The sequence below is a fragment of the Magnolia sinica genome, chromosome 17, assembly GCF_029962835.1.
Source record: "Magnolia sinica isolate HGM2019 chromosome 17, MsV1, whole genome shotgun sequence".
NCBI lineage: Eukaryota > Viridiplantae > Streptophyta > Magnoliopsida > Magnoliales > Magnoliaceae > Magnolia > Magnolia sinica.
This window is the reverse complement of record NC_080589.1, coordinates 28,055,049-28,127,137: the sequence shown is the minus strand read 5'-3', so window position 1 is coordinate 28,127,137 and position 72,089 is coordinate 28,055,049. Positions and strand designations below refer to the sequence as shown.

The 72,089-nt window shown below is 41.4% G+C and overlaps 1 protein-coding gene, 1 long non-coding RNA gene and 1 pseudogene across 3 annotated transcripts; 1 reads left to right on the top strand and 2 right to left on the bottom strand.

The window, feature by feature from the left end:
• Nucleotides 1-3,140: 3,140 nt before the first annotated feature.
• Nucleotides 3,141-6,634, bottom strand: LOC131231713 (uncharacterized). Its single transcript, XR_009164522.1, has 2 exons — nucleotides 3,878-6,634; nucleotides 3,141-3,438 (listed from the first exon to the last, which is right to left on the bottom strand). It is a non-coding gene; the product is annotated as an uncharacterized LOC131231713 (long non-coding RNA).
• Nucleotides 6,635-25,735: 19,101 nt separating this feature from the next.
• Nucleotides 25,736-44,459, bottom strand: LOC131231347 (vacuolar protein sorting-associated protein 60.2-like). 2 transcript variants are annotated; one of them, XR_009164324.1, is made up of 5 exons: nucleotides 44,446-44,459; nucleotides 44,157-44,267; nucleotides 26,897-26,958; nucleotides 26,089-26,200; nucleotides 25,747-25,925 (listed from the first exon to the last, which is right to left on the bottom strand). XR_009164324.1 is itself a non-coding variant. In XM_058227515.1 (4 exons), exons 2-4 carry the CDS (start codon nucleotides 26,918-26,920, stop codon nucleotides 25,765-25,767), a joined length of 297 nt encoding a protein of 98 aa, XP_058083498.1. In that variant the 5' UTR covers nucleotides 26,921-26,958; nucleotides 27,336-27,412; the 3' UTR covers nucleotides 25,736-25,764. The 2 variants fall into 2 exon arrangements, 1 of the variants encoding a protein (XP_058083498.1); XM_058227515.1 differs by lacking the exons at nucleotides 44,157-44,267; nucleotides 44,446-44,459 and adding an exon at nucleotides 27,336-27,412 and having other exon boundaries at nucleotides 25,736-25,925.
• Nucleotides 41,699-43,708, top strand: LOC131231346 (COP9 signalosome complex subunit 2-like; annotated as a pseudogene).
• Nucleotides 44,460-72,089: the final 27,630 nt, after the last annotated feature.

The following is a 72,089-nucleotide window of genomic DNA, read 5'->3' as shown; positions in this document are numbered from 1 at the left end:
ATCTTTGGCAATTTCACATGGGATAACGTGCATTTAATTCTCTCAACAATGGTGCAATTTATTCGCTCAGCCATACCATTATGCCGGGGGTCTTGGGAACCTTCTATTCATGCCGTATACTTAGGGACTTACAATACTCATGAAAGTTGCAAATGTATTCACCACCATTATCAGTGCAGATGCACTTCAATGATATACCTGTCTCTCTCTCAACCATAGCATGAAACAATTTAAACACACCAAATACCTCGTCCTTGGATTTCAAAGCATAAACCCAAACCCTCCTAGATGCATCATCTATAAAAGTGACAAAATACAATGCCCCACCCAAGGTTTTTGTCCTCATAGGACCACAAACATAAGAATAAACCAAATCTAATGCATGCACTTTATTAACATGAGAAGCAGTTTTAATAAATGAAACTCTTTGCTGTTTCCCTGATAAACAATCAATACAGGTTTTGAGAGGTATACCTGTCACGTCTAGAACGAGCCGCTTCCTCGCTAGTACCTGAAGCCCTTTTTCACTCATGTGGCCTAGACGCTTGTGCCACATGTCAATAGCTGAATCTTCCGCTGCATTCAACCCAACCTTGCACACAGTGACACTTACCTTGTAAAGGGTGCAACACTTCTTCCCTCTAGCCATGATTAATGAACCCTTGATGAGCTTTCATGCCCACAAGCAAATCGGCTTTCATAGCTATCATCATCCAGCCTTCCCGTCGACCTCAAGTTGAGGCGAAGGTCTGGAATATGCCTCACATCCCTGAGAACCAATGTGCAGCCCACATCGATCTTCACATAAATATCACCGACCCCTATGATCTTCGATATGCCAGAATTTTCCATCTTCACGGTCCCAAAGTCACCTAACTTGTAGCTTGTGAAGAAGTCCCTACATAGAGTTGCGTGAAAAGAAGCTCCCGAGTCTATCACCTAGTCGGTGTCCTGACTCGTAGCTGTGAGACATACACTGTGATCTGCTAAAAGAATAACTACAATGTCACCATCTGAAGCGACCGCAGTGGAATCTAATTCATCTTCCTTCTCCTTTCCTTTTCCTTTCTTGTTGTTCTTCCTACCATGACATTGATGCTTGTAATGGCCCTTCTTGCCATAATTCTAGCATTCAACATCCTTCCTAGTACTCGACTTACCTCTTGATTTATCTTGGGCCTTCACGCCCTTCCTGTTCTTTCCTCTCCCCCATTCCTGTGTCACAAGGGCCTCTTGCTGAGTAAACCCCCGAGACTTTCTCCTTGTCTCCTCATTGAAGAGACAACTAGTTACCTGTTCCATGGATATCTTTTTGTCTGACGCGGAGTTACTTAGAGACACCACCAATGTCTCCCAACTGTTAGGCAATGAATTAAGCAATAGTAAAGCCTACAATTCATCATCTAGGACTATCTTCATAGCGGAGAGCTGGTTCACTATATTGCTGACCTCATTCATGTGCTCAGCTACATAACCACCATCTTTGAACTTGAGATTCACAAGTCGTCTTATCAGGAAGATTTTATTACCGACTATCTTCCTCTCATACAACTCTTCCAATTTCAGCCATATGCTAGCGGTTGAGGTCTCTGTAGACACATGGTGGAATATAGAATCATCCAGCCATTATCTAATAAACCCCACCGCCTTCCGGTCCATCTTCTTCTAATCATCATCAGACATATCCTTGGATTTTGTTGATACGCCTAAAATTGGAGAATATGGGTCCTTGCAATAAAGCAAGTCCTCCATCTTAGCCTTCCATATGGTCCAGTTAGAATCATTGAGGTTGATCATCCTTGATAAGCTACCTTCCATAATTCAAAACCAATATTTCCCATTCAATGAACTTATCTCTGATACCACTTTGTTGGAGGCCTTACACAAAACCTTAGGATCTAGCCTCCCAAAACAAACCAGAATTATGGGATAATAAAGCAATGAAATAAATCAAAGCATAAACCACACAACACAGGAGATTTTTACGTGAAAAACCCTCAAAGTGGTAAAAACCACGGGACCTCGTCTAGATCAACAATCCACTATGATGTAGAACATTACAACCTTCTTCACTCACGCAGGAGTGGATAAATAATAAGAGATAAAGGAAAAATGGAGAGATCTCACTGATTATGAGGATGTGGAAGCGCTGAGATATAGTAGATCACCTCTACAATCATAACCTCTCTTCCACAAGCTTCCTCTTTCTCTCTCTCTCACACCTTTGATAACCCTAAACCCTTTAGTAAACCCTTGCAATGCTTTAGGAAACCCTCTTGCCTTACCTAAAAAGCCCTAGGCACCTCCTATTTATAGTTTAGGAAACTCCCTTTTGCACTCCTCGCAAAAGGGCCTCAAAATTCTGCAATCTGCACAAAATTGTGGAACGAATTTGCATAACCTCGACTGGTCAAGCAGGGTCCTTAACCGGTCGAGTGGCCCACTCGACCGGTCGAGTACCTCTCTCGACTGGTCGAGCACCTTGAAGAAAATAATCAGATGGTCGCTGGACTTTGAGTCGATCCCCACTCGATCTTAGGAATCCAGACTTACCACTTTAATCAACTTCTCGGGAAGCTGTTTCCACTGCTGTGCAAAGATGTCCTGAGCATGCTTACAAAGCTCCACATCAAGTCTATTTAGCAAAAATTTTGCTGGACAACTGTTTCAGGAACCTGAAGCTGTGCTTGTTAATCCCCAAATTTCCACTAGTCAATGATGATACAAAAGAGAAAACAACTGGTACAGTCCTGACCTTTTGAGTTAAACATGGTTAAAGACACACACACACACAAAAAGAAAAAAAGAAGAAAAAAAGAATAGGGAATGTCACACTCTGAGAATCAGATTGGTTGACAAATTCTAACCATTGATTGTGGACACTTGTTGAATTAGTACAGTTAGATCTTTTCATTTTTAACCTCTCCAATAAATGTCCATCAATCATGTAGTCAGCTAATCAAATAAGTGTAATTTTTTTTTTCACAATATATCTAAACTGGGTTCTGTAATTTGGACAGTCTGATTTAAAGTATTTGTATGCCAAGTATGTGATTTCAAAATCATAGCTTTAAAAATTTTTAGGTTGCTCCCCACCCAGATGCTATCACAGTAGTCACAGGAATAGTAGGTTGTGCAGGTTTGAAGGTAAAAGCAGAAGTCCTTTTGATTGATCATAATAAAATTCTCTTACAGATAATACAATTTATTTTTGCACCATAGATTATGCATCTTGGTATATGTCCTGATTTGAAAAGTCATCTTATGCACGAAAATTAATACTAAGCTGGTTGAGTATTAACCTCTTTCTTTTATCAAAGCCTATCGTGGCTGCAATAGAGGCAGGGAAAGACATAGCATTGGCGAATAAAGAGACCCTGATTGCTGGAGGTCCTTCTGTACTTCCTCTGGCGCACAACTATAAAGTAAAAATACTTCCTGCATATTCAGAACATTTTGCTATATTTCAGGAATATAAGCTTATTGTTAGGAAGTCACCATTTGCCATTCAGAACATTTTGCAGATTCACCATCTGCTTATAGTTAGAAGCTTATTCTTCAGTTTCATTTATTTCCTTACCAGTGGCATACGATAGATATTTTTGCTTATTTGTCTGTTTAACTATTTGAATACCCATCTTAGAATATGTGGCTCAAGTTCACAAAAACTGCTTAGAGAAGCTAAGAGTTCATTCTGTCTCCAGTGTCTCCAGGGCTTGCCAGAGGGTGTACTTTAATGTATTATTTTAATAGCATTAGGAGGGGCTTTCAGGTGTGAAGTTGTTGAATCTACTGTTTCAAAGGGAAATTGAATTTACTACTTGTATTGTATCTGAGGTGTGATTCACTAAAAATAGAAGAGCATAAAAAAACTGACCAATGACTTTTCTGTTCACCAGTAACTAACAACACTAAAGCATCTTTTAATCTGAAAGTGAAAAGAAAAATCCAATCAGCCCAACCTTTTGAAGCTATAAAAGCCATACATCCCAATTCCAAAACCAAAACAACATCAAAACTAGTGGTTCTTTCCAAGATGAGCTCTAAAAGAATGAACACTTGACCAAAACAGGGAAAAAGAAAACAAGAATAGAAGTATCTATAGTCTGAAATTTTTTGCTCAGAAGTATAAAATCTGTAGTCACTCAACAATATCTCAACTTTCTAAAATTAACATAAAATCAGAACTAAATTGAAATGTGCTGTGAAGCATTTAATGATCACTTTAGCTCCCTATTTCCAATCTCTACTCAGAAAATTAGATGAGGTTGCAATTGACATTAAAAGTGTGAGAAAAGCAATGCGCACTTGCACAACCTACTCAAAGAACACACACAAATCAAGAGATTCTAAGTGGTTTTCCAGTATCCCGCATGTCAAGAAGGAGATAACAATAGAAACACAGACCAAAAAATAGCAAAACTAATTGCTATGATGTAATTATGCAAAATGATAGAAATTAGCTTCAAACTCGTCAGTTACAAAAAAAAAAAAGACAAAATGAATTTTTCGACATAGCTAGGGTCACTTTTGTAGACCGATGGAACTGTTACCATCCAGCCGTCAAGGAATTTTTCGACAGATGTTGGATTTCCATGACCATTTACAAATTACAAGTGATGTTGCTAATGCTAATATACAGACGGAGACAAACTTCAAGCACAAAACAGGATGCTCAATTATTGATTTGATTTTCAACAGACTCTCAATTCATGAACATGAGTTGCTACATGTATGGATTCATGAATTCATTAACTCACTTCCCAATATAGCTTAATATAAAAGATTAATAAGGCTTTACATGAATGTATTCTGCTACACCTCACTGTTAGATTAGATGAAAACCATTGTTTACAAACAAGAAACTAACATTTGACATTTTGCAACTAAAAATCACAAAAAAAAAAAAAAAACAAAATACCAAGTCTCAATCAGTTACATCTCTCATGGATGGGCACATTTCCAGCCTTCTCCTAACACATAAGTACATTGTCCTAGCCATATGGTACAGTTCGTATGTGTTGTAGGATTCTCCAATACAAGGATTAATCAGTTCATGTAATGAAAGCTTTTCGATCAGCACTTCCGCTTAAAATATAAGTAAAAGCGTAGATATATTGGTCGAAATCAGGATAGAGAATTTCATAAGGACCAATTAATTTAGCAATATCTGACATCCATATATAACTAACATCTGCAATGCATTCCATAGTAAAAGAGAGATTGAGAATGAGGAATGCTGTCTCTGGACACCCATCTTGAAGCAAACAACAAAAACGCCCCCACATGTGCTGACATGGCACATGCAAGAACCATATTTTTCATAGGGGATCCCAAAAAGTATGTTCCATAGCCCAAGAATCAACTGGTCCATTCATCAGATGGGCCAAAAGTACATGAAATGGGCAGTTAGAAAAAGAGAGAACCAACAACCTACATTTAACATACATTTTGCCACTTGTTGATTCAACTAGCCTGATTTTTAGGATAGGACAAACTATAAGTGGACCAACTGATGAATCTCATGGATTATACAGATATATGCCATGACAAAGAGTGTGGGGCATTTCTCTTTCACAACTTAATTAAAAAGAGTTTGTGACCAACAGATATCCACAAATTTCATACCCATTGAAGTAGAGACTGGCTTTGGTCTTCTTGATTTTCATTGATCACATTACATCCTGATATCAGTTGCAATAGAACAATTCCAAATGAATAAACATCTGTCATTATAGAAACTATGTCATTCTTTGCATACTCAGGTGCAAGGTATCTGCACAAGATAAATGCCGATAGCTCAGTTAAAAAATTCCCACCAAAACCCAACCCAGAATCCATTACTCTCTCCCCCAACAGGCTCAGTTAAAATTCATCAAGTCTAGTCTGACTCATTTAACTACAAATGTGCCACGCTCCACTAACCCTTTTACAGATTGGGCATATACATGCATTCTTAAACCTGATCTCGTAGGTTGAACATGAATTCCAACATTCAACCTGATCTACCAACATACAAACAACCATAAAACAAACCCGATTACATCATCACACAATCCATTTTTGGAAACGAGTCTAAGACTCAGAGAGCAATTTGTCATCCTCCTCCAAGGAATAGATGCTTTGGAATTTTCCATAAAATAGTAACACTGCATGGCAAGAAAATACCTGATTACATCATCACACAGTCCATTTTTAGTAAATATAATGCATCTAAGATCCTCTAATCCCCTTCTTTTACTAATGCAGTTAACCTTAAAGAAAATAAAAGAAAAAGGAAAGTATCTGAGAAAGTGAAGAGTGAAGAATTTATAGATTCTCCCAGGTCAAACTATCTTTTGCTAATTTTAGACAAATTTATATAGGAATGTGGGCAGCAAATGCATATATGAATGGTATACTCAGTCCCTTAAGGTTCCAAAACGTAGAAATTACATAGGAGTTACATTGATGGGTTTTAATGGAAAAGTCATGAAAACCGAAATAGTTGAATGGAGAAGAAGAGCTATGGTTCAGAAAAAAAAATAATGGTTAAGAAAAAAATATACAGTAATGTCTCTGATTGAACTAGAAAAAAGATTGAAAAACCTATTGCTACGATTTTCCAATCTGATAAATTTTAATGCATCGGCCATCTAGGGTGACATTCATAATGTCTATGGTTTAAGTGGTTTGGGCTTTGGATCATTAAACCGTGACCGCACTTGTATAAATTGAAATCCCAAACAGTTGAACCCTCCAACCATGTAGTCTGAGCATTGTGTGTGTATAGTATCTCCAACCAACAAGTAAAAAGAAAAAAGAAACAGAAGAATATAAGATAATGGCATTGAATTCATTAGACAACAGCTTAAAGAAGAAGAAAAGGAAGAAAATGCATACTGAATAGAAGATATTCACTAAGGAAGATGATAGTCTCTCTCTCTCTCTCTCTCTCTCTCTCTCTCTCTCTCTCTCTCATCAAGGTTACAGAATCCATGTCTACAGTCGCATTATAACACTAGTTTTAGTTGATTAGGAAACATGCCCAACTTAAATTTCTTCAAATTGAAGAAGCAGAAGCAAGACATTCTCACTTTAAAAGGATAGGCTCATTCTATTACCAACTTCAAATCTCAGCGTAAGAGAACTCCAATGTAACACCATCAACTTTATATTAAATGGTAACATTTCATAATGCACAACAAGTCATGGATGTAACAGAACTAGAGGAAGGGGAAAAGGTTAATAATTCCTAGAAAGCACACCATTCTATTACCAATTCCTAGAAAGCACATCCATCATTCCTCCATTTATCTTCTTGAGCAAGTGATTCTAATAATCACATCAATGGAAAACTTCAATTGATAAAAGGTTAGAATTGCATCAAATATTTTTTCTTCTAACAAGACCAGCAATCTCCCTATTTGTAGGAACTCTTGAAGTAAGAATTTTTTTTGCAAGCTTGGTTAATTAAATGACCAGTGAAGGTGCTATATCAAATAGGCCAGCATTTTGGGTCAAGATCGGCTTGTAATGCACGGAACAGAGAACATATATTTCAACCTTTTAAAACTCATAAGAATATGTTCTTTTAAGGTAACAAAAAATAGGTGGTTGCAAAAGTTCTTGATAGACCTGGTAATTTTAAAAGGTCCAAGTCCAAAATTTCAGACCTGTTAAAATTGGGCTGAGTTCGCATATGCCATTTTTGGATCCGGTTAAAATTGGATCTTGTCTGTTTTGTGTTGGATCCATCTTGGACCTGGTTAAGATTGTGTTGGGTCTAGTTACTTTTAATGGTAATATTACATAGAAATTTTGGTGTAGTGAGGACTTGGTGTCACATCATCAAAAACCTTAGTGCAACAGTATGGCCATCAATCCACTTTTCATACCCATGGCTATCAATCCAATTTTTTAGATGTAGTGATCACTGTATGTAGAAAAACAACCACCTGAAAAAGATGAGGGTAAGTAATGAACATGCATATTGCACCAAATGGAGAAGAAAATCAATGACAAAGATGTAAAGAACCTAAACTCAAGTTAACATTCTTAGCAACCCTAACTACTCATAAAGCTAAATTCTTTAGGTTACAGTGAATAGGGCCGTCAATGGGCCAGGCTCAGGCTTGCCGAAATCAAAACTTGTAAAACAAATTAGACTCTCAAGTGGTAATGCCACATCAACACATGGGGAGAGTATGATTCAAGATCCTGCTCTTGCAAGTAGCCATAACAGATTTCTTGTCTATTGGTAATTCAGAAGAGAAAATACTAGATTTACCTAACAATGCTAATTTTTGGCATTTTCAATCTTCGATCAGTCGCAGTAAATGAAAATAAGAGACAATACTTGATCATGCCACTCATAATGGTGCCCCGTACAAGATCTTGCTAGACTTGAAAAAGATATTGGATCAGCTCCTGGTGGTGAGCTGAAAATTGCACTGTGATTAAATCTTCCTGACTGTCCAATTGGTGGGGACTGCTAAATAAATTGTTCACCAGTGCAAAAGCAACGGGAAATCAGATGGTTAAGATTGCCCATTCCATATGATTTTTGGGATATCAAACGGTGTTCGAATCAGGTGATTCTTTTTTCATTTGTAAGCTTGTCAAGTTACCGTTCCAACGAGCTAACAATCGTCCAAAGCCGACCTCCAATGAGGGAGTTATGAGGGTTTTCATGGGAACATGGGACGTTGAAAAAATTCTAGACCATTTACTCTCACCCCACTTTTGGATGCCCAAACGGTCTCGGAATGCGAGGATTCCAGTGGGGATTAAAAAAAGCATTGATTCACATTTTCAATAAACCTAAAATCAACCCAATCTAACATATAACGAGGGAGTTATGCGCATTGTATTTGCGTCACCCAATTTTGAAAGATTAACGATCGAGATTTGAAAATGACAGTCGAAGAATTCTACCATGCTTTTGGAATATCAAACGGTATCTAAATCAGGCGATTCTTTTTTCATTTGAAAGCTTGTTAAGTTACCTCTCCAATGAGGTAAAAATTGTCTAAATCCGACTTCTAATGAGGGAGTTATGAGGATTTTCATGGGAATTGGGGATGTAGCAAAATTCTAAATGAGGGAGTTATACGGGTTTTCGTGGGAATTGGGGATGTAGGAAAAATTCTGAACCACTTACTCTCACCCCACTTTTGGAGTCCTAAACAGTCTCAAAATTCGACAATTCCAGTTGGTATTGAAAGATCATTGACTCAACTTTCCAATGATCCTAAAATCGACCCAATCCGACATATAACGAGGGAGTTATAGGCATTTTTTCACGTAACTTGATTTCGAAAGATTAATGATCGAGATTGGAAAATGACAATCGAAGACTTCTACCCTACTTTTGGGATATTAAACGGTCTCCGAATCAGGCGATTCATTTTTCATATGAAAGCTTGTCAAGTTACCATTCCAACGAGAAAAGAATCGTCCAAATCTAACCTCCAATGAGGAAGTTAAGAGGGTTTTCGTGGGAACAGGGGATGTCGGAACAATTCTGGACCATTTACTCGCACCCCACTTTTGGATGCCCAAATGGTCTTGGAATTCAAGGATTCCAGTGGGGATTGAAAGAGCACTGAATCACCATTCCAATGAACCTAAACTCAACCCAATTTGACATATAACGAGAGAGTTATGGGCATTTTATTCACGTCATGCGATTTCAAAAGATTAACGATCGAGATTGAAAAATGATGATCGAAGACTTCTACCGTGCTTTTAAGATGTCAAGTTACCTCTCAAATGAGATAAAAAATGTCTAAATCTGACTTCCAATGAGGGAGTTATGAGGGTTTTCATGGGAAGTGGGGATGTCAGAAAAATTCTGGACCATTTGCTCTCAACCCACCTATGGAGGCCCAAACGGTCCCAGAATGTGACAATTTCTGTGGGGATTGAAAGATCATTGACTCACCTTTTCAATGATCCTAAAATCAACCCAATCTAACATATAACGAGGGAGTTATGGGCTCTTTATTTGCGTCACTAGATTTTGAAAGATTAATGATCGAGATTGGAAAATGATGATCGAAGATTTCTACCATGCTTTTGGGATATCAAATGGTCTCTGAATCAGGCGATTCTTTTTTCATTTGAAAGCTTGTCAAGTTACCTTTCTAACAAGCTAAAAATCGTCCAAATCTGACCTCCACTGAGGGAGTTATGAGGTTTTCATGAGAATTGGGGATGTTTGAAAATTTCTGAACTATTTACTCTCACCCCACTTTTGGAGGCCCAAACAGTATCGGAATGTGACGATTCCAGTGGGGATGGAAATATCACTAAGTCACCTTTCCAATGATCTTAAAACCTTCCCAATCTGACATATAATGAGGGAGTTATGGGCATTTTATTCGCGTCACGCTTCAAAAGATTAACGATTGAGATTGGAAAATGATGATCGAAGACTTCCAGCGTAGTTTTGGGATATCAAACGGTCTTCGACTTAGGTGATTCTTTTTTCACTTGAAAACTTCTCAAGTTATCTTTCCAACGAGCTAAGAATTGTCCAAATCCGACCTTCAATGATGGAGTTATGAGGGTTTTCGTGGGAACATGGGATGTCGGAAAAATTTTGGACCATTCACTCTCACCCAACTTTTGGAGGCCTAAACAGTCTCAAAATGCGATGATTCCAGTGGGGATTGAAAGATCACTGACTCAACTTTCCAATGATCTAAAATGAACCCAATCCGATATATAACGAGGGAGTTATGGGCATTTTATTCGCATCACGCGATTTCGAAAGATTAAAGATCGATATTGAAAAATGACGATCAAATACTTCTACCATACTTTTGGGATATCAAACATTATCCGAATTAAGTAATTCTTTTTTCATTTAAAATCTTGTCAAGTATCTTTCGAAGGAGCTAAGAATTGTCCAAATCTGACCTCTAATGAGGGAGTTATGAGGGTTTTCGTGGGAATAGGGGATGTTGGAAAATTTCTAGACCATTTACTCTCACCACACTTTTAGATGTCTAAATGGTCTCGGAAAGCGACGATTTTAGTAGGGATTGAAAGAGCGCTAACTCACCTTTCCAATGAGCCTAAAATTGACCTAATCCGACATATAAAGAGGGAGTTATGGGCATTTTATTCGTGTCACGCGATTTCAAAAGATTAACATTGAGATTGGAAAATGATGATTGAAGACTTCTACCTACTTTTGGGATATCAAACGGTCTCCGACTCAGCTGATTCTTTTTTCACTTGGAAGCTTATCAAGTTAACTTTCTAACTAGTTAAAAATCACCCAAATCAGACCTCCAATGTGAGAGTTATAAGGGTTTTCGTAGTTATAGGGGATGTCAGAAAAATTCTAGACCATTTACTCTCACCCCACTTTGGAGGCCCAAACATCTCAGAATGCAACGATCCCAGTGGGGATTGAAAGATCACCACTGGGATTGAAAGATCACTTACTCATCTTTCCAATGATCCTAAAATCGACCCAATCCAACATGTAACGAGGGAGTTATGGGCATTTTATTTGCGTAACGCAATTTTGAAAGATTAACGATCAAGATTAGAAAATGACAATCGAATACTTCTACCATGCTTTTGGGATATCAAATGGTCTCCAAATCAGGAAATTCTTCTTTCATTTAAAAGTTTGTCAAGTTACCTTTCCAATGGGCTAAGAATCGTTCAAATCTGACCTTTAATGAGGGAGTTATGAGGGTTTTTGTGGGAACAGAGGATGTCCAAAAAAATCTGGACCATTTACTCTCACCCTATTTTTGGAGGCACATAGGGTCTCAGAATGCAACGAGTCTAATGGGAATTGAAAGAGCTCTGATTCACCTTTCTAATGAATCTAAAATCGGCCCAATCTGACATATAACAAAGGAGTCATGGTCATTTTATTTGCATAATGCGATTTCGAAAGATTAATGATCGAGATTGAAAAATAATGATCGAAGACTTCTACCGTGCTTTTGGGATATCAAACAGTCTTTGAATCAAGCGATTCTTTTTTCATAAGCTTGTCAAGTTACCTTTCTAACGAGTTAAAAATTGTCTAAATACGACCTCTAATGAGGGAGTTATAAGGGTTTTTATGGGAATTGGGGATGTAAGAAAATTTCTAGACCATTTACTCTCACCCCACTTTTAAAGGCCTAAACTTTCTTAGAATGCGATGATTGCAGTAGGGATTAAAAGATCACTTGCTCACCTTTCCAATGATTCTAAAATTGACCCAATTCGACATGTAACAAGGGAGTTATGAGTATTTTATTCACGCAATGGGATTTCAAAATATTAACGATTGAGATTAGAAAATGACGATCGAATATTTCTACCATGCTTTTAGGATATCAAATGGTCTCTGAATTAGGCGATTATTTTTTTCATTTGAAAGCTTGTCAAGTTAGCTTTCCAACGAGCTAAGAATCATCTAAATTCGACTTTCAATGAGGGAGTTATGAGGGTTTTCGTGGGAACAGGGGGTGTTAGAAAAATTCTAGACCATTTACTCTCACTATACTTTTAGAAGCCCAGACAGTCTAAGAATGCAACAAATCCAGTGGGGATTGAAAGAGCACTGACTCACCTTTCCAATTAACCTAAAATCAACCCAATCCAACGTATAATGAAGGACTTATGGGCATTTTATTCGCATCATGTGATTTCGAAAAATTAACGATCAAGATTGACAAATGACGATCGAAGACTTCTACTGTGCTTTTGGGATATCAAACGGTCTCTGAATCAGATGATTCTTTTTTTATTTGAAAGCTTGTTAAGTTACGTTTCTAGAGCAAAAAACCATCCAAATCTGACCTTTAATGAGGGAGTTATAAGGGTTTTCGTAAGAATTGAGGATGTCGGAAAAATTTTATATCATTTACTCTCACCCCATTTTTGGAGGCCTAAAGGGTTTCAGAATCCGATGATTCCAGTGGGGATTGAAAGATCACTGACTCACCTTTCCAATGATCATAAAATCGACCCAATCCAACATATAATGAGGGAGTTATGGGCATTTTATTTGTGTCACACGATTTCAAAAGATTAGCGATCGAGATTAGAAAAGGATCATCGAAGACTTCTACCGTGCTTTTGGGATATCAAACGGTCTTAGAATCAGGCATTTCTTTGTTCATTTGAAACCTTGTCAAGTTACCTTTCCAACGAGCTGAGAATCGTCTAAATCTGACCTCCAATGAGGGAGTTATGAGGGTTTTTGTGAGAACAAGGGATGTTTGAAAAATTCTCGACTATTTACTCTCATCCCACTTTTAAAGGCCCAAATGGTATTAGAAGGTGACGATTCTAGTGGGGGTTGAAAGAGCACTGACTCACCTTTCTAATGAACTTAAAATCGACCCAGTCCGACATGTAACAAGGGAGTTATGGTCATTTTATTCATGTCAAGCAATTTTAAAAGATTAACGACCAAGATTAGAAAATGACGATTGAAGACTTCTACTGTGTTTTTGGGATATCAAACGGTCTCCGAATCAGGTCATTCTTTTTTCATTTGAAAGCTTGTCAAGTTGCCTTTCCAATGAGCTAAGAATCATCCAACTCTGACCTTCAATGAGGGAGTTATTAGGGTTTTCGAGGGAATATGGGATGTCAGAAAAATTCTAAACCATTTACTCTCACCCCACTTTCGGAGGCCCAAATGGTCTCGGAATGCAATAATTCCAGTGGGGATTGAAAGATCACTTACCTTTTCAATGATCCTAAAATCTCCCTAATCCGACATATAACGAAGGAGTTATGTGCATTTTATCTGTGTCATGCGATTTCGAAAGATTAATGATTGAGACTGAAAAATGACAATCGAAGACTTCTACCGTGCTTTTGAGATATCAAACGGTCTCTGAATCAGGCAATTCTTTTTTCATTTGAAATCTTGTCAAGTTACCTTTCTAATGAGTTAAAAATCATCCAAATTCAACCTTTAATGAGGGAGTTATGAGGGTTTTCGTGGGAATTGGGGATGTTTGATAAATTCTAAACCATTTACTCTCACCCTACTTTTAGAGGCCCAAACGGTCTCAGAATGTAATGATTCCAGTGGGGACTGAAAGATCACTGAATCACCTTTCTAATTATCCTAAAATTGACTCAATCTGTCATATAATAAGGGAATTATGCACATTTTATTTGCATCACGCGATTTTGAAAGATTAGCGATCGAGATTGGAAAATGACGATCAAAGATTTCTACCGTGCTTTTGGGATATCAAACGGTCTTCGAATCAGAGGATTATTTTTTCATTTGAAAGCTTATCAAGTTACCTTTCCAACGAGCTAAGAATTGTCCAAATACGACCTCCAATGAGAGAGTTTTGAGTATTTTCGTGGGAACAGAGGATGTCAGAAAAATTTTGGACCATTAACTCTCACCCCACTTTTGAAGGCTTAAATGGTCTCGGAATGTGACGATTCCAGTGGGGATTGAATGAGCACTGATTCACATTTCCAATGAACCTAAAATCTACCTAATTCGACATGTAATGAGAGAGTTATGGGCATTTTATTCGCGTCACGCGATTTTAAAAGATTAATGATCGAGATTGGAAAATGATGATTGAAGACTTCTAACGTACTTTTGTGATATCAAATGGTCTCCGACTCAGGTGATTCTTTTTCCACTTGAAAGCTTCTCAAGTTACCTTTTTAATGATTTAAAAATCATCCAAATTCGACCTCCAATGAGGGAATTATGAGGGTTTTCGTGGGAACGGGATGTGAGAAAAATTCTTGACCATTTACTCTCACTCCACTTTTAGAAGGCCGTTTTGGGATATTAAAGTCTCCGAATTAGGCAATTCTTTTTTCATTTGAAAGCCTGTTATTTTACCTTTCCAACGGGCTAAGAATCGTCTAAATCCAACGTATAATGAGGGAGTTATGCGCATTTTATTAGTGATCCGCTGTTTTATTTTTGTGACAGCTAACTACGACGGACCATGACCATTGCTAATCGTCTCTTGAGACTAGCGACAGCTAAGTGCGACGGACCAAGCCTGTCACCAATCGTCTCCGAGACTAGCGACGGACCATACCCGTCACCAAATTTTAGACCACCGTCGTTTATATTTACGACAGCTAACTGCGACTAACCAAGACTGTCACTAATCGTTTGCTGTATCTAGCGACGGAAGATACTCGTCGCCAAATTTTAGATCGTTTATTAGCGACAGATTCAGGGTTTAGGGACGGATTCGATTAGTAGTTTATATTTGCGATAGCTAACGGAGACAGTCCGAGACCGTCGCTAATTCTCTTTTGTAACAGAAATTGTAAAACTGATTGTCGAGGTAGAGTTCATATTTAACACTATAATGGAGCCCAACGAAGATGACAACTCTTTGAAATAATTACTATCTAGGCAACATTTATTAGAGAAGGTGACTTGTGCGCTATGCAATCTCAACCGCTAAAGGTAAAACTCATCCAGTTCCATTCGGATATGTTGGGGCGACCTTAAATTCTGGCTCCAAGTTCTCACGAATGACAACTATTCTAAAAAAACAGCAAAAGTCATCTACAACAAATATGGAAACTATGCTAATATATTTTACTTTTTGACTTAATTGCAAGGGACCCACATTGGCATGTTTCTCCTAACCACCTCGGCTCATGCTAAAAAAATTAGCCACATCCATGATTCAGATGGGCTTGACCACGGAAATAGTTGGGAGAGAGACAATCCAAGAGGTATTGGTATCAATTCCCTAGTTGGGATGGCTAACACGAAAGCGTGTAGTGCTAGTGGGGTGTGTACTAACAAGCTAACCAAAAAAAAAAAAAAACGGCCATTGAGAAATATAATGGAAAGGTAAAAAGTGATAACGAGGTAGCTTATTGAAAAACTTTTTAAAACAAGTACTGAAATATAAATGTCATATTAGGCATGTAGTTCCACACGTGTGTACAAGTCAGCTAAAGCACATGACCACCACATGTACCAGCACGGCAAACATTTGGAATATCTATCACATGGACCTCATCGTGCAGAAAGATAAAGGTCGTCCACTCAGTAGGTGTGGATGATATTAAAAAGAAGTGCTGAATTTTTTACAACCGTTCGTTTGTTTAGTTAATTTTGGTCCACTGACTAATGGAATGACCTGTTTCTTGAGAAAGGGAATCTAACCAATGGAACCTGTTTCTTGAGATGGGAGATCTAAGTAGGGCCCAGTGTGTGGGGCCTGTTGTGGACCTAACCATGTTGTATGTGTCTATCCAAGCTGTCCTCTAATGAGGGCTCGCCATATATATGTGTTTCACCTACGATGAGGAGGTCACCATACTATATTTGTTTTATCCACACAGTTCATCCATCTTCCAGATCATTTGGTGAACCGATCTTAATCCCAAGTGGACCACGGTACAAGAAATGGTGAATTTAAAACACACCATTGAAATTGGGATGGGGCCCACCATGGTGGTCGATTGCCCCCAAACCCATGTACGACCCATACAAGACCTGAGAGAGGTGAAAACATACATATCAGCTTGATCCTAAAACTATAGTGGACTCATTATAAGAAACAATGGTAAATGAATGTCCACTGTTGAAAGCTTCTTAGGGCCCACGTTGAAATTTGTTTGACATCAAACCTGTTTGCTATGTCACGTGTGACCTGTATGGAGGGGATAACATAAATATCATCTGAACCAAAGATTAGTGGGTCCCACCACTTGAAACATTAGAGATTGAAGACCACCGTTGAAACCTAGTGGGGCCCACCATTGTAGCATGTGGGGCCCGCCATGAACTTTTGGGCCACCCCACCTGCCCATTGGGTCACGTGAACTTGGCATGGGGTGAGCCCCATCTATAACCTCCCTAGGCAATCACCGTGATGCATATGTTCTACTAACCAGCTGTTTTTCTGGCTTCACATGATGTGTGTAGAAAATCCTCTCAGTCCTTGGGAACATGATTGAGAATGCAGATTACTTATTGCTCAGTAGCCGGTAGTTATTGGACGGTGCTCTATGGGCCCCATAATGATGTATGTGTTTTATCCACTCCATTCATCCATTTTTTCAGATCATTTTATGGCCAAAAACCAAAAATGAGGACGATCCAAATCTCATATAGACCACACCATAAGAGACAATGGTGATTGAACACCCACCATTAAAAACTTCTTGGGGCCACAAAATTTTGGTTGTAGTTAGGTCTTTGTGACCTAATCAACAGGTTGGATGGAAAATAAACATTACAATGGGCCTTTGGAAGTTTTTAATGGTGGGCATTCAATCACCACTATTATCGTGTGGTGTGGTCCACTTGAGATTTGGATCTATCTGGTTTTTAGGCTCATGCCCAAAAATGATATGGAAACGGCATGGATAAAATGCATATATAATGTTGGGCCCATACAACACTGCCCAATAGCCACCTCGCTACTAGTAGCGTCAATAGGCAATTAGGGTCCCTTGATTGAACCCCTACCTTTGAAAATGCCTTGGCACACTGGACAGTTGGGTCCACCATGATGTATGTGGTTATATAGGTAGCCCACTGGATAATAGGGTCCATCATGATGTTTGGGTTTATTCAGTCTCGATAGTTTTTTTTTTTTTTAAAGGGTAGGGGTCACCATGATGTAATGTTTTATCCAAGCCGTCTAACTAGATGATCTATGGTATATTCAGGCCATCCATTTGTTCAGCTAGTACTAGAGTATGAGTCCAAAAATTGTGGTGAACCCAAGGGTCAAGTGACCAAACCACTTGAGGCTTAGGGCTGGGTGGACATCCACCTTTGTAGTCTTCCTTAGGCCCACCAGGATGAATGTAGTTCAGATAAGCTGGGTTTTTGGTGGCTTTGTGTAGCTAAGCAACTCCCCACAACAACTCATCCTCCATGTAAAGACAATGAAAAATCAGAGCTTTTTAAAATACAAAATCTATATAAAAGAGAAGTTACCAATAAAAAAACACTTAAAGAAGAAAAAACAAAACTGATAGCCAGATTAACAAGCTTCACGACATACCATATGTGCGATTAATCCATTCTAATGCACATATGTGTGATTAATCTATATGAAAGAGAGAACAAAAAACAAACCTGATAGCCAGATTAACAAGCTTCACAACATACCATATGTGCGATTAATCTATTCCAATGCACATACGGTATGTCATTGAGGCTCATTTGTGCTGCCCATTCAATAATACTACTACATTTGTCTACAACAGTGCCTGTACAAGTGAAATAATAAAGAACAATAAAAAACGGGATGATTCACATTGAGCTAGCCCAGGAAGAAATTTGTAGCAGAAAATGGTCATGAACTGAGATAATAATGGTAATTAGGAACTTAGAATAAAAGCTCTAAGGCAAGCAATTCGATGCTCATATGGAAGATCTCAGTTCTCAAGATCAACAAGATTTGCTAACACCAAAGGCAAATAAGATACTCGCACTAACTGCTAGGGATTAGCGGTCCTGCCAAAGCATTAACAAACGATCATGATGGATTTAAGTGAGAATTTTATTTTCAATAATCTTTTCTTCAAGAAATTTATGAAGAGCCTAACTAGGTGGAACATTACCTAGAGATTGCAGTTGGAAGAACTTTGTACCAATCGACACTTTGAGATCCCCACGATGGCAATTCATTGATGATCTCAACCATCTGACCAATGGCCTCTAATATGGACTGTGGAGATCATTTGTACAAACATAGGCAACCAACCATTCAATCCATATATTTGATAGCTCATCATGGATTGCTTATGATTCTAAAAGAATTACTTCTGTTAGGCAATCTTTACCATATGAGTATGGAAAAGGATGACCAAAAAAAATTGAATCTAGGTGGATTTTTATAGTGCTCGAAGTGCATTGGAACTTTTCTTATAGTTCAATATAAAGGAAATGATCAAATTGTTGTTACTTGATCTTTAAATGGCACCGAGGAAAGAAAACAGATAGAACAGTGGAATTTCAGGTGTAGTAAATTAAGAGAACTTCCTGATTAGTAGCATCTTTGGCGTATCTAAATAAAAACCAGTAGGCCTGGAAATTGGTCTGTTCAAGAGTACTGGAAATTAAAAAATGGACTTTAAGAGAAAATAAGGGCTCAAGGATATACTCCTTCAAACGAAAAGTGGATGCCTAATAATCAAAACCATCCAGGTTGCTTCCATTTGAGACATGCCACTCATGGAAACAAAGCTTGGATGCAATACAGAAAAAGTTTCAATTGGCAAAATATCTGATTCAAAAGTTAGGGCCAATCACTCATTCTAGACAAACATTTTGCTTCTTATTAAATGTGAAATCCAACAGCACCCATTCTGGGATATTTCTTGGGTGTCTCAATTCCAAGTGGGGCCATCAGCTAAATGTTATGGATTGCTGAACCATGGGCCATGCAGCAAGAAATAGTCATGTACTGCTATGCAGGATATAATTCCTCTATTCTGCATTGGGGGCATGAGCAAGGATCGAATGCACAAGGGCATATAACAGAGCAGAGGCTTACCTAGTTGATCTTTTCATCCGAAGGACCATGAATCCAATGTGCCCTCCAAACAATCGAAGGGGATAGAAGACGTTCAATCTTCCATCCCGATGATTTTCAGGGTACAACCCATCCACTGTAGGGCCTAAAAAATTGGTCTTCATCCCATACATCTGTAACACATGTCTAAAGATCAAATGCTTGATAAATAATTTAGATATAACTAACAGTATGGATCCTTTCTCTTTCTTAATCATTGCTAAACAAGAAAATAAAGATGGCAATGCAAATGGGAATTCAACTCACATTGGAGTCAATTGGATCATGGGAATTTCTAGAAGTAGCACCCTTATCAGAATAAGCATTTTCCAAGCCAATATAAATGGTGACCAAGCCTGTAAACAAAAAGTAGAACACAAGTAGTAATCTTGACCGCCGCATCCACAAAAGCAAATATGTAGGAAAATAAAATTCACAGCTTACAAGTTTGAAAAAAAACAAACTAATACTAATCAATAAATAGATGAATAATAAAGAGAAAAATAATACAACAAGCAAACCTTTAATGATTGTGAATTCCTTCCAAGGTATTCCATAACAGTAACGGTGGCCATAATGGCATTAAGATATGGGACATAATAGCTGTTATGGCCTTTTTCCGTTTTCTTTCTTTTCTTTCCTTTATTATTTTTTTTTGGAAAAAAATCTCTTTCAGCCCCTTTAAGGGCCATTTTTTCTGTAACAGCCATTTTGGCCTTGTAACATCTAATGGTTAGCATATTTACCATTAAGTTACATTCATTACGTAACTGTTTTCGCATACCTTGATTCCTTCAAATGGAAACAGGTTCGGTGACTTTATTGAGCCCAATTTCGAGAGTGCGTGGTCATAATGAAGAGGTTCCTTAATTCTTATAGCTACTGTTGAAATAGTGGATCATGAAAAGAACTATGATAAATTGTTTCTTTTATTAGCTATTATGATCAATCATTGAGGGATAAGGGTAGGACTAAAGAGTGTAAGTGTTGAAATTAACATTTACTAGTAAAAGAGACAAAAACAAATCAATGAAGTCATACTAGATCGACTTAAACAATTATCAACTAGACTGAAAGCTTTTTTTAACATGTGTCCTCATGGAGTCCATTTCAAAAACTTGCTTTGCAAGCTGCAAAGAAGAGGTAGAGTAAGCACATGTCTAGGTGATACTTGGTGATGACATTCTTTGCATGGATTTCAAGGTTGAACCAGTTGAAAAAATATGGCTTTTTGCTCAAACATGAAGTGTTTGCAGCAATTACGAATACAGTGTAAAAGAAACCACAATTTTTTTTACTTTCTACTCACACAAGATATCAAGTCAACAGAGTAAACCAGATTAGTAAAAATAGGGGATTTGTACAAATCTTACAGCTAACCAACACTCCTATAAAATCCCAAAAAAAAAAGAGAAATGAGAGATACAAATAAAAATAATAATTGGAAAATGGGCCTTTATAGGCATATCGGTCACTGATTTTTTTATTAGATCATCTCACTCCTGTTTCAGGTAACTGCATTGACCAATAAGGACATAATGTGCTTACATTGGCTGGACAATATGGAATTTTGGAACCCTACCTATAGTTCCTCTTTAGAAATGCTAACTAGATTCCTCCAAATATTACACAGAACAAGCACAACCATTTTTAAAAAATTGGTCGTCTCAGGCATCTACCTAATATAACTCAACATATCCATGGGGAAAAAAACCTTAATTTAACTTTTAATTATGTCTTTTAGCAGCAAGGTATTCAAAATTGGCTATGCAATGGTCATAACTGTCATGCGTTACGGGACCGAAACAATTGTAATAGCCGTTATAGAAAAATGAGCTGTAACAGTCCTATAACGGCCCCATAACGGACCATAATAGCCTCATGATAGCCCCGTAATAGTCCATAAATATTTTTCCTTAAAAAAAGGGTTGTAACAGCTGTTATGGCCCGTACCATAACAGTAACGACAGTGGCCATTATAGCCACCATTACCATTATGGAACACTTTGTTTAGCAGTGTATATATTTACTTATATAGTTCTAATGTATCTTTGGTTATGAAAAAGTTTGTCACTTCAAATGGGCATGACATTTTAACCAAAATTTCATTTAACCATACATTTTACAATAACGCCAATATGGGCATGACAAAGTGTCAAAGATGTTCCATGTTTGGGACTGTCATGCCAACCTTGGAGACATTTGTATGTTCCTCAAAATGACACTCCAAGACACAGTATGGACAAAATGTCATGGTGATGACATAAAAATGTGCCTCGTATATGTCTGACATTTTAAGAAAATTTAATTGGATTTAGTAAGCAAGTAGAAAGAGGGAAAAAGAAAAAGAAAAAACAGCGTGCCTCATGATAGCTTATGCAAATGTTACATAATAAATCTACTGGTCAATACATGTGCCAACATCACCCATGGGTGAGATCCCTGATGTCTATCAAGTGGGTCTAACCATGTAGATGCCTTGGTCCGAAAATCAGGCTGGTCTATTGATAAGAGGCATGTCGTAGTCTATGAAACAAATGGATAGCTGAATAATCTTGGCCCAGTTTTTCTAAGCCACCCATCTGTTTAAAACATTGTGGTCATCATTATGAGAGGAGCAGCCAAATACAACACTGGGGGCCATGGAATCACTTTGGCTTAGATTTCTCACTTGTTCCAGGTGGGAACATGTGGGTGGCATGTAGATGAATTGCTGTAACACAAATGGATTAGCAAACCTCATTGCACAGAAATCTCAGGTTTCAGTGAATCATGTAGATGCCCTGGTCTGAAAATCAGGCTGGTCTACTGATAAGAGGCATGTCATAGTCTATGAAACAAATGGACAACTGAATAATCTTGGCCCAATTTTTCTAAGCCACCCATCTGTTTAAAACATTGTGGTCATCATTATGAGAGGAGCAGCCAAATACAACACTGGGGGCCATGGAATCACTTTGGCTTGGATTTCTCACGTGTTCCAGGTGGGAACATGTGGGTGGCATGTAGATGAATTGCTGTAACACAAATGGATTAGCAAACCTCATTGCATAGAAATCTCAGGTTTCAGTGAATAAGTGGGGCCTATGGTTCAGTATTCTAGCCCATTGGCAAATTTGACCACACGATGAGGGAAGCATGCCCAAAAAACAAGTAGGTCAGATGATCCTAGCAACCAATTTTGGGGCTTTTTTTTTTTCAGTTGGATGTGGGCCTTTGCAATGTGTGTGTGTGCGCGTGCGCGCGTGTGTGTCTATGGTTCAGCAATCCAGCCCATTGGCAAATTTGACACCACGATGAGGGAAACATGACCAAAAAACTCGTTGGTCATATGATCCTAGCAACCAATTCTGGGGCTTTTTTTTTTTTCAGTTGGATGTGGGCCTTTGCAATGTGTTTCTCCATCACCACCTACTGACAGGCCACAGGTTGAAAGGTTAGGAATTGATTTTGTCCTGTTGAGGAGATTTTTAAGGTATGATCCATTCGCGATGGGACCCACAAACAGATTATCTGGATCACTAAACCATACTGTGTAATCCTCTGCTCAAGGTTTATATATTGCCTCTTCCCATATTTGATTACCTACAACCAGTGTTCGATTTGTCGATATCGCTACAAGTTTTGCTTGCCAGAGATAAAGATATAATATCGTTATCGCTGATAATATCGCCGATAACTAGAAATTCAGGAAAAAAAGGAATAACATGAGGAAAACGAAGGAATTTTTCAGTGAAACTTCATGACAAGCCTGAATACACATATTTGCATATTTAGAAATTTTTTAAAAAACACAAAAAAATTGCATTACATAACTCTAGGGCCCACTATGATGTATGTGCCTTACATCCACATCGTCCATCAAATATGACAGCTCCTTTTAAGGCATGATCAGAAAAATGAACAAGATCCAAATCTTAAGTTGACCATACCACATGAAACAAACCATTGTGATTAAATCACCACCACTAAAAACTTCTTGGGTTCCACCGAAATGTTTATTTGCCATCCAATCTATTGATATCGTCACAAAGGCAAGGATGAAGAGACCACACAAATATCAACATAATCCAAAACTTTCATGGCCCATGAGAAATTTTATTGGTCGATTACCACTGTTTCCCATATTATGGTCCACCTACTATTAAGATCTGCTTGTTTTTTTGGAGCATGCCCTAAAATGAGTTTTCAAAACAAATAGATGGAGTGGATATAAGGCACATGCATCAGAGTGGGCCCCACGGTTAGGGATTTCACCCACCTCAATGGATACATACTCATTAAAGTTGTGCCCGGCTTGGGTGCGACCCTAGAACATCAACGTGAGTGGGACGCTGACCGTGGGGCCCACCTTAATGCATGCATTGTATATCCATGCCGTTTATCTATTTTTCAAGCCTAACTTAGAGTGTGGTCCAATAAATGAAGAAGCAATTTCAGGTGGACCATACCACAACAAACGGTTTGTTGATTATCCAACCTATTGATAAGGCCAAACAGACCTGGATGAAAGAAAAAAAAATATCTATTTGATCTAAAACTTTCTTGGCCCACATAATGTTTTTAATAGCCAATAATCATTGTTTCCTATGGTGTGGTCTACATGAAAATTATATCTGCTTCATTTTTTGGACCATGCCCTAAGTTAATCTGAAAAAATAGATGGATGGCATGGATATACAATGAATGCATAGATGTGAGCCCTACGATGAGGGTCCCACCCACATTGTCGGGTCTCACCCAAGTCTCGCTCCAAAATTGGAGGCGGATTGCATGTGTGCCACGCCACTGATCTCTTTGGTGTGTTGGTGTAACCAAGTTCTGTTGGCCCCACCATGATGCATGTGTTATATCCACACCGTCCATTCATTTCACAAGATCATTTTAGGGCATTGGCAAAAAAATGAGTCAAATTAGAATCTCAAGTGGACCATACCACAAAAAGCAGTGAGGACTGAACGTCTACCATTGAAAACTTCTTAGGGGCTTTCAAATTTGGATCTACTTAATATTTTGCATCAGTTCATAAAATGTTTGGTAAAAACTAATGTAGAGTGTGAATATACAAACAATGCATCAAGGTGGGCCCCACACATTAAGGGTAACACCTACTAAAGTATTACCAGCGTTACACCTAATCCACTTCCCTTAATAAATGGATTACGTACTGGGCATATGATACTGTAAATTCTGTGGGGCCCAACATGATTTGGATGTCTTATCCAAACTGTCCATCCCTTTTTGAAGGAAATTTTATGGAAACATGTCAAGAATTAAACATATCAAAACCCTAGTTGGACCACACCACAGGAAATAATGTGAATTGAACGCATACCATTGAAACTTCTTCGGAGCCACAAAAATTTTGAATCAAGCTGATATTTGTGTTATCTGTTCATCCTTGCCTTTGAATCCTTATGAAAAGGTTTGATGACAAATAAACATCATTGTGGGCTCTAGGAAGGTTTCAATGATGGAAATCATTATTCTCACTATTTCTTGTGGTGTGGTCCACTGGAGCTTTGGATATGCTTCAATTTTGGGTTTAGGCCCTAAAATGAGTTGGAAAAAAGGATGGACGGCTTGGACAAACCACATACATTCAAGGTGGCCCCAAGAGAGTTTACTCGGTATGATAAAGCATACCGAGTATATCAGTACGCAATCGGCTTCCACCCTTCGAAGCTTAAAAAAATCATCTACAGGGGAGGGAATTTTGCTGAAGAAAGGGGGATTTCATTTACACTGAAAACTCTCCCATCTCAGAAAGGAGAATTTTTGATTGAGGGATTCAAAACCCTAAATCCAACCCAAATCGGGAAGAAATCCCCAAAATCCCAGATTTTTTACTGAAATCATCCATCTTGTGAAAGTCTTCCAATTGAAAGAAGAAAAGGGAAATTTTGAGATTTTTCTTACCTCTATCAAACAGGGAACTATTAATTGATGTCAGATTCTCTTCTTCCAAGTTCCGATAACCAGGTATTACTGAAATCAAGGATTTTTTTGTTAACTTTTTTCCAATTTTTACGTATTTACGCAAGAATACAGTCGATATTTTCGGTGAGAATCCAAATTATCAACAATAATGAAAATTTCACTGATATTTCATACAGAAACAAAACTTTGGGGTTTGGTGTCGCCAGCGCAGCGACACCGATATTATTGGCGAACACTGCCTACAACTAGAGGTAACCATCAACAAAATCTTCTTCGATTTATGAAGAAAATGATGTAGATAAAATTACTGATGATGAATTTACTGGGCATTCTGTCTGTTGGGCCCTGCTGCATGCTCTGATGGCGCCAAAGGCAAATTGAGTTCAACATCCAAATCTGGTTCGTTATCAGTTTGAAGATACGCCAGCACGCCCTCATATTCTGTCTTCGTTCCCATGTCCGCTTCCAAAGCATCAAGCTCTTTGTGATGTTAAAAGAAGAGAACCAGAAATAAAAGAAAGAAAAATTAATAATGCAGAATTCATAGGATTTGGTGACAAACACCAGGAACGAAAAAGAAAATTCCACACAATACAAGCTAACTGAAGAGAGTAATATCCTAAATGACTGTATCTCATATTACCACCCAAAAGTTCATCCTCGTCAATGTCATCGGGTACACTGTAGCTTCTTCTAAGAGATTCTTGGATTTCGTTGCTCACATCCATCAAATCTATCATCTCATCTTGCATGTTCTATATCATCAAATCCGTCAAAGTGAGTCTTTTTAGAATATCGTGATTAAGAGGCCATATACCCACACTTTTCTAAAGGTTAGACCAAAAAGAAAAAGGACCAGATAAGTTCTGGATCTCAACCGCCAAAGAGAATCTAAGTTGCATTTGGCTCAGGCCAGGAAAAAAATAATTCATGATTCTTGGGATTTCCACCTAGTAGATTTTCCAAAAATCATAAAACAATGCTCATGTGATATGAAAGGGCTCTTTCTTTCTAATACAACAATAGAAGCAAACCAAAAATCACAAAGCAGAAAGAATACCTAATTGATTAAAAATTTTCAAAGAAGAAATCACACACAAAAAGAAAACAATAAAATACACGATTGAAAGAATATCATAAGTGAATTAGAGCCTATAAAACCCAGATATGGAATTACAAGGCATTACATGATGCTTGATCAAAAGAACCGGCATTTGTTTCTGGACCCAACAATGGTACAACTCCAACCATGGCTCCATAATCAAAGTTGTTCATCTGGTGGTCTCCATCATGGATTAAATTCTCCTATGCCATGTAAATTGGTAGTGCACGAAATCAATAGTACAGTTTGCTTGGCTTCCAAATCATCTCAATCAAGAAGTGGATTGAATTCTCCCATGCCGTGTAAATTGGTATGGTGCACTTCAAAATACGATGAAGAAATGACTTACTTTATCTCTCAGTTGAAGTTTCATTTCTGCTCTTTCTGCGGCATTCACTGCTTCCCGCTCAGCTGCATAAACAACATAAAACATGAGTGGCTTATAACATCATATGGAGTATAGTACATATTCCAGGAAGATTGCAGAAGCCAGAAATTGAGAACTTAGAAGAGGTCTATTCAGTCCCAGAGAACTTCAGAAATGGAAGGGTCAAAGGAAATACCACATGAAATATTTTAAAAGTAAACAAGACTATTTAGCAATTTATAGCCTTCCTGACATGACTATGAAAGAAAGCCAACTAAAAGGTTTACACCCTTCAAAAGATAACAGGCTAAAATTTTCAGGATGGACTCGAAAATGCAAGCATCATCAACTGGAAGGTCAAGAATCAAGAGACATTCTTTATATGATCTTCGGACATGAAATCTAGGATAGACAGTCATACCTCAAGTCAGGATTCCTTTCAACTTTTGGCTTGTTCAACCTATTCACTATCTCATTCAGGCGCTTCTCTACTCTCACTATAAGGCCTGTATCCTAGTCCGTACTATTCCGTTGACTCCCCCGATCCTTCCTGATGGATTTCGGCAACCTGCGACCTATAATCGATGTTTGCAAATGACCCTAAGTCATATTCTGTAGAATTGAGTCATCTCAATCCGAGACTTGTATCTTAGCGACCGCGCCATCACTGTGATTCCAACGCCGCGACTCACGCACTGACCCGATACCCAGGTTAGAAGATGTGAGCCCGCATTTAGTTCGAGGAAAACACCCCGCGTTTGTAATCCCAAGAGAATCTCAACATCATGTCCCATTAATTAATCAATCACCTCATCTCAAGTACAAGAGTAACCCAAGCTTTCTTTCTCACCAAGTCAAGCAACCACTAAGTCAACTCTCATGTCAAGTACACTATCACCTTACATCCATCACTCATATCTATCACCTCTCTCTTACAACCAACCCTCTTTCTCTCATTTCTCAAACTCACTTTCCCAAGTAAAAAATATCCCACATCCAAGTTTTTCCAAGGAGAGAAAAAGAGTGTTGTGTGGCCCACTTTCCATCCCAAGATTCATCATCCTAGCCCTTCATTTCTCATCCTCTCCATCAAAGTAAAACACAAGGAGATCGGCATTCCATCGGACCAAGAAGATCGAATGGTGGGTGCTTTATAGGCTAGACTTTCATGCTTTGATGATGGGTGAAGTGAGGCCTACCGATTGATGGTATGGATCTCACTTTGGACCCTAGATGTGGCCGATGGCCCACTATGATTCACATGATCATTCCATGATGGGGCCAATCTCCATGGACCCCATCATGATGTTTACTTTTCGAGGTTGAAGAGGTCATCTAGACCTTCCATTTTGGTGGAGAGGGAATCTCCACCAATGATTTTTATTTTGGTGAGCCCACATGTATTGGGACCCACTTGATGTATGATTGAATGCATGGAAAGGGAGGGCATATAGTGGCGGAGCACTCCATCACACGTGTCCCTCTCTCTTTCTCTCTCTTCTTTTCATTTTATGTGATGATGTGGCCGTGTGGCCCACTCGGATGAACCCCATCTTGATGTATGTATTACCTACGCCATCCAACCTTTTTTTGGTGGCCCACATCTATAAGTGGGGTCCACCTTAAATGTATGTGTGGTGCCCAAATCATCCAACGTCCAGGGACACTGGATGTGAACTGAAAACAAAAATAGTAGCTTAATTCAACAAACATTTTGGGTGGGCTACTTATGCAGGCCCCACCTTGATGTATGAGACTAATCCACGCCATCCATTCCATTTCCTAGCTCATTTTAGGTGTTGAGTCGAAAAATGAAGTTAATCCGATGTTCTGGCAAGCCATAGCATAGAAAATGGTGACTTTACCGTTAAAATTCGTTAAGGGCCACTTTAAATTTCCTACACGCTAAAACATACTGTATATTGCGCTTGATTGGTCTGTCTTGAGCCATGGAATGCAATGGATGGAGTGGATCCACTTGATGCGGACCCCACCTAGGAAAAACCGTGAGAAAACGGTTTTGTTTAAGAAAAAATGACTATGTGCAGCAGGCGCTGCTACTGTCCAGAGGACGCGCAGCGTCCTGCTGCGCTTGATGTGCGGGCCAGGGACCGTGGGCCCCACTGTGATGTGGGTTGAACATCAACACCTGCATTAGGTGGGCCCCCCTTAAATCAGCCTTATACGAAGCTCAGGTGGCCCACATCATAGGAAACAGTGTGATATTGAACGTCTACCATTGAAACCCATTTGGGTCTTCACAGAGGTTTTGAATTATTATGAAATTTGTTTTTCCTCTTCATTCCGGTCTATGTGACCTTATTAACAGATTGGATAGAAAACAAACGTTATGGTGGGCCCCACGTGGGACCCACTGATGTATGTATTGCATACCACACCTCCCCATGCATGGGGAGGTGGGACGATTGGTGTACCTCACTACTTAGCTGTTGTAGTGGCATCACCAAGTCTGTGGGTCCCACCTGCTTTATCTACGCCGTCCATCCCTATGGGACCCACCATGATGCATGTGTTGCATCCAAACTACTCAACCATTTGGCAAGCTACTCTTAAGGCTAGAGGCTAAAAATGAGTCAGATCTAGGATCAGGTGGACCACATTACCGAAAATAGTGGAATTTGAATGTCCACCATTAAAACCCTTGGACTATAGGCTTTAGACCAATATGATATTTGTTTTCCCTCTTAATCCAGGTCTTTAAGACCTTATGATTAGATCGAGTGGAAAATAAACTTAACGGTGGGCCATGTGATTTGTTTAAACAGTGTGAATTATTATCTTCACTACTATTTGTGATATGGTCCAAATGATCCTTCAATATGACTCTTTTTGGGTATGTATGAGGCCCATCATGATGTATTTGTGGCCATTTGATAAGGCCCACCTTGATATATATAAGGCCCATCTTGATGTATTTATGGCCTTCTGTTGAGGCCCACCTTGATGCATATGAGGCCCAGGTTATGCAGCCCATTGTGATGTATTCAAGGCCCATGGATTATGGCCCATTGCAATGTACATAAGGCCCATTGTTGTGGCCCATTGATGTAGCCTACTTGATGAATATAAGGCCCAGGTTATGTGGCCCATTTGATGTATTTAAGGCCCAATGGGATGTACTTAAGGTCCATTGTAATGTGTGATTCCACCATAGTTCGTATAATGATATTTATGACGGGCCGTGCCTTGGGAGCAATGATGGTTTGATGTCCACATTGTAAGAATCATGTTGGTTAAATGTCTGCATTATAACTCTCCCTAGGGCCCATTGATAGGCCCATACTTGTTGTGTGTAGGCCATCTAAGCCCATCCTCGTTGGAAGGATAGTTAATCACCATATATCATGCTTAGTATAGCTCCATGATTCATGCCCATACGCATCATATGTATGCTTGATATGAGGAACGTTTAATCATAACATAAGCCGTTGGGCTGAGACATTTACGGGACTCCTTATGAGACGGAGTGACCCACATGATCGCATGGTACGTGCAAGATTGCTCCATATCTGATGGTGTGATTCATGCGTCTCGCATTTGTGTGTCATGATCATTGTATGCCTAGTGACATCAGGGTCGTGACTCCACAGGCACATTGTGGATGGCTGTATCGGATACCGAAAAACTTGGTTCTAGCACCGTGGGCACTTAGGATATCCTTGGGTGAAAGTCCTAGAACCTTTTTGGTACCAAGAGATGCTCTAACGTCCAGACCGAGTGGATACACGAGCGCCCGAGTATCAAATACAAGTAGGCCATATCTCCCACTGTGTCGTGGTCGGCTGGAAAGGGGTGTGGCCTTATCCGCTCGAGCGAGGGGGCTATAAGCTAGGCTGAGTTTGACTAGCTCACAAATGAGTCCATTATTGATGAGCTGGGTAAGTATTGGCATACTACTGGTCATCTGGATAGTGTGGTCTCTTCCACCTACTGGGCTGTACGGTTAGGGAGGTGGCAGTTAGTGTGGAGTGTACTAGACCCCAGTGATATCCCAGATAGAAATTGTACTGATATGTGTACTTGATGATGACTGACATGCTTGCTTTGCATCTCGCATATGACATTTGGCTACTTAGGCCTCGCATTGCATGACCTTGGTATGGCCGATAGCATTCATGCCTCGCATCACATAGCCTTGGTACGACTAATTGTATTGATAGACTTACTGCATATTTTCGCATTGCTTTGATATTGTATACTTGACACTCGCCTTGCGGACACACTTACACCACCCTCTAAGCTTTTGTAAGCTTATGCATGACCAATGCATGCAGGTGTCGTTGAATCGTAGCAGTGCTGAGGTAGGAGTATGTATCAGATCATTTTGGAGCTTTTTGATCACCCTGTATTTCCCTTTCCACATTGTACTTAAAGTTTTTGATAGTGGATATGTGGTGATGTTGTTTTATGACTTAGTTATGCTTGTGTTGTGCTCTATTATAAAAAAAATTCATAATGAAAATCCTCCTTGTAGGATCCCAGGATCGAAATCTAGCATATAAATGCCGAGAGCTGAGAATGGGGCACTGCGGAGGCTGTCGGACTAGGTTAGGCGATCGGAAATTTTGTGAGCCCGTTTTCTGAGTTTGGGGCATGACAGAAGTTGGTATCAGAGCATAACTTGGGAATACCTAAGGATCACATCACATATCTACTATGAACATAGAATGAATAGGTTCCGAGTCTAAATAACTTAACGATTTTCCGACATAGACCCTTAACATTTATGCCTTCAAGAATTCTCAAGGCTTATAGGCCCTTGTTCCTTCTTATAGTACATGCCACCTAGAAGAGCGACCCGAGCGAATCCCGCTCTACCACCTGTGATTCCCACTCCACCACCAGATATTCCTACTTTCCAGCTTGAGGAGCTACTCCTTTACTTGAGACTGGTGCGGATCCGACCATACCTGTGAGTGCCGCCCAGTTGCAGCAGTTGCTATAGGCAATGACCGCTATTCTTCAGGGGCAGAGTAGGCGTCCCACTGTTACACCAGCCGAGGCCGAGTAGAAGCGTACAAGTGCCCTTCTTAAGGACTTCCGACAGCACAATCCCCCACATTTTTGAGGCGAGCTAGACCCTACTGCTGCAGAGATATGGTGCTCTGAGGTGGAGAAGATATTCAACACCATGAGATGTACTACCTAGCAGCGAGTCCCATTAGCCTGTATTTCTTCTTCAAGGTGAGGCTTAGCATTGGTGGGCATCTCTAGCCCGAGTGGTAGCGGACGATTTCATGTGGACCTGGGAGGACTTTGTAGACTGGTTTGACCGAAAGTTCTTTCTCGAGCATGTGAGGTAGCAGCGCACATTAGAGTTTGATACTCTGGTCCAGGGGGACATGACTGTGTCCCAGTATGAGGCACATTTTATCGCACTATTGAGATTCGCGACGTACCTTGTTGATGATGAGGGGCGAAAGGCCCACCGTTTTGAGAACGATTTGCATCCTGCCCTCAAGAGCCGTGTGATTAGACACATGCTTTCGTCGTATGAGCAGATTGTGAAAAGGGCCCAGATCTACGAGTTAGATTGGGCCAGTTTGTAGAGAGCCCATGACCTGAGGGGAGATTAGAAGAGAAAGGCACCCTTTGGTAGCTCCCAACAGCAGTAGCTTCGTCCACAGCAGCGACACATGACCCGCCCAGCATTCCGAGCACCAGTGGCACCCCCAGCACCACCACCGGGATCATTTTCAGGTACTTGCTTTGGGTGTGATAGGACAGGACATCGTAGGCATGAGTATCCCCATCCACAGCGACAGCAGCTGAGGGTATCGTAACAGCCTCTGCGACAGACCCCACAGCAACAATAGCGACCGCAACACCAGCCTCCTGTACCTCCCCCACAGCAACAGAGGCAGCAGGTCAGGCCGCCACAGCGGAAGCAGCAGCAGAAGAGCCTTAGAGGGGACCTGCACCTCCCTAACAGGCCCCGGGTAGATTTTATCCTGCTAAGTAGGACCCTTAGTCATCAGGAGGGTTCATCGAGGGTACTCTCTCTGTTTTTGCATGCATTGCACGTGTATTGTTTGATTCTGGTGCATCGCATTCTTTTGTGGCTGAAGATTTCTGCCGATCGACCGGTTTGTCGATGGAGTCTGCCCGCGAGGGATTGTCAGTATCGATGCCCTTAGAGAAGACTGCAGTGTTGGGTCAATTTTGTGCATCTTGCCCCATTCTGATTGGGGATATCTTTTTGCTTGCTGATCTATTCGTATTACCAATGTTCGAGTTTTATGTCATCTTGGGCATGGATTGGCTCACCGAGTACCACGCCATATTAGAGTGCTCCGAGAGGACAGTCACGTTCTGTATATACGGCGTGCTAAAGTTTTAGTTTATTGCCGAGCCTAGAGGAGAGCAGCTTTCCTTCTTATTGTCATGTGCCATTGAGGAGTCAGTCACTTTGAGTATCGACCAGCTGCCGGTCATCTGTGGTTTCCCAATGTGTTTCAGGAGATTCTGGGGTTACCACCTCATCGGCACACCGAGTTCTAAATTTATCTCATGCCCAGTACCGTGCCTATTTCGAAGCCCCCATATCGTATGACACCGTTGGAGTTACGGGAATTGTAGAAGCAGTTGGATGAGTTGCGTGAGTTAGGCTTTATCCGTCCGAACAGTTCACCGTGGAGAGTGTCAGTACTCTTCATAAAGAAGAAGGATGGCCCGTTAAGGCTTTACGTAGATTACCGTGAATTCAACAAAGTCACGATTAAAAACAAGTACCCGCTCCCGAGGATCGATGATTTGTTTGATCAGTTGTAGGAGGCGTAGTTCTTTTTGAAGATAGACTTGCGGTCCGGTTATCATCAGGTTTGGGTCCGAGATGAGGATATCCCGAAGACAGCCTTTAGGATGAGCTATGGTTATTTTGAGTTCCAGGTCATGTCCTTCAGACTGACCAATGTGCCTGCAGTATTCATACAGTTGATGAACGAGATCTTCCGTTTGTATCTCGATCAGTTTGTCATAGTCTTCATCAATGACATTCTGATATATTCGAGGATCCGTGAAGAGCATGAGTGGCATCTGGACATTACCTTACAGACCCTCCGTACACACCAGCTTTATGCGAAGCTGGAGAAGTACGAGTTCTGGCAGGAGGAGGTGAAGTTCCTTGGTCATGTGGTGATGAGGCAGGGCATTACAGTGGACCCCTCAAAGATTGATGCCGTGCGTCAGTGGGGCTAGCCTACGAACGCATTCAAGGCCCGCAATTTCCTTGGTTTGGCGGGCTACTACTGACGTTTCATTGAGGGATTCTCTTGTATTATAGCCCCGTTGACCAAGTTAACCCAAAAGGGTGCCGAGTTCGTTTGGAGTGACGCTTGTGAGTAGGCATTTATGGAGTTGAAGGACCATCTCACGTCCGCTCCTGTCCTCACTCTTCCCTTTGGGGATGATGGATTTGTTGTATGCACCAATGCCTCACGAGTTGGCTTGGGTGCTGTCCTGATGCAATATGGGAAGCCAGTGGCTTATGCATCTCGTCATTTCAAGGTCCATGAGATGAACTACCCCATGCATGATTTGGAGCTGACAGCAATTGCCTTCGCGCTGAAGGTGTAGACGCACTATCTTTATGGGGTGAGGTTCGAGCTCTTCTCCAACCACAAGAGCTTGAAGTATCTGTTCTCTCAGTCCAAGCTGAACATGAGATATAGGCATTGGATGGAGCTCCTGAAAGACTATGATTTTTATCTCCAGTACCACCCAGGTAAGGCGAACGTGGTGGCGAATGCCCTCAGCCGTCAGCCACGAGGCCTGGTGGCGCACAGGATGGTTCAGGAGTGGAGGATGCTCGAGGATATAATAGAGTATGACTTTGAGTTTGGTTTGCAGTCTTCTATCGTTTAGCTATCGAGCCTATCGATTTAACCCTCTCTTGTTGCAAGGGTGATCAAGGCTCAGTAGGCAGATGTGTTAGTGTAGAGTTATCAGGCAGAGGTAGCGTCTGAGAGTTAGTCAGACTAGCAGATTGGTTCGGATGGTGGACTTCGCTTTAAAGACCGATTATATGTCCCAGATATTCCTGAGTTGCGCCGAGTTCTCTATCCACCCTAGTTTGACGAAGATGTATTGTGATATGAGGAGTCTGTATTTTTGGTTGGGGATGAAGCGCTGAATAACCAATTTTGTGGCAGAGTGTGACACGTGCTAGCATGTTAAGGTTGATCATCAGATACCCCCTAGTCTATTACAGCAATAAACATTCCGATGTGAAAGTGGGAGCACATATCTACCAATTTTTTCATAGGTTTGTCGAAGACACAGCGCGGTCATGACTCCATTTGGGTTGTCGTGGACCATCTGATGAAGTTGACACATTTTCTTATGATTCGTGAGACTTGGCATGTAGATCGGCTCGCTAAGATGTTTGTTGATGAGATTGTGAGACAACATGGTATTCATGTCTTGATCATTTTAGACCGAGACCTGAGGTTCACGTCTCAGTTTTGGGAGAGCTTCCAGAAAGTGATGGGGACTGATTCGCAGCTCAGCACCGCGTATCATCCACAGATCGATGGCCAGACCGAGAGGGTCAACCAGATCCTTGAGGATATGCTTCGGGCCTGCACGATTGATTTCTTGGGTAGTTGGGACAAGCATCTGCGATTGGCTGAGTTTGCGTACAACAATAGCTATAAGGCGACTATTGGCATGACTCCTTTTGAGGCATTATATGGCAGACCGTGCATATCTCCGAGTTGTTGGACCGAGGTTAGAGAGCGGCGTCTCCTAAGTCTCGAGCTTATGCAGTAGACATCATAGGCTATCGATATCATCAGGCATAGGAACACACAGCTTAAAGCCGACAGAAGAGTTTTGCTGACCGTCGGCATCATCCCTTAGAGTTTGCCGTTGGGGACCATGTGTATCTCAAGGTCTCACCAATTAAGGGTGTGGTTCATTTTGGAGCAAAGGGCAAGCTTGCCCCGAGATTCATAGGACCTTTCGAGATCACCGATCGCGTTGGCACCGTGACCTATCAGCTTGCCTTACCATCTCAATTATTTGGTGTCCATAACGTCTTCCATGTCTCTATGTTCAGGAAGTGTGGGTCAGACATCGTTCTCGTTATTGATTGGCAACTGTTGGAGGTTCGTGAGGACGCTTCTTACGTTGAACAGCCAGTTCGTATCCTCGATCGGAAGGAGTAGGTCCTCCAGACCAAGGTCATTCCCTTGGTGAAGGTGCAGTGGGGCCATCATAGTGTGGATGAGGCATCTTGGGAGTGTGAGGCGGAGATTCGAGAGCGTTATCCCCACCTTTTCAATGTTTGATTGTATGATGTATTGTGTTTTGATCATATATGATGTTATGTTTTCTATTCTCTTATGAGTTATGTTTAGTTGCGATGGTAGAGTAAATTTTGAGGATGAAATTTTTATTAAGTGAGGAGAGCTGTAAGGTCCATATCCTAGTCCCTACTGTTCCATCGAATCTCGCGATCCTTCCCGACGAATTATGACAACCTGTGACCTATAATCAACGTTTATGCGCAACCCTAAGTCGTATTCCGTAGAATTGAGTTGGCTCAATCTGAGACTTGTATCTTAGTGACCGCGCCGTGCTGCGATTCCAACGCCGTGACTCGAGCACCGACCCGATACCCAGGTCAGAATATGTGGGCCCGCGTTTAGTTCGAGGAAAACACCGCGCGTTTGCAATCCCAAGAGAATCTCTACATCATGTCCCATCAATTAATCACTCAATCAATCAATCAATCACCTTATGTCAAGTACAAGAGCAACCCATGCTTTCTTTCTCCCCAAGTCAAGCAACCACTAGGTCAACTCTCATGTTAAGTACATTATCACCTCACATCCATCACTCACATCCATCACCTCTCTCTTACAACCAACCCCCTCTCTCTCATTTCTCAAACTCACTTTCCCAAGAAAAAAAAATCCCATGTCCAAGTTTTTCCAAGGAGAGAAAAAGAGTGTTGTGTGGCCCACTTCATCATCCTAGCCCTTCATTTCTCATCCTCTCCATCAAAGTGAAACACAAGGAGATCACCGTTCCATCGGACTAAGAAGATCGAACAGTGGGTGCTTTATAGGCTAGATTTTCATGCTTTGATGATGGGCCAGGTGAGGCCTACCGATTGATGGTATGGATCTCACTTTGGACCCTAGATGTGGTCGATGGCCCACTATGATTCACATGATCATTCCATGATGGGGCCAATCTCCATGGACCCCATCATGATGTTTACTTTCTAGCTTGAAGAGGTTATTTAGACCTACCATTTTGGTGGAGAGGGAATCTCCACCATTGATTTTTATTTTGGTGGGCCCACATGTATTGGGACCCACTTGATGTATGATTGAATGCATGGAAAGGGAGAGCTCATAGTGGCGGAGCCCTTCACCACACGTGTCCCTCTCTCTTTCTCTCTCTTCTTTTCATTTTGTGTGATGATGTGGCCGTGTGGCCCACTCGGATGAACCCCATCTTGATGTATGTATTACCCATGCCATCCAACCTTTTTTTGGTGGCCCACGTCTATAAGTGGGGCCCACCTTAAATGTATGTATGGTGCCCAAACCGTCCAGCGTCCAGGGATGCTGGACATGAACTGAAAACAAAAATATTAGCTTGATTCAACCAGCATTTTGGGTGGTCTGCTTATGCAGGCCCCACCTTGATGTATGAGACTAATCCACGCCGTCCATTCCATTTCCTAGCTCATTTTAGGCGTTGAGCCGAAAAATGAAGTTAATCTGATGTTCTAGCAGGCCATAGCATAGAAAATGGTGATCTTTACCGTTAAAATTCGTTAAGGGCCACTTTAAATTTCTTATATGCCAAAACATAGCACATATTGGGCTTGATTGGTTTGTCTTGAGCCATGGAATGCAATGGCTGGAGTGGATCCACCTGATGTGGACCCCACCTAAGAAAAACTGTGAGAAAACAGTTTTGTTTAAGAAAAAATGACTATGTGTAGCAGGAGCTGCTGTTGTCCAGAGGACGCGCAGCGTCCTGCTGCGCTGGACGTGCGGGCCAGGGACCGTGGGCCCCATCATGATGTGGGTTAAACATCAAAACCGTGCATTAGGTGGGCCGCTTTCCAAACAATGGGCCCCCCTAAATCAACCTTATACGAAGCTCAGGTGGCCCACATCACAGGAAACAGTGTGATATTGAATGTCTGCCATTGAAACCCGTTTGGGTCTTCACAGAGGTTTTAGATTATTATGAAATTTGTTTTTCCTCTTCATTCCGGTCTATGTGACCTTATTAACAGATTGGATGGAAAACAAACGTTACGGTGGGCCCCATGTGGGACCCACTAATGTATGTATTGTATACCACACCTCCCCACGCATGGGGAGGTGGGACGGTTGGTGTACCTCACTACTTAGCTACTGTAGTGGCGTCACCAAGTATGTGGCTCCCACCTGCTTTACCTACGCCGTCCATCCCTATGGGACCCACCATGATGCATGTGTTGCATCCAAATCGCCCAACCATTTGGCAAGCTCGTCTTAAGGCTGGAGGCTAAAAATGAGACAGATCTAGGATCAAGTGGACCACATTACCGAAAATAGTGGAATTTGAACGTCCACCATTAAAACCCTTGGACTATTGGGTTTAGACCAATATGATATTTGTTTTCCCTCTTAATCCAGGTCTTTAAGACCTTATGATTAGATCGAGTGGAAAATAAACTTGACGATGGGCCCTGTGATTTGTTTAAATAGTGATAATTATTATCTCCACTACTATTTGTGATATGGTCCAAATGATCCTTCAATATAACTCTTTTTGGGTAAGTATGAGGCCCATCTTGATGTATTTGTGGCCCTTTGATGAGGCCCACCTTGATATATATAAGGCCCATCTTGATGTATTTATGGCCTTCCGTTGAGGCCCACCTTGATGCATATGAGGCCTAGGTTATGCGGCCCATTGTGATGTATTTAAGGCCCATGGTTATGGCTCATTGCAATGTACAAAAGGCCCATTGGTGTGGCCCATTGATGTTATGCAGCCCATTTGATGTATTTAAGGCCCAATGGGATGTACTTAAGGTCCATTGCAATGTGTGATTCCACCGTAGTTCGTATAATGATATTTATGACGGGCCGTGCCTCAGGAGCAATGATGGTTTGACATCCACGTTGTAAGAATAATGTTGGTTAAATGTCAGCATTATAACTCTACCTAGGGCCCATTGATAGGCCCATACTTGTTGTGTGTAGGCCATCTAAGCCATCTTCGTTGGAAGGATAGTTAATCACGATATATCATGCTTAGTATAGCTCCATGATTCGTGCCCATATGCATCATATATATGCTTGATATGAGGAACGTTTAATCATAGCATAAGCCGTTGGGCTGAGACATTTACGGGACTCCTTATGAGACGGAGTGACCTACATGATCGCGCGGTACACGTAAGATTGTTGCATGTCTGATGGTGTGATTCATGCGTCTCGCATTTGTGTGTCATGATCATTGTACCCCCTAGTGACATCAGGGTCGTGACTCCACAGGCACATCGTGGATGGTCGTATTGGATACCGAAAAACTTGGTTCTAGCACCGTGGGTACTTAGGATGTTCTTGGATGAAAGTCCTAGAACCTTTTTGGTACTAAGAGATACTCCAACGTCCAGACCAAGTGGATACACAAGCGCCCGAGTGCCAAATACCAGTAGACTGTGTCTCCCACTGTGTCGTGGTCGGCTGGAAGGGGGTGTGGCCTTATCCGCCCGAGTGAGGGGGCTATAAGCTAGGCTGAGTTTGACCAGCTCACAAATGAGTCCGCTATCGACGAGCTGGGTAGGTATTGGCATACTACTGGTCAGGCGGATAGTGTGGTCTCTTCCACTTGCTGGGCTGTACGGATAGGGGGGCGGCAGTCAGTGTGGACGGTGATATCCTAAAGAGAAACTGTATTGATATGTGTACTTGATGAGGACTGGCATGCTTGCTTTGCATCTCGCATATGACATTTGGCTTCATAGGCCTCACATCGCATGGCCTTGGTATGACTGATAGCATTCATGCCTCGCATCACATAGCCTTGGTATGACTCATTGTATTCATAGACTTACCGCATATTCCCATTACTTTGATATTGTATACTTGACACTTGCCTTGCGCACACACATACACCACCCTCTAAGCTTTTGTAAGCTTATGCACGACCGTTGCGTGCAGGTGTCATTGGATCACATCAGTGCTGAAGCAGAAGTGCGTATTAGATCATTTTGGAGCTTTTTGATCACCCTGTATTTCCCTTTACGTATTGTACTTAAAGTTTTTGATATAGTGGATATGTGGTGATGTTGTTTTGTGACTTGGTTATGCTTGTGGTTATGCTCCATTACAAAAAAAATTCATACTGAAAATCCTCCTTGTAGGATCCTAGGATCGGAATCTGGCATATGAATGCTAGGAGCCGATAATGGGGCACTACGGAGGCTGTTGGCGCCGGGTTCAGCGATCGGAAATTTTGTGAGCCCGTTTTCCGAGTTTGGGGCGTGACACTCACGATGCAGACCTATACACAAGCATCACAACCAGTAAGAATTAGAAGGCCCTATCTCTTCACACAATGATTTTTTGCTCAGTATGTAGAAAGAAGCAAGCTGCATAATGCAAAATCATTCATGCTAAAAGAATCTCAAAGGATTGATACGATAACTACTGATATGATCTAATTCATAAGTTTTTACATAATAGCTTATGTTTAGAGGTGTACACGAGTCGAGTCAAGTCGAGTCGAGTATTGCTTTGTTCGTGTTCGTGCTCGGTATGCTCAGCCATAGCTCATACTCGGCTTGGCTCGAGCAAGCTCGAGCCAAGTCGAGTACGAGCAGATTCTGAGCCGAGTTCGAGTAGAGTTTTCGAGTGCCAATTGCCATACGGTTTTCTAGCCTCTAAACCTGACTTGAACTTAACTCATCTTCTTTCATCCATAATGAGAGAAGAGAAATGGGAGAAAAATCAGACACTTAAGGGTCGTTTGGCACATGGATTCAGGGAATTTGAGGAGATTTCAAATCCCTTGGTTGTTTGGCATCTCAAAGTAAATGGGGGTTTCAAATTCCCTCACAAAGTGGTTTGAAATCCACTATTAGAGCTTAGATTACATCTAAATCAGTCCCAAAATATTGCTTTTTTTTAAAAAAAATTTGTAAATGTAACTGTCCAAAAAAGGCCCACTAGATAGGTGCTTATCGGGCAAGTTGCGGCAGGGACCAGACGACCGACACCAGAGAGGGCAGGGTCGAGCAGTAGGGACGACCGACGGCAAGGATGATCTACCACATCGGACGGGCATGGATGAGCAACAGCAGGAAGAGGAGAGAGAGAGAGAGAGAGAGAGAGAGAGAGAGAGAGAGAGAGAGAGAGAGAGAGAGGAGGAGGAGGAGGAGGAGGAGGAGTGATCTTGGTGGGCCATCAACCTGGCAATGGGGGGGGGGGGGGGTTGTTAGGGTTTTTGAAGTTTGAACGGGCGGGCGTGAAATGTAATAGAAGGGTATTTATACCCCTGGTCGAGTACCGAGTTGAGTATTGAGTTGAGTATCGAGTCAAGTACGTTCATGCTCGTGCTCGGCTCGTACTCATTTCGAGTGCCTAAATTCTACTCATACTCGGCTCTAACTCACTTCGAACAGAATCGAGTTGAGTATTTCCGAGTCGAGTCGAGCGAGTAAACGAGTATTTTCGACTCGTGTACACCTCTACTAATGTTACATTACAGGTAGAGTCAGTAGGACCTGTTGAGAAATTTTTCAAGAAAATGAAGAGTAGTGATTAGACAATTTTGACTGTGAAAACAATTCCCTGTAGGAAATTTTTTCTTTCATGTATGTTTACAAAACATTTTTCTTTTGTCGGCATAAGGATTTCTCAATAACATCTTAAAAGAGGCAAAAGACTTACAAAATCACTGGAAGAAGCGAAAGACTTATCTGAAATCACTGACTGCTGTTCTCGACCATATAGTGGTCTGCTAATGAATGAGTGAAGAAAAGGGAGAGCGGAGTTTGTCTTTCCTCCCAAATCTTCAAAGAAACTCCGAAATCATTCAAACCCTAGAATCATTTTCTAGGGTTTATCTTCTTTGCAAATGGAATCCTTGAAGGCTTGATAATCTATCACTCTTTCTCTTGAATCCAAACCCTGCATTTGCCAAATCCCTGCAGTGGCAGCACCGATTTGAAATCATGGGTTCCGATGCAGATATGGAGGATTATGGTTTCGAATACTCTGAGGAACCCGAGGAGCAAGATGTCGATATCGAGAATCAGTACTATAAATCCAAAGGTTTAGTGGAAACTGATCTAGAGGGAGCACTTGCTGGTTTTGCTAAAGTAGTTTGCATGGAACCTGAGAAGGCAGAGTGGGGATTCAAAGAGTTAAAGTAGACTGTTAAACTCTATTATCGGCTGGCGAAGTAGAAAGAGATGATGGACTCTTATAGAGTGATGCTGACATACATCAAATCAGCTGTAACAAGGAATTAAGTGAAAAGTGTATAAATAACATAATGGATTCTATTTCTGGGTCAGCAAGCCAAAACTTTGGTCCTCTACAAGAGTTCTATCAGACCACGCTAAAGGCCCTTGAGGAAGCAAAGAATGAATGACTGTGGTTTAAGACAAATCTCAAGCTCTGTAAGATTTGGTTCGACATGGAGGAATATGGGCAGATGAATAAGATATTGAAGGAACTCCACAAATCTTGTTGAAGAGAAGATGGTACAGACGATCAGAAGAAAGGCACCTAACTTTTGGAGGTCTATGCCATTGAGATCCAAATGTACACTGAAATAAAGAATGATAAGAAACTCAAGCAACCGTACCAAACAACACGCTTGATAAAATCAGCAATACCCCATCCACGTATCATGAGTATAAGTCACGAATGTGGTGGGAAAATGCACATGGCAGAGCGTCAATGGGTAGAGGCAGCCACTGATTTCTTTGAAGCTTTTAAGAACTACGATGAAGCTGGGAATCAACGGCGTATTTAGTGCCTGAAATATTTAGTTCTGGCCAACATGCTAATGGAATCTGAAGTGAACCCTTTTGATGGGCAAGAGGCGAAACCATACAAAAATGACCCCGAAATCTTAGCAATGACAAATCTGATAGCAGCATATCAAAGAAATGAGATATTTGAGTTTGAGAAAATCTTGACGTGCAACAGAAGAACAATCATGGATGATCCGTTCATCCAAAATTATATTGTGGATCTGTTGAAGAATATCAGAACCCAAGTATTACTTAAGCTCATCAAACCATACATAAGGATCTGGATCCCCTTCATATCAAAGGAACTCAACATGCCGGAGAGAGATGTTGAGTCACTTCTGGTGTCCCTAATTTTGGACAACCGTATCCAAGGTCATATTGATCAGGTGAATCAGCTGTTGGAGCGCAGTGATAGGTTGAAGGGGATGGAAAAATACATAGTGATAGACAAACGGAATACGCAGCTTAGGTCCCTCTACTAGACCGTCACCAATAGAGTAGGTGGATGATTCAACCAGGTAGCAGCTTCCATCTGTTTTGAGAGTGCCATTTTTGCTATAGCAGTTGTGGTTGAATTGGGGTGGGAAGCTTTCATTGATTCCAGGTTCCCATTTATTATAATGATTATTGTAGAGTTAAGTGAAGTTGTGAATAACAAGAAGGGATTTTCATTATAAGATAATTTGTGCAGGCTTTATGTGCATTTTGAGTACTGTTTTAGCTGCGGCCTCTGTCATTTTGAGTGGTCTTATTGCTGTTTTTGACGGTTTCTTTAAAAAAAAAAAAGAATGAGTGAACAAATTGGCAAAAGATGGGGCCTTGTGTCAAATTGACTTTTTTTTCCTAAATAATATTCACTCATTCATAAAGAAAAATCTAGAGAACTGTTTATCATGAATCAATTCTCATTCTGCATGTCCTAGAGGAAATGCAAGGGAGCCCTTAAGGAAACCTTACGAAAATATCTTATTTTGTACCGTCCATTATTTAGTTGTCTTTAACATATTAACCTGTGATATTAAAAGGAATAAAAAATAAGTGAACATAGTTCGCATCTTTTCTAAATTATCAAATAGATATCATCTACTCTAAACTCTTTTTTATTTTTATTTTTATTTTTTTGTACTGAACACATGAGGCAATTACGATGTAGAACCAAATAGAGAAAGTAAATAGAGACTCTCTTCCATTGCATGTGGTCCACATACTAACCTTTAACTTCTCACCACTTGTCAATCATAGAGGCTTCAATTCCATATCAGAACTCGCTTCAACTATTCCACAAGGTAAATGATCCACCTTAATAGAAATTTCAGGAGATTCCTGAAGCAGAGCAAATGGGGCAAAAACCTACACCACTCATTAGATAAGAATAAACACATCATACACAAAATTCATTTCTGGTACATGAGAGATTCAGGGTTCAGCATTCATTTATGGCATATGGAGAAGCTAGTAGTAGATTTTCATAGCAAGAATTTAAAGCATTCAAAATATATACCTTCTACACCTAAATCAGCTTGCTGGTGTATTACAATCCTGGTGTTAGTTTCACCATGGCCCTTGCAACGGGAAAATAGTTTAAATAAGTTTTTCCCAAAGAATGATACTAATCATAGGAAGAAAATTAAAAAAGTTGAATTTTATTACCAAGCCTCACATCCATTACTTTGTCCATTCAAGATGGGACATGACTGGTAGAACGGATGGATCATATAGTCCATTCAAGACAATCTTATTTGTCTGACTCGCCGTTCATAAAGAAAAAACAGTAAATAGGCTCATTTTCAAGTAGGATAATCAACCACTAGAATTGTTTGTCTTACATGGTTTTGTGCAGTCATCCATCTTAGGTGAGTCAAAATAAGATGGATGGCCTAGATTAATTTGCCATGGAACATATTAATAGATATTATTAATATGTATCGGGAGAATATGAAACTTTTTTTTGTTAAAAGATCAATAATTGCCAATACCTGAGACTGACTTGGTGTTTGAGAATTTAAGTTTTGCATTTCTATTTGGATTTCGAGGGTCCTGTACTATTGTCAGCAGCATTGGGATCTAGACTGTCGTAAAATGAAAAACAATATGAAAATAAAGAAAAGAAAAAGAAAGAAAAAGAAAGAGACAGATGTTATGAAGTAGCATCTTTCATCAGTAAAAATGCAAATAAGAAAGGAAGAGATTCTTGTACCTGCGTCATTACATCATCCATTACCAACATTTGTATCTTACTCAACAATGTACATGTACAAAAATAGGAGACAATATCTGGTTAAAGGCATGACTTGTTACTGAAATAAAAAAGAAAAAAAGAAAATGAAAATGAAAAAGATAAATCAATATTGTTGAGAGCAAGTGTATAGAATTAACCAGGGTTCAGTAACCTCAATCTCTGAATCCACCTTCCTCCAATCCAGCCCTTTCTCAGCCAAAACCTCCTCCCTCGGACGACCTGCACTGAATGGGCTTGACCAAGTCCTCCCAGGCTCATTTATAGATCCTCCACCTTCAACCCTTGGTGGATCCAAAACAAGCCGTGGCCTCTCACACTCCACATCTCGAGGTGGGCCACCCCTGCCCCATCGATCAGAATCCATAACAAATCAAGCCAGAGAAAGCAACAACTTTTAAGGACTATCCAAACAAGTAATTTTAAACCAGGTGGACCAGATCATTTAAACTCAAACTCAACATGAAATGCTCAACAGTTGGAACAGATAATAGAAAACCGTTAAACCAAATTTAGTACAAACCCTCCATAATGGCCTGATGAGGAAGAACATAATTTACCTATAATCAAAGGAAGACATGGCCCCAAGCTCACGTTCCAACTGCTACATGGCAGCAAGGTTCTACTTGATCCTTGCATCAAGTCTACAAATCTGCAGGACAACACCCTACTAGTGAGACTTCAATAGAATGACATTTCTTCTTTAAAGATTCAATTATAAAAAGCAATCCTCTAGAGAGAACCTGTTGCTGTGTGTTCGGCTAATAGTATGCTTTTGTCAGCTTGATTTTCTTTGTATGTTGGAATGAATCAATCTTTACCTTTCTCTTATTAGTATCCAACTTCAATCTACATGCATTAGCCTAGAGACCTTTGTCCCACTAAGAACTTTTCAATCCCCTTCAATATGTTCCAAGGAAGATCCAAAAGATGACAATTTGTCCTATACTCCCATTCTCATATCCAAATGTCGACAATCTTCAGGCCCTCTTTCGAGCCATTACAACACCGTCATCAACCCATACAAGAAAATGTCCATCAATATAATCCACAATTAGATAATGAGTCCCACAATAAAATAAAACTCCTGATGGCCATAAGTGAAGTACAATTTATAGCTAATACATCCAGCAGTTGCAATCCCATCTGAATGAGATCAATGCAACAATAAAATTCACTAATAGGAAAAAACGATCAATGCAAAAAATAATTTAGCTAGACATGTTAGCAAAATGATTTCTTTTGAGGTTTCCCATTGATGTGCCCATTGGAGATGCATATAACATAGATAACCACAGTGTCAAATTGGCCATTATGCCTTAACTATGATAGGGAATGATATGCAATGGTTATGGACATGAGCCACCACATCATCTTTTCAGCAAGAGTAACGATAAATTAGGGAAAGACACCACCTGTAATTTCATAGAGACCACCTGTTAAGGGAAGGACATGAGCCAAGCCCCACGCATGAGATCTATATATGATGAGGGACCTCTTCCAACAAAAAAATAGACATATTCCATTCACAATCCAACCAAAACAAATTAACAGGAAGTCATGTAACATTCTAAAAATTGAAAACCAATGGGTAGATCAAGAAAATCTAAACCTTTCCAATGGTAAAGAGAAGACTGGGCCATAGCAAGGAGACTGGGGTACCCTTTAGCATATGCAGAGTAAAAAATCTGATAAAAGACTGTCCATAGCTTGTATAAAAAACATTCATCAATTGACATCATTTCCAATATATTGCACTTTAAATGACACCGAATATTTGAGCCTATGATCCCTTATGAAGTGAATGATGATTAGCCAGTTCAACAACATCCCACCAGCTCTATACAAAAACACCCAAACCCACTAAATGCATCCAGACACACCATTAATAAAATCCTGCATGCTATATTGCTCTGAATTGTCAAGTTGCAACACTCCAACTTTAAATAGAGCTAATGAAGAGGAAACACAGGAGATTATGCAACAGGGATTACCTGGAGGAAGGGGCCTAGCCCAAATGCTACATAGATTAGGGAAAAAACTTATTTGCTGGCGTTGATGTTGTGGGTTTGAATGGGGAAAATTGATCAACAACCCATCTTCTGTCACCATGCCATTCGGGGCTAGCAACAGTAACCGCTGCTACTGGGTTCGCCATTCCAATCGAAGCCAGGTTCGATTGTAGCCATGGTCGTCGGACCTTGTAGCCATTAACGGTGGCACTCCAACGGGCCATCTTCCTCTTCTTAGTGGCTCCAATAGCCATTAATAGCAGAACTCACCTCCATCTGCGACATCAGGTTTCAGTGCAAGTAGCCATGGATGGCCCTAAGACTCACACTGAAGCTCAGATCTTCCATGGCTTACAGTGGCAATCCGCCTCTTCCCCTGCTTGTCGACCACCATTAATGGCGATCCCATCCTCGCAATCAGATTAAAAAAAAAACCTTGCGCTGGAATTAGCAACAAACATGGCCGATGACCGAAAAACCCAATGGGTAGCAGTGACGGCTACTTTGTTCGGTCAGGATAGGTTTATGTCGATGGTGGGGAAGATGCAGCGGGTTCGCGGCGGCTAGGGTTATCCAAACCTGTGATGAAGCAGAAGTGGCTGCCTAGCCTTTTATGAGGGAGCGGAAGAGAGGGAGAGAGAGAGAGGTAGAGAGATCGAGAGGGAGTGGGAGAGAGATAGAGAGAGATCGAGAGAGATAGGGAGAGAGATCGAGAGGGAGGGAGTGAGGGAGAAGAAGAGAGAGATTGGGTGCACCTACAGTTGGAATTAGGGCTTTTTTGTTTCCTGGAACGACTGCAAATTTGGAACGGTATTAAGCCATTCCGGAACCAAAATCATTGCCGTGCCTAAATGGCATATTTGGTGTAGTGCTAATGCAAAATTTTTTTGGTTACACGAGGCAGAAATAATCTAAATATTCTTTTCTTCATCTTATTACCTCTTGATGTTAAGTCCCATGGTGTGACGGTCATGGCCCTCCCACGACAACGAACCCCCTTCTCGTAGTGCCTAAGGTCTCTCCTATGGTGGTCATGTATTTCCCACGACAACTATTTCTTCCCGTGCGGTGGACGTAGCGGCCAACGAACCCCCTTCTCGTAATGGAAAATGTCTCACGGTTTACGATGATATGAGTATCTTGCTATTCACGAAATGATTACCAGTTGCTAAAACCTCCACCACTTATAGTAGGTCAGTGGCCTACTTGTGTAATGACCCGAAAAATTTCGTGCAAAGACCCGAGTACTACCTCAAATTCCTTAGAAGTTAAATGTGGGTTAATTAGTGCTAAACTCGATTGCTTGTGAAATTAGCACCGATCACTTTAAATTTGATCTACAAGACTCAAAACCTATAGAATCGTTAGCGCTATGTTGCCCTAAAATCTAGGATTCAACGCTAAATCCAGTTACTTTCGGGAGTACTTGGAAACTTTGTATCGGACCTGGATCGTGCGTCGAAAGTCTGATAGCGATGATCGTAGACAATTATGATCACCTTGTTAGGCTTGACCATCACTTCAAAAATCAAGTCTAGTTGATGTCCTGAGTCGATTTGCTTGAGTCCGGAGTAAAGAGGGTGAGAAAGGTACGCGATGATTTTAAGCAATTTGACCATTGGATTCTGACCCAAATTTACCCTCGGATCAGGGAAGATGGCCCAGGCATGTCATAGTGCCAGTGGACCTGATCGAGTTTTGGTAACCGTTGAATTGAGATTGGTCCGCCACGGCTGATCTGTAAATCCAATCAGTACAAAAACTCAACCTGACCTAGATCCATGGTCAGTGAGCTGAAGTCCGACTGCACGTGAAAAAGGGACCACTAGAAGCGCTCTGTTGGACCGATATAAATCCAATTTGGTTATAACCTAAGTATACCTTGGCCCTAGGGCTATTTTCATCAATTTTAGGCCTATATAAATACCTTAAAACCCTCACTCTCAATTCCATACGAATTTTCTAACCCTAGCTAAAAGAGAGAGAGAGGAAAAGAGAGAAAGTGAGAGAGAAGTTGGTGAATCATCTTGAGATTCTTCCCTGTTACTTTGCGTCTCTAAACCATCACTTCTGAATCGTTATTCCGGTGATTCTAAGTTCATTCTTGGGTAAGTCAATCAAACCCTAGTCTGTTTTGGAGCTTAGAATAGTCTAAGTGTTGATGTAGTTCATTTTATTCATGCCTTAGGTTTTCTAGTCGCCGTTGACGAAGACTTATCGTCTGAATCAGATCTGTTGTGCTTTTTCTGGTTTAAGGTGCGGACTATATTTGTATAGGTTATGGTTTTCAAGGCTTTCAATGTCAGATAATAGTTTATTATTGTTGTGGGTGTAATTTCACATGCCAAATGCGATGTTCATTTTACGTCCCTGATATATATGAGGTATATTGAGATTCGTGTATCCTATGTATATGTAGAAAGTATCGTATACGTATGAAATACGAACATGTGTTTGCCATGATTAATTGTTGTGTATTTGTGCTAGTTGTATGTGTGTCAACTCCTTGGCAAAAGGAATTATCCAAATGTGTGTTATCACCAATATACGTCATGTATGTTGGAATATATAGTCTAAGTGTTTGTAGAAATGTCTGAATGATCTAATGTGTAATATATTGTCCTATTTACGGGCGTTGAGAAGAGATTCTCAACTATCTTATTGATGTGCATGATTTCCTACATGCAATTTACATTCTTTGTTGTTTAACTTCAGACTCTACTTATGTGTAAATCTATGTTAAGTTGATATTCATCAAATGCTCATATACTGTATGATTAGAATTGTTGATTCATTACCGTTTGAATTGCTAGTGTGAATATCTATTATACCTGAATGTGTTTGGGACTATGAAATAGTCCAGAAAATCGGTAACAAACCTTGAGTTCGTGGTCGAGGTTATTTTCGCCACGTAGGACGTGCTTGACGAACCCGAGTCATATTAGAGTTGGCGGCAGTGTTTTGGCCACATGGAGTGTTTGCACACTTTATGTCGTTTAACTCAACATGCGCTTGTGCTAGTCGAATTCGTCAAGTAACCCGATTGTCCCGATGGATGTGCATCATGTATGGACGCTTTTGTTTGAATCTAGGGTACCAAACTTACCAATGCAATCCCGTTAACCATTGTACCTCGATCCACTAAGACTCATGAGCCAGGCATGGTGGTATGGGACACCGTGGTTGAGCTGTCGGCCTACGCTGGGATGACGAACCTCCCCGTAGTGACTAGTGAGCACACCAGACTCGTGAGCCGATTATGGTGGTATGGGACACTATATTCATGTTGTCGGTCTACATTGATTGGTGACGAGCCCTTTATAGTGACCTCAAGCATACCTTGATACTACATTGAGGTGACGAGCCTTAGGGTAGTAACTAAGGTGTGGTAGGCATGCATTGATTGGTGACGAGCCCTTTGCAGCGACCTAGAACCATATAATCGTATGAGATTGTCTAGGACTGACGACCCTAGAATAGATCACTGTATGGGAGTTGATATGAGTAAGGTACCTTACTTCCCAATCTTGCTATATGAAAATGACTAATAATAACTTGGTAATTATGTTCATACACCGCATTGCATGTGCGTTGGCGTCGTTGGCACTGCGGGAGGTTATCATGCATATCGTAAGATGAAGACGCTGAGGGAGTGCAGGCGAGAGCATGCATCATTTCTACATACATCCTTGCATTAACAAGAGTAATTAGGACGTGTTTGATTGTATTTCCTTATATTACTGCTTGATTGATTTGATAACATGTTAACTTTTACTGTGTAGTTCCACTGAGTTGATCACTCACTCCCACATTCTAGGACGGTGTTTCAACACCAACCAGACTTTGTCTTAGATGCAGATGATGATGCGACCCCTGAGGCAGAGCAGGAGTATGAGGATGATGAGGACGCGTTTTCTTTTATGCAGTTCTCAGTCGGGTTCTTATGAGCCGCGTCCTGATCTACAGGAATTTTAGGTTTTCTTTTGTAATAGATAATTTCATTTTGATACTTGTATTTTGAAGACAAACACTTGTAATTATGACCTGGTAGAGCATATATATCACAGGGACTTGCACATGTACACATATATTTCTTTAAGTCTTCCGCTTGCGACTTTCACTTATCCCTGAATTATGTTTGCAGTTTGGCTTAATCTATTCCATATTTTATACACTCATACAGACAACATACATCCATCATTACATATGTTGCAAAAGTGATATTTTGAAACTCGGGAGCTGAGTTATGCTTGACCCCCGAATTTCAGGGCGTTACAAGTTGGTATCAGAGCATGATTTGGATTAAACCAGACCTGGGTTATGGTCACACAATGCACGCTGATGCCACCTTAGTGTAGGAGGGTGCGAGCTTATTCTAGAATCTGTGTAGTTTTTCCCATTACTCCTATCAGTGAAAGTTGACTGAAAATGATCGCCGAGATCAAGTTCGTGCACACTCCTGATCACACACAACGACCCCAAATCTCTTCTAGACCATCCATTGACGGGTTTAGATAGTGTATCATCCCATCCTAGCCATTAAAATGTCTGTAAACCTGAATCTGTATCAGATTCTATGCATAGTGATCCGATAAGCGTTGAATCAGACTAAGGGCCCAATCGGGGCAATTCCAAGGGGACCCAGGGGGGGACCCACATCATTTTGTGGCTTAGTGATTAGGAGGACCTCGCCCAAATGGCGAGTCATCACCGATCTGTCCAGAGACCGGCGATGACCTCGCCGGTTCGGCGAGCCCTCACCGCCTAGCGGGCCAGCTTGGGCCGACGCTCATGGGGACTAGTGTGGCCCACTCATCCAGGGTTGCACGATTAAAACCCCTTCTAAACCCTCTTTTCTTCATAAAATACCCTCCCACGCTTTCCTTTTCTTGAAGTTTCTCTCAAAACCCCACAAAAATCCCTCCCCAAACCCTTTCTTCTTTCATTTTCGTGCATCCCCATTCTACCCATCTCCATTGCTGTTTTTCCTCTCTTTTCTTTCCATTTGAGCACTCAAATCCTTCCTTTGAGCCTCAAATTCATGGAAGCCCTACCATTCTTCCCATTTCTCTCTTTTCTCTCATTTTCCATGGCCCTATTCGAGCTTGTTACGACCATATTTTCCATTTTCTCCATTCTCTCTTTCATGGGGAAGAAGAGAGCTCCTGTTGATGAAGCTAGGCCTAGCCACCCAACCCGTGCATGGAGGTGGAGAGGTGCCACCGCGAGCACGACCACCACTCGAGAGTTTCAGACAAAGCGGGACCTTGATCCTCAAGCTCTCGTCGGAAGAACCTTGTTGGCGGAGTTATCTCATGGAGTTTATGAAGGCCGTAGGGTCCTTTTTGAAGTTCATGTAGATCCACGGCTATTTAGCGAATTTCTCTTATTGGAGCGCCTGGAAGGGGCCGGGTGGTGTCCCCTATTTGAGGGTGAATACCGTGCCAATGTGGGTACTGTCTGAGCTTTTTATGCCCACATTCGGGAACCTTCGCTGGAGCCTTTGCAGTTCAAGATACCTTGCGGAAGAGATCGAGAGGCCACGATCAACGTCGCTTTGATATCCCGACTTCTGAATGTGCCGCTTGGCGAGGTTCATGTAAGTGAGAAAAATCTGAGTAGTGCGCGCGAGAGGGATTGCCACACGCGGTTCCTGTGTGGTCATCTGGTCGAATGATAGTCTAACAGAAGCCTTTTAGCAACCAACATGACGGACGACTTTCGCTTGCTTCATCACATGTGCACATTCAATGTTTATCCAAGGTGGAGCAACCACAGCGAGTGTACGCACCTGATGGTAGATTTTTTATATCAGGTGGGGCAAGGAGAGAAGCTATGTGTGCCAACGTACATCTTGCGTCAGATTGTCCTTATCGCTCGTTCGAATAGGAGGACCAAATCGCTCCTAATTGGCTGACTCATTTGTAAGCTTGCACATGAATTTGGCTACAGGCTTAGGGCGAAAAAGCCGATACCTATTCGTTATATTAATGAGACGACCCTCAATCAGATGGACATTGGGCCTCATCAACGACAAGCCTTACTTAAAGAAAGTGAAGATGAGACTAAGAGCGATGAGGAAGAGAGTTATGAAGAAGGTGGAGCTGAGATAGAAGAGGAAGAAGAGCAGGACGAGGAAGAAGTGGAGGCCCAGGACACGAGTGAGAGTTCTCCTCCTGTGGCACAGGAGCAGGGCGTAGATCAGGCCGCCAGGGATGCCCGTATAGCTCAGCTTGAGGAGGGTCAGGCTGTTCAATGCCAGGATATTATGGATCTTCGAGGCCTTGTAAAACATAAATTCAAGAAGATGTCTCATACTCTGAAGTCTATCCTGTGTTACCTGTAGGATAAGGGTGCCCCTCCTCCATCTCCTGATTCTGACGAGTAGTTGCAGATGTAGTCGTCCTTTGCTCTATTTTGTTGTTTATTTTTGGATGTAGCCGTTATTGGCGTAGTAGTTGGAAATTGTTTGTTGTTTGAAGCTTTAGATGTATTAGCTCGCATGCTTTCTGTCGTGATCCATGTAATGCTGCACTTCTTGTATTCGACAATTTTGTTAAATGAAATGCATGTTGTTTATCCTTGAGTTGTGATGTAAATGCTGTGTGGGTGGATTATGTGGATGTTGAATCTTACGGGTTGCATCCTTTGTTGAATGTAGGATATGCCTCCTAAAGGATCGAAGACTTCGGCCCATCTCTCTTCGGGAGAGTTACTTGCCGGGGTTTCCCCTTAGGTGATAGCCAGACGAATCCACAGTCGGGCCCATCTCATTTTGGTGCTCGGCCAGACTCTCAGCCAGCTACTGGCCCCGCTGCTGGGCTGACTCTTGTGATACCACCCATGGCTACACCAGTCACGCCTTCAGTTCCTGAGATAAACCGTGCATCTGCGTCGACGCCTTATGCATCTTCGTCCGCTCCGCCTCCTGATAGGCTTGAGCAGATGATGCTGTTGATGAAGCAGCAGCAGATCCAGTAGCAGCAGCACACCAGTAGCAGTAGCAGCAACAGTTTTTATCTTTCATGGCTGGCATCTTTGCTCAGTCGATGAGGGCGACTCCACCTGCTTCACCTATGCACCCATCTGGGAACACTAGTGCTAGCGGCACATTTGAGTTATTCCAATGCTTACGACCTCCCACATTTACGGATTCTCATAGACCCGAGGAGGCCGAGTACTGGATTGATAAATCTCTAAGATGTTGAGGCTACTTCACTGTTTTGAGGCTGAGCAGGTCAAGCTTGCCTCCTTCATGTTTGAGAAGGAGGCAAGTTTATGGTGGGACAATGTTCTCTGTACTGTTGCAGAGGATTTTGAGTGAACATGGCAGGCGTTTGAGGCACGCTTCCACGAGAAGTATTTCCCGATCACTTACCGACACGAGAAGGAGAGTGAGTTCCTTCACCTCCGTCAGGGAGGGATGTCGGTGACAGAGTATGAGAACTAATTTACTGAGCTGGGTCGATATACTCCATTGCTCCTGGGTGATCAGCCAATGCAGATGCGGTGTTTTTCTGAGGGGTTGAGGCCTGAGATTCGATTGAAGATGTGTTGTGCTAGTATATCTTCTTATGCTGAGTTGGTGAGCATGTCCCTGCGAACTGAGCAGGACGGGGATAGGTCATCTCATATGCGAGCACCTATGGTTCCCAGACCGTACCCTGACTTTCTGAGTACACCATTTCTCAGCAAGAGGCCGCGGGCAGATTCTCCTTCGAGACATGTTGCGTCGCTGGCTCAGCAGATGCGTTCTGACTTGCACTGTTTGTACTGTGGGAAGATTGGGCATTCGGATCGTAATTGCTTTACACGAATGCGGGACAGTGGATTTACTCCACCTCAGAGGATTAGCCGTCCGATACCTCAGGTCATATCAACTCCACCTCTTCGTTCAGCGCCAGCTCACTCATCCTTCCGACCTTCTGTACCTTACTTCAGGCCACCTCAGCGGCCCATGGTTCCACCGCTGAATCGCCCGCAGTAGGCTCGAGTTCATGCGCTTACAGCTGAAGCGCCTGGGGTTGACTTGGCACCGAGATCTTTTGAGGTTACAGCTCACATCCAAGGTATTCCCGTTTCCTTGTTGGTGGATACTGGGTCCACTACCCCTATTATATCGTATGCGGCAGTTAAGCGCCTGAGTTTGGGCATTGTTACTATGAAGGGAGTGACACTCACTACCGCTATAGGGACCTCCTCTGATATTACCAAGATTTGTATGGGTTGTTTGATTGATCTAGGCAGCAGATCGATTCTTGTTGACCTGTTTATCGCATCTCTATATCATTACGATGTCATTTTGGGTATGGATTGACTCACGAAGATGCGAGCAGAGATTGATTGTGAAGCTAGGTTGGTGAGAAATCTATGGACCTGAGGGCGAGGCATTTACTTTCCCTATTCAGGTCAGTTACCCTTTCCGTTTTGGTTGTTATACTTCTCTGTTGGAGAGTATTGCTGGTTCGGCGCTTGAAAGCACGCCAGTAGTTAGAGATTTTGAAGATGTGTTTGAGTCGATTCCTAGACTACCCCCTCGGCGCGAGATTGATTTTACTATCGATCTCATGCCTGGTGCGACACATATTTCTTTGCCCACCTATCGTATGCCTCCGAGTGAATTGGAGAAATTGAGGAAGCAGATATATGGCTTATTAAAATTGGGCTTTATTCGAGCTAGTGTGTCCCCTTGGGGAGCACCTGTTTTTTTTGTCAAGAAGAAGGATGGTTCTTTGCGATTATGTATAGATTATAGCAGGTTAAATCTGGTGACTATGAAGAACAAGTATCATTTGCCCAGGATCGATGATCTATTTGATCAGTTGAAGGGGGCACGGTACTTTTCAAAGGTTGATCTGCAGTTAGGGTATCATCAGTTGTGCGTCAAGAATGAGGACGTGTAGAAGACTGCATTAAGGACTAGTTTCGGACATTATGAGTTCCTTGTGATGTCGTTCGGTCTTATGAACGCACCGGCCGTGTTCATGGATCTGATGAACATGGTGTTTCGGTCGTTTTTGTTCCGATTCATTATTGTCTTTATCGATGACATTTTGATATACTCTGCGAGTTGGGAAGAGCATGAATAACACTTAAGAGCGATCTTGGATGCTCTCAAGAATAATCAACTTTTTGCGCAATTCAAGAAATGCGACTTCTAGAAGGAGGAAGTTAAGTTCCTAGGACATATGGTGTCCAAGGAAGGGATAACTGTCGATCTCGCTAAGGTAGTTGCAGTTCAGGACTGAAAGCAGCTTAGTTTGGTTACTGAGGTGAGAAGCTTTCTGGGTCTAGCAGGCTATTATCGACGTTTCATACGAGACTTCTCGAAGATAGCTAGACCATTGTCTCTGTTGACATGGAAAGATTTGAAGTTTGCTTGGAATAAGAAAGCGAAAATAGCTTTTCAGGAGCTAAAGGACAAGTTGACGTCTGCCCCTGTGTTTGTATTGCCAGAGCAAGGGGTTAAGTATATGATATATACTGACATCTCTCGCATTGGTCTGGGTTGTGTCCTTATGTAGAAGGACAGTGTGATTGCATATGCCTCGAGACAGTTGAGGAAACATGAAAAGAATTACCCTACACATGACCTGGAGTTGGCAACTGTCATTTTTACATTAAAGCTCTGGAGACATTACCTCTACGGAGAGGAGTTCGAGCTCCTTTACGACCACAAGAGCCTTAAGTATATTTTCACGCAGTGTGACTTGAATATGAGGCAACGTCGATGGATGGAAACATTGAAGGACTTTAACTTCGATGTCTCTTACCATCCGGGCAAGGCAAACCTTGTGGCAGACGCGTTGAGTCGCAAGAATGCTATAGAGTTTACGGCTCTACTAATGATAGCAGAATGGGACATGATGGAGTTTGTGCGAGACTTTGAGCAGGAACTTACGGTGGAAGAGCCGTATGAGGTTATCGCACACATTCGAGTACAGCCCCTCATTGACGAGAGGATCATTGCAGCTCAGGCAGATGATGAGCTATTAGTGAAGATGAGAGAGCGAGTTAGTACAGATGAGGACTCTGAGTGGAGTGTTAGTTTAGATGGGGGCCTACGGTATCATGGCCGGCTATGTGTCCCAGACATTCCTGACTTGAGACGGGAGGTTCTCGAGTCAGCCCATAATTCTAAGCTTGCGGTACATCCAAGTAGCATGAAGATGTATCAAGATATGAGAAGATCCTATTGGTGGGACAACATGAAGGTTCACATTGCTGAGTTCATATCTCATTGTCTCACGTGCTAGTAGGTCAAGGCAGAGCATCGCCGACCTCCTGGACTGCTTCAGCCCATGCCCATAGCAGAATGGAAGTGAGACTTCATCTCTATGAATTTTATTTCAAGGCTACCGAGAACGAGGAAGGGACATGACTCAATTTGGGTGATCGTCGACCGATTGACGAAGTCGGCTCATTTCTTACTAATCAGAGTCACAAACTCTACAGACGAGTTGGCTAGGTTGTACATCAAGGAGATTGTACATCTGCACGGAGTTCCCTTGGAGATTATGTCTGACAGAGACACGCGATTCACATCTATCTTCTGGACTCATATTCAGGAAGCGATGAGTGTGAAATTGAAGTTCAGCACCGCGTTTCATCCGCAGACAGACGGGCAGATGAAACTTGAGAATCAGATTCTGGAAGACATGTTGTGAGCTTGTGTTTTGGATTTCAAGGACAGTTGGGATGACTGTCTCCCTTATGCAGAGTTTACGTATAACAACAGCTTCCAGGCGAGTATCAGCATGGCTCCCTACGAGGCATTGTATGGTCGCCCGTGTAGAGTACCGCATTGCTAGGCAGAAGTTGGCGAGCGTAGTTTGATTGTCCAAGAGTTGGTTCAGCCAACTTCAGAGAAAGTTGACATTATTTGACGTCGACTTCTGACAGCCCAGAGCAGGCAAAAGAATTACGCTGATAAGAAGCGGTGACCGCTTGAATTTGAGGTTGGAGACCATATATTTCTTAAGGTTTCCCCTATGAAGGGAGTCTTGTGGTTCGGTAAGAAGGGGAAGCTCACTCCAAGATTCATTAGTCCATTTCAAATATTGGATCGAGTGAGAGCGGTAGCATACTGCCTTACTTTGTCTACACCACTTGCGGGCGTGCATAACGTATTTCATGTTTTTATGCTGAAGAAGTACGTTCTGAATCCTTCGCATATTATCAGTTGGGAGCATGTGTAGTTGAGCGAGGATGCCACATATGTACTGCGACCGACGCGTATCCTAGATAGGAAGAAGCAGGTATTGCGTATCAAGGTCATCCCTCTGGTGAAAGTATTGTGGACGCATCATAGTGAAGAAGAGGCTACTGGGGAGACTAAAGCTGAGGTCAGAAAGAGCTACCCTCAGATTCTTGAGGAGTATGAGAAGGTACGAATTTCGGGGATGAAATTTTTCTTTAAGGGGGGTAGATTGTAATGACCCGAAAAATTTTGTGCAAAGACCCGAGTACTACCTCAAATTCCTTACAAGATAAATGTGGGTTAATTAGCGCTAAACTCAATTGCTTGTGAAATTAGCACCCATCACTTTAAATTTGATCTGCAAGACTTAATACTTGTAGAATCGTTAGCATCATGTTGCTCTGAAATCTAGGATTCAACACTAAAGCCAGTTGCTCATGAGCCATTGTACCTCGATCCGCTAAGACTCATGAGCCAGGCATGGTGGTATGGGACACCGTGGTTGAGCTGTCGGCCTACGCTGGGGTGACGAACCTCCCCGTAGTGACCAGTGAGCATACTAGACTCGTGAGCCGATTATGGTGGTATGGGACACTATATTCGTGCTGTCGGCCTACATTGATTGGTGACGAGCCCTTTGTAGTGACCTCAAACATATCTTGATACTACATTGAGGTGATGAGCCTTAGGGTAGTAACTAAGGTATGATAGGCATGCATTGATTGGTGACGAGCCCTTTGCAGCGACCTAGAACCATATGATCGTATGAGATTATCTAGGATTGACGACCCTAGAATGGATCACTGTATGGGAGTTGATATGAGTAAGGTACCTTAGCTTCCCAATCCTGCTGTATGAAAAGGACTAATAATAACTTGGTAATCATGTTCATGCACCGCATTGCATGTGCGTTGGCGTCGTTGGCACTGCAGGAGGTTATCATGCGTACCGTAAGATGAAGACGCTGAGGGAGTAGGCGAGAGCATGCATCATTTCTACATACATCCTTGCATTAACAAGAGTAATTAGGACGTGTTTGATTGTATTGCCTTATCATTACTGCTTGATTGATTTGATAACATGTTAACTTTTACTGTGTAGTTCCATTGAGTTGATCACTCACTCCCACATTCTGGGATGGTGTTTCAACACCAACCAGACTCTGTCTTAGATGCAGATGATAATGCGACCCCTAAGGCAGAGCAGGAGTATGAGGATGATGAGGACGCGTTTTCTTTCATGCAGTTCTCAGGCGGGTTCATGTGAGCCGTGTCCTGATCTACGGGGATTCTGGGTTTTCTTTTGTAATAGATAATTTCATTTTGATACTTGTATTTTGAAAACAAACACTTGTAATTATGACCTGGCAGAGCATACATATCACAGGGACTTGCACATGTACACATATATTTCTTTAAGTCTTCCGCTTGCGACTTTCACTTATCCCTGAATTATGTTTGCAGTTTGGCTTAATCTATTCCATATTTTATGTACTCATACGGACAACATACATCCATCATTGCATATGTTGCAAAAGTGATGTTTTGAAACTCGGGAGCTGAGTTATGCTTGACCCCCGAATTTCAGGGCGTTCAACTTGAGTGCTAGGGTTGGGCTCACTGGCTCACTTGTGGACTGAGCATAGTGTCTTGCTTGTAGGTTGATGCTGATCGAGCTCAAAGTCATAGCTGGTCTTCCAAAAGTCTCTGTCCTAGAGGCAGACCTCAAAGATGCATTGCTTGATCAGAGGCTCAATGCTTTCCCTGCCCAGAACTTGGATAAAATGGGCTAACACCATAAGCAGAACCCCGAGCCACTTGACCAACCAGAGGTAGTGCTGTCTGAGCAATTAGTTTGGCATGGTTCAAGCAACCTCCTTTTAAAATGCAATCCCCTGTAGACATAGATTTTTTGCCTTTTGATCAAGGGTATTCTACATAATGTAATTAAGAGCTTGTGCCAAACTACAACTTAGAATGTAAAGAATTCAAAATCTCTGGAATAAGATATCTTCTTTTGTGTTCTACTCTTATGTGAATGAATATGGAATTAGGATTTGTGCTTGCCATGACTATTGATTGAGAATATATGATTGTTGTACGTATGGCAAATCCTTGTGAAAGGATTTGCTATAATACCTGTTATAACTACTTTAATACATGTATGTTGATGTGTAGTCCAAGTGTTTGATAAAATGCCTGAGTGAGAAAATGCTTGTTGCAGGGTATTTAATTAGGGTGTTGAGATGTGATTCTCAATTACCTTATCTATAGTTATAGTTTCCTTCATGTAACCTATATCGCTACTACGTGCTTTATGGTTGAAATGCCTATGTATGTTAACATGTACATTATGTGTTTGTTAAAATGCTTAAATGAGTTTATATTTGGATTGGTTGTCATATGTTGTCTTTGACTATCACATGTGAATGCTATTGCTTTAGAGTGTGATTGGGGTTACGATATAGTCCAGGCAATTGGTAATGGTTTATGTTCGGTGGCCAAACTGTTTTAGCCACGACGGATACGTTTGGTGAATCTGAGTTGTACGGTGATTATCGGCAGTGGTTAGGCCACGAGGAGTGCGTATGCGCTCCATGTCAATTAATTCAACAGTCACGATAAGCCTATGAACCGTAGAGAGTTACAACGACCATTCGTGTAAGACCAACTCCAACTACTTATGAGTCTAAATTGTGATCGCTCAAACTACTTACGAGCTTAAACTGTGATCGCTCCAACTACTTAAGAGCTTAAACTATGTGAAAGTGTCCAATCCAGTCAGGTCCAGTCCAGTCAAGTTCAGTCAAGTTAGGTTTAGTCCAATAAAGTTTAGTCAAGTCAGGTTCAGTCCAGTCAAGTCAAGTCCAGTAATGTCAAGTCATGTCCAGTCAAAATGTGTTCAGACAAAAGTATATTTATCCTTTCGACAAGAGCCACGGGGTCTTTGTCTTTTGCCTTCTTAAAGATGAAGAAATATGATCTCGCAGAATCCTCAAAGATGGCAGAGAATAAAATAGCAAAGAATTATTATTTTCTTCCGGACAGCTTGATGACTCAATATATTCTTTCAATTCCTTAAAGGAATGCTGAGTACTATCCATCTTTCAAGAGTAGTAGCATGCTTTGCTTTGCAAGTATATCTTCCAAAGAAATCTTTATGCAAAACTGACCTGGACAGGGGGAGCATAATCTGTCTCTTCAAAGTAACCTATACCTTGGTCTTTCGGATAATTTCTTACATGTGGATAATTTGTCTTTTCAAAGTAACCTATACCTTGGTCTTTTTGATAATTTCTTACATGCGGCGGAAGAATATGTATAGCATAGTCTACTGGGCACACCAACGCATCCAGCAATAAGAAGTATGGACTGGAAAGTTATAGCCAGGAATTATGAAGCGAGATCTAGTATTGACATTAAAAAATTTTCTCCAGTTATATGATCAGTTGGGATAATATGGTTCTCACCAAAACTTATTACCTTCTTTCAATGGAAGAGTAATGGACCTGATGAAGACAAGGAACGAATGTTCACTAAAAGAGATAGAATCATTGTCGATAACTTCTATATCCTCCAAAAAGTTAGTAAATGAAAAGAAGTGTTCTCTATTTTTTTGAAATAGCAAAGGTCCAAGGAAAATACACTCCTAACAAGCCTATGAAGAAATGCCAAGGAGTGCAAACTAGAAAAGACTCATCAGTTGAACTTTTAGAGCCGGAAATGACATCTCTGAAAGCATGATATAATGAGCAAAGATTGCAACACATGCAATGCAAAGCACGCTGACAAGCACAGAGATGGAATGACTAAATCATCGTCATATTGCAAATATTACAATTATTCTAAAAGCTTTCGATTTATTTCACAATTATCAATACTTAATTGAAACTAAATTAGAAAATTATGATATCTTGAGATACTAATTCCAATTAATTTGGCAGGAAAGATTACCATTCGAAATCTTAGATTATTCAGACTATGAATAAAGGAGACAATCGAAGAGATTGTTGCAGTAGGAGCAACATTAAAGAACAATTCCCTAGCCACAAAGTTCAAAGAAAGACTTGCTGGAGTTGATCGAAGAGATTGTTGCAGTAGGATCAGCATTGAAAGATAGTTCTCTAATCCAGTTACTTAAAGATGGATCACCATAGTTGTTACAGTGACAAGTTTTGATGAAAAGAGAATTGTGCGAATAAGGGAGTTAAAACTGTGGAGGATGCAATTATAGCTCTGTTCGTAGAAAGGCATTCTATTTGATTAACCGCTATGAAGACAGAGTACTTTCGTTGCTGCTTTATCCTCCCTATTGAACCATTCACTCAGTGCTTCTGACTGGGGGCATTTAGTCTTCCGTTCGAGCGCGATCATTCAGTCTTCTGTTTGAGCGCGATCATTCAGTTTTTTGTTTGAGCATGAGCATTCAAGTCTTCCATTCGAGCACGATTGTCCGGTCATCCTTCAGCTGTAATTCATTTGAGTTTGATTCCTGATTGTGATTTTGGTATTTATAGTTAATGGGACCCGATTGTGAGTTGTGTAGAAGGAGTTGTGTGGAGCCACACAAGTCAGCTCACAGGCAAATGATTTTAATCCTTTAAATTGACCTGATGAGTAGTCAAATCTTGGATCAAGGGGGCATTTGTTAGAGCATAAAATTTAGTTTAGGAAAGGAATCAAAGAAGGAAGGTCGAAGATTAAAGTGAAAGAGAAGTCAAGTTACGCAGATCACAAGTTACGCGGATCAGGAGTTGCGTGGACCGGGAGTTGTGCGAGATTGCGCAACTCATCATAATTGTGCTAACCCGTGCTACTCTCCTCAGAGACGGTTGGATAGAAGGTGCAAAGTAGGGTCCATAGCACGGGATTCGTGGGCCCACATGTGTGGAAGCCTATAAATACCCCCTTACCCCCTCATTTGCAAGATCGAATGTTTGGAAGACCAGTGCCTTTAAAAGGTACTGGAGATGGAGACGGAGAGAGTGTAGAGCGTAAAAGGCCGAGCCGCACTACTCCTGGCAAGTTACACGGGCCCACGAACTCCTCGGCCTACGCAACTCATGGAGGAGTTGCACGGGTACTCTTTTGAGGCAGCACTATGTTACATTTTCTCAAGTTTTAAGGCCGATTCAGATGTTTCAAAGGGATCCCGACACTCCTTTACAATGTTAATGAAGGATGAAGAGCACGGAAGGCCCACACAACTCATCTCCCTCAGGGACATGACTGATATGAGATGGAATGCTGCTGAAATTCATATTTGAACTTATTTGATACTTATACTTCTACATTTTTAGAAATTCTATCCTGGAATCAGAGGATCAAAAGGATGTATAGAACTCAGAATGAATAAATTCGATGATTGTTCTCTTAGTTCTTTCTTTTTGTTATTATTAGTTTAGATAATTCCCCGAATCAAATGCATTTGATTTCTGGTTGAAACAAGCACATATATGGCTTAACTGAAGATACAGTTTAGGAGTGAGTTAGTATAGAGTTAAAGGTTTTAAAAGAGCAAGCGATATTCTTGAAAGGATATGAATGGAGAGAAGGATATTGCTTGTAAGATTTGGAGCATGGTGAATAAAGTGGAGATGTGTGCCTCTAGAATTTTTTGAAATTGCCTTAACTTTTTAAGCCACTCATCGAATAAGCTCGAATAGGATAAAGCGATTAAGAAAGATGCTGCTTATGGAGACGTATAAGAATAGTCATGATACACTGGTTAAAATTTTGGACAATCAACTAATGACATATTCATACGATGAGCATCGTGAAAATGAGGAACATGAGATTGGTGTGTGGGAAGACAAGGACAAAATTAAGAATGAATGCTTTCAAGGAAAGTTAGGCATAACACCAAAGGTAATAAGATTGAGATTTTTTTTATCATGTGCAATGAAGATGAGGAACTGAATGGGTTTGAAGGACTTGGTTCATGTTGAAGGCGAATAGTCATGATACACTGGTTAAAATTTTGGACAATCACCTAATGACATATTCATACGATGAGCATTGTGAAAATGAGGAACATGAGATTGGTGTGTGGGAAGACAAGGACAAAATTAAGAATGAATGCTTTCAAGGAAAGTTAGGCGTAACACCAAAGGTAATAAGATTGAGATTGTTTTGTCACGTGCATCGAAGATATGGAACTGAATGGATTTGAAGGACTTGGTTCATGTTGAAGGCTCAATGTGTGTGTACACACACACACACACATATACATATATGTATTATATATAGGGAAATGGTACTATAAGGTTGACCTCATGGGAACTTCCCATGAAGTCGAGCTATGTGGGCCCCACCGAGATGTGTGTCAAACATCAACACCGTGAATTTGATGGGTCCCCTTTTGGTTATGGGATATCTCAAAAATCAGCTGTATATGGATAGGTGGGCTATACCATCTAAACCATTATAAGACATGCCTAAAACATATAAAAGCACTTGGTGGGGCCCGCCTAAGTTTTGGATGTAGCTAAAACTTGGTCTGACCCCTCATCCCAGTGGGACACACACAATGAATTGGGTGGATTTGTGAACCACATCTCAGTGGGCCCAATAAATGATTATAATGTTTTAATGGGAGGGTAGCCTCTCTCAACTATGGTATGTGGTGTGGCCCACCCAAGTCATGGATTGACTTGATTTTTAAGCCTGTAGCCCACCATGGAATGGCGCATGTAGTTGAATGGGTAGGATGTTTGATACACATTACAGTGGGGCCCACACAGCTTGACCTCAACTTAAACCACCTAACACTATCAAAGCTTAAATCTTTTATTACTACCTCCACCCATGTACCTAAAGGCATTTTATTTACACTTTTTCCCTTTAATTTCTTTTCTTTTTTGTTTTTATATTAAAAAATCATCCCGGTTGACTTTACCTCATATTATTATTCATTAGTGTTACTCATGACTTTCGTTGAATTATTTGTTTTTAGTTATGTCATTCCTTGTCTCCTTGGACTGAAATTTGACAAAACTATAGAGGTATACAACTCTACTACATTCACCTAGCTATAAATTTATACGTAATATCTTTCTCGATCGCTTAATTTGTCTACATTTAACTTTTTTGGTTGTGCTCCCCCTCTCAATTGTTCTCGGTGGTCTCGTCCATTTGAGTTTCCATTTGGATAAATTTTTAGTTCTATGGGTATTTAAAAATAAAAAAAAAACTATTACTATGTGAGCGTGGAGGTAGAAAGAAATGACTTGAACGCCGATAGTTTAACTGAAGATATGGTCCTTGGACAGAAATTTTACCAAACTATAGAGGTATACAACTCTACTACATTCACCTAGCTATAAATTTTTATGTAATATCTTTCTTGATCGCTTACTTTGTCTACATTTAACTTTTTTGGTTGTGCTCCCCCTTTCAATTGTTCTTTGTGGTCTCATCCATTTGAGTTTCCATTTAGATTAATTTTTAGTTTTATGGGTATTTAAAAATAAAAAAACTATTACCATGTAAGTGTGGAGGTAGAAAGAAATGACTTGAACGCTAATAGTTTAATTGAAGATATGTTCCTTGGTGGAGTAGCGTGACATAATAAGATTCATGTAGTTGACCAAATCAGTTGGGACAGTGCTTCGATGATGATAATGAGGATGAGGATGACGTATGTGTGCATATCATCATCATCATCTAAGCATTATCCTAAATAATCTAAGTTTTACAATTATGTAATGACCCGAAAAATTTCGTGCTAAGACCCGAGTACTAACTCTATTTTCCTTAGAAGTTATTTATGAGTTAATTAGCGCTAAACTCGATTGCTTATGAAATTAGCATCAATCACTTTAAATTTGATCTGCAGGACTCAAAACCTGTAGAATAGTTAGCGCTATGTTACTCTGAAATTTGGGATTCAATGCTAAATCCAGTTGCTCTTGGAAATTTTTAGAAGCTTTGGATCGGACCTGGACCGCGCGTCGAAAGTCCAATAGCGATGATCTTAGATAGTTATGGTCACCATGTTGGACTTGACCATCACCTCAAAAATCAAGTCCAGATGATGTCCTAGGTCGATTTGATTGAGTCCGGAGTGAAGAGTGTGAGAACGGTGGGAAATTAAATATGATTTTATGAAATCTGAGTCGTGTTGCTTGCGCGACGATTTTAAGCAATCTGACCATTGGATTCTGACCTAATTTCACCCTTGGATCAGGGAAGATGGCCCAGGCATGTCATAATGCTTGTGGACCTGATCGAGTTTCGGTGACCGTTGAATTGAGAGTGGTCCACCACGGCTGATCTGTAAATCCGATCGGTACGAAAACTCAGCTTGACCTAGATCCATGGTCAATGAGCTTAAGTCCGACCGCACGTGGAGAAAGGACCACCGGAAGTGCTCCGTTGGATCGAGAGAGGCCTGATTTGGTTATAACCTAAGTATACCTTGGCCCTGGGGCTATTTTCATCAATGTTAGGCCTATATAAAGACCTTAAAACCCTCACTCTCTTTTCCATACGAATTTTCTAAACCCTAGCTAAGAAAGAGAGAGGAGAAAAGAGAGAGAAGTTGGTGAATCGTCTCAAGATTCTTTTCTTTTACTCTACATCCTTAAACCATCACTTTTGAATCGTTATTCCGGTGATTCTAAGTTCCTTCTTGGGTAAGTTAATCTAATCCTAATCTGTTTTAGAGCTTAGAAGAGTCTATGTGTTGATGTAGCTCATTTCTATTCTTGCCTTAGGTTATCTAATCGTCGTTGACGAAGACATATCGTCTGAATCAGTTTGGTGTGCTTTTTCTGGTTTAAGGTGTGGACTATATTCGTATAGGTTATGGTTTTCATGGCTTTCAATGTTAGTTAATGGTTTATTCTTATTGTGGGTGCAATTTCAGATGCCAAATGCTATGTTCATTTTGCGTTCCTGATATGTATGTGTTATATTGAGATTTGTGTATTCTATGTATATGTAGGAAGTATCGTATATGTATAAAATATGAACACGTGCTTGCCATGATTAACTGTCGTGTATTTGTGCTAGTTGTATGTGTGTCAACTCCTTGGCAAAAGGAATTGTCCAAATGCGTGTATTCTAACATACGTCATGTATGTTGAACTATGTAGTCTAAGTGTTTGTAAAATTGTCTGAATGGTCTAAAGTGTAGCATATTATCCTAATTGCGGGCATTGAGAAGTGATTCTCAGCTCTCTTATTAGTGTGTATGATTTCCTACATGCAAGTCACATTCTTTGTTGTTTAACTTCAAGTATTACTTATGTTGAAATCCATGTTAAGTTGATATGCTTCAAATGCTCATATACTGTATGATTTGAATTGTTGTTCCATTACTGTTTTAAGTGTTGATATGAATATCTGTTGTAGTGGAATGTGTTTGGGACTATGAAATAGTCCAGGAAATCGGTAATCAGCCTTGAGTTTGTGGCTGAAGTTGCTTTCGCCACGAAGGACGTGATTTGACGAACCCGAGTCGTATTAGAGTTGTTGGCAGTGGTTTGGCCACATGGAATGTTTGCGCACTCTATGTCGTTCAACCCAACGTGCGCTCGTGCTAGTCGAGTTCGTTAAGTAACCTGATTGTCCAATGTATGTTAACCATGGATGGACGCTATTGCTTGAATCTAGGGTACCAAACTTACCGATGAAATCCCGTTAACCGTTGTACCTTGATCCGCTAAGACTCATGAGCCAGACATGGTGGTATGGGACACCGTGGTCGAGCTGTCGGCCTACCCTGGGGTGACGAGCCTCCCCGTAGTGACCAGTGAGCACACCAAACTCGTAAGCCAATTATGGTGGTATGGGACACTATATTCGTGCTGTCGGCCTACATTAATTGTTGACGAGCCCTTTGTAGTGACCTCGAGCATACCTGGATACTGCATTAAGGCGACGAGCCTTAGAGTAGTAACGAAGGTATGATAGGCGTGTATTGATTGGTGATGAGCCCTTTGCAGCGACCTAAAACCATATGATCGTATGAGATGGCCTAGGACTGACGACCCTAGAATGGATCACTGTGTGGAATTTGATATGAGGAAGGTACCTTAGCTTCCCAATCCTGCTGTACGAAAAGGAGTAATAACAACTTGGTAATCATGTTCATGCACCGCATTTGCATATGCGTGGAAGTCGTTGGCACAGCGGGAGGATGTCATGCATAATGTAAGATGAAGATACTGAGGGAGGAAGGCGAGGGCATGCATCATTTATACATACATCCTTGCACTAACAAGAGTAATTAGGATATGTTTGATTGTTCTGCTTTATCATTATTGCTTGATTGAATTGATAACATATTAACCTTTGCCTTATTGTTCCACTGAGTTGATCTCACTCCCACGTTCTGGGGCGGTGTTGTACACACCAACTAGACTCTGTCTTAGATGCAGATGTTGACGCGACCTCTGAGGCAGAGCAGGAGTTCGAGGATGATGAGGCCGCATTTTATTTTATGCAGTTCTCAGGCAGGTTCTTGTGAGTCATGTCCTGATGTGCGTGGAATTTTGGGTTATTGTAATAGATGATGTCATTTAATACTTGTACTTTTGATAGTAACACTTGTAAGTATGACCTGGCATGTATACGTATTTCAGGGACTTGCACATGTACACATGTTTCTATAAGTCTTCCGCTTGCGTCTTTCACTTATCCTTGAATTATGTTTACAGTTTGGCTTAATCTATCCCATGTTTTATGTACTCTTACAGACAACATACATCCATCATTAAATATGTTGCATAAGTGATGTTTTGAAACTCGGGAGCTGAGTTATGCTCGACCCCTGATTTTCAGGGCGTGACAAGTTGGTATCAGAGCATGAATTGGATTAAACCGGACCTGGGTTATGGTCACACACCGCACGTTGTCGCCACCTTAGTGTAGGAGGGTGCGAGTTTATTTTAAAATTTGTGTATGTGTTTTCGTTGCTTCTATCGGTGAAAGTTTACTGAAAATGATCGCCGAGATCGAGTCTGTGCGCACTCCTGATCATACACAGCGACCCAAACTCTCTTCTACACCGTCCATTGACATGTTTAGATGGTTTATCTTTCCATCTCAACCCTTAAAATGTCTGTAAACTCGAATCTATATCAGATTCTATTCTTAGTGGCCCGGTATACGTCGAATCGGACTAAGGGCCCGATCGGGGAAATTCCAGGGGGACCCAGGGGGGCCAACATCATTTTGGACATAGGGGGCCAGGAGGACCTCGCCCAAACGATGAGTCATCACCGGACTGTCTAGAGATCGGCGATGACCTCGCCGCCCAGCGGGCCGGCTCGGGCCGACACCGTTGGGGCCTAGTGTGGCCCATTCCTCTATGGTTGGTCGATTAAAACACCTCCCAAACCCTCTCTCCTTCATAAAATACCCTCCCAAGCTTTCCTTTTCTTCAAGTCTCTCTCAAAACTCCACCAAAATCCCTCCCCAATCTCCTTCTTCTTCCATTTTTGTGCACACCCATTCAACCCATCTCAAAAATCCATCCCCATTGCTGTTTCACTCCCTTTTCTTCTGATTTGAGTTCTCAAATCCTTCTTTGGGATCTCAAGTGTGTGGAAGCCTCACCATTCTTCCCATTTCTCCCGTTTCTCTCATTTTCCATGGCCCTATTTGAGTTTGTCACGGCCATATTTTCCATCTCCACCTTTCTCTCTTCGATAGGGAAGAAGAGAGCGCCTATGGATGAAGCCGGGCCTAGCCGCCCAACTCATGCACGCAGGCTAAGAGGTGCCGCCGCGAGTAGGACCGCCACCCGTGAGTTTCAGACCAAGTGGGACCTTGATCCTCAAGCTCCCATTGGAAGAACCTTGTTGGCAGAGCTATCTCATGGAGTTTATGAAGGCCGTAGGGTCCTTTTTGAGGCTCATGTAGATCCGCAGCTATTTAGCGAGTTTCTCTTGTTAGAGCACCTGGAAGGTGCCAGTTGGTGTCCCTTGTTTGAGGGCGAATATCGTGCCAATGCGAGCACTGTTTGAGCTTTTTATGCCATCATTCAGGAACCTTCGCTGGAGCCTCTGCAGTTCAAGATCCCTTGTGGAAGTGGTCGGGAGGCCACGATCAACGTCACTTTGATATCCCGACTTCTGAATGTGCTGCTTGGTGAGGTTCATACTAGTGAGAAGAATTTGAGCAGTGCGCGTGAGAGGGATCGCTGCACGCGATTCCTGTGTAGTCATCTAGTTAAATGGCAGCCTAATAGAAGCCTTCTAGCTACCAACATGATGGACAACTTCTGCTTGCTTCACCACATGTGTACATTCAATGTTTATCTAAGGTGGAGCAACCGCAACGAGTGTACGCACCTGATGGTAGATTTTTTGTATCAGGTGGGGCAAGGAGAGAAGCTATGTGTGCTGACGTACATCTTGCGTCAGATTATCCTTATCGCTCGTTCGAATAGGAGGACCGAATCACTCCCATTTGGCCGACTCATTTGTAAGTTTGCACATGAGTTTAGCTTTAAGCTTGGGGCAGAAAAGCCGGTACCTGTTCGATACATTAATGAGACGACCCTAAATCAGATGGACATTGGGCCTCGTGATGACAAGCCTCAGAAAGTGAGGATGAGACAGAGAGGGATGAGGAAGAGAGTTATGGCGAGGGTGGAGCCAAGATTAAAGAAGAAGAGCAGGACGAGGAAGAGGTAGAGGCACAGGATACGAGTGAGAGTTCTCCTCCTGTGGCACTAGAGCAAAGCACAGATCATGCAGCCTGGGATGCCCGTATCGCTCGGCTTGAGGAAGGTCAGGCTGTTCTACGCCAGGATATCATGGATCTTCGAGGCCTTGTGAAGCATAAGTTTAAGAAGGTGACTCGAACTCTGAAGTCTATTCTGTGTTGTTTGCAGGATAAGGGTGCCCCGCCTCTATCTCCTGATTCTGACGAGTAATTGCAGTTGTAGTCATCCTTTACTTTGTTTTGTTGTTTGCTGTTATGTGTAGCCGTTGTTGGCATAGTAGTTGGAAGTTGTGTGTTGTTTGCAACTTAGATGTTTTAGTTCACATGCTTTCTCTGTCGCGATTCACGTAATGCTGCACTTCTTGTATTGCGACAATTTTGTTAAATGGAATGCATGTTATTTATCGTAGAAGTTGTGCTGTGAATACTGTGTGGGTGGATTATGTGGATGTTGAATCTTACAGGTTGCATCCTCTGTTGAATGTAGGGTATACCTCCTAAGGGTTTGAAGACTTCGGCTCGTCTCTCTTTGGTCGAGTCACTTGCCGGGGTTTCTCCCCTGAGCGATAGACAGACTGATCCATAGTCGGGCCCGTCTCATACTGGTGTTGGGCTGACACCTGTGATTCCACCTATGGCTCCTCCAGTCACACCTTCGGTTCTTGAACCGAACCGTGCATCTGCGTCGATGCCGTATGCATCTTCGTCTACTCCGCCTCCTGATAGGTTTGAGCAGATGATGCTGTTGATGCAGCAGCAGCAGCAGTTTCTGTCTTCCATGGCTGGCATCTTTGCTCAGTCGATGGGGGCGACTCTACCTGCTTCACCTATGGACCCATCTGGGAGCGCTAGTGAGAGCGACACATTTGAGCGATTCCAGCACTTATGACCTCTCACATTTGCTGGTTCTCATAGACCCGAGGAGGCCGAGTACTGGATTGATCGCATCTCTAAGATGCTGAGGCCGCTGCACTGTTCTGAGGTTGAGCAGGTTGAGCTTGCCTCCTTCATGTTTGAGAA

Coding starts and splice junctions, on each gene's coding strand:
- LOC131231347 (XM_058227515.1), bottom strand. CDS start 26,920: ATGAAACTTCAACTGAGAGATAAA. Junction 26,201..26,896: donor AACTTCAACTGAGAGATAAA/GTAAGTCATTTC, acceptor TTGATGATATAG/AACATGCAAGATGAGATGAT. Junction 25,926..26,088: donor CGAGGATGAACTTTTGGGTG/GTAATATGAGAT, acceptor AACATCACAAAG/AGCTTGATGCTTTGGAAGCG.